The sequence below is a fragment of the Ranitomeya variabilis genome, chromosome 8 (assembly GCF_051348905.1).
Source record: "Ranitomeya variabilis isolate aRanVar5 chromosome 8, aRanVar5.hap1, whole genome shotgun sequence".
In the NCBI taxonomy this organism is placed as follows: domain Eukaryota; kingdom Metazoa; phylum Chordata; class Amphibia; order Anura; family Dendrobatidae; genus Ranitomeya; species Ranitomeya variabilis.
The window spans coordinates 65,028,398-65,085,781 of NC_135239.1; the positions used below are offsets into that span (position 1 = coordinate 65,028,398).

General features: G+C 47.1%; 1 protein-coding gene across 1 annotated transcript; it reads right to left on the reverse strand.

Annotated features, from left to right (window-relative positions):
- Positions 1 to 14,130: 14,130 nt before the first annotated feature.
- On the reverse strand, positions 14,131 to 25,566 carry LOC143788406 (serine/threonine-protein kinase Sgk1-like). The gene is made up of 6 exons (XM_077278077.1): positions 24,066 to 25,566; positions 22,420 to 22,675; positions 20,135 to 20,273; positions 18,338 to 18,481; positions 17,873 to 17,998; positions 14,131 to 15,288 (listed from the first exon to the last, which is right to left on the reverse strand). The coding sequence occupies exons 2-6, from the start codon at positions 22,518 to 22,520 to the stop codon at positions 15,223 to 15,225; spliced, it is 576 nt and encodes a 191-aa protein (XP_077134192.1). The 5' UTR covers positions 22,521 to 22,675; positions 24,066 to 25,566; the 3' UTR covers positions 14,131 to 15,222.
- Between the last annotated feature and the right edge of the window lie 31,818 nt (positions 25,567 to 57,384).

A 57,384-nucleotide genomic window follows, 5' to 3' on the forward strand; every position in this document is an offset into this window, starting at 1 on the left:
TCCCGTCTCCAGCTTTCTGTCGCCCCCAGGTATTTTAGAACAGTCTCACTAACGTCAAGGTTATGGTAGACCCCTTCTTTTGCGTTTTTAGGGTGTTGGCAGAAAGAAGGAAGGATTATCTCCTGATTTATATTGGTAGATGATACTACTTTGGGGAGGAAAGCTGGGTTATGTTTGAAGACTATTCTGTCGTCAAAGATTTGAAGATATGGGTTCTGGATAGAAAGAGCCTGCATCTCCCCTAGCCTTTTAGCCGATGTGATGGCAATTAGGAAGGCGGTTTTAAAGGAGAGACTGGCTATGTCCATATCTTCTGACAGTAAGTAAGGGGTTTTACACAAAGTGTTAAGGACCAGGTTTAGGTCCCAAGGAGGAGTTGATTTCCTCACAAGTGGCCTCATTCTCTGTGTGGCCCTGGAAAATCTCACTATCCAGGGATGAGAGGCTAGTGATGTATCAAAAAATACAATAAGTGCTGCAATCTGTACTTTTAGAGTACTAGGCCGAAGGCCCTTGTCAAATCCGAGTTGCAGGAAATCGAGGATTTTAGGGATATCTGGTTTTGAAGTATCCACATGACCTTTTCCCAGAAAGGAACAATACCGCTTCCAGATCTTGTTGTAAATCGCCGAAGTCACCGGCTTTCTGCTTGCCTGGAGTGTGGTAATGACTTCCTCCGACAGGCCTCTGGATCTTAGGGTTTGCCGTTCAGGATCCAAGCAGATAGGTGCAGAGAGTCTGGATTCTTGTGGAACACCGGACCCTGAAGTAGAAGGTCCTGCCTGTTCGGTAGAAAGACTGGTTCTTCTGTTGACATCCTGGACAGTAGAGAAAACCAGCTTCTTTTTGGCCAAAAAGGAACCACCAGGATTACGGTTGCTCTCTTGTCTCGTATCTTCCTGAGTGTCTTCGGTATCAGAGGAAGAGGTGGAAATGCGTACAGGAGACCTTCTCCCCAATACTGAGACAAGGCGTCTACTCCTGTGGCTCCATCTAGAGGATTCAGAGAAAAAAATGCTCTGATCTTTGCGTTTGACCTGGTGGCAAAGCGGTCCACCTGAGGTCTGCCCCATTTCTGGCATAGACCGCTGAATACTTCCGGGTTCAGTTCCCACTCTCCGGGATGTACCGACTTTCGGCTCAAGAAATCTGCTAGCTGATTCTTGGCACCTTCCAGGTGAACTGCCGAGATGGATTTGACAGATCTTTCTGCCCACCTGAAAATCTGGTCTGCTAAGTGTTGCAGTGGTGGATGTCTCGGACCTCCCTGGTGTCTCAGAAATGCCACTGCTGTGACATTGTCGGACAGTATTCTCACGTGTCTGTCCCGGACCAATGACTGGGCCTGGCCCAACACTTTCCAGATCGCATACAGCTCTCTGAAATTCGATGATCTTGCCGCAATCTGAGGAGTCCATTCTCCCTGGTAGTATGTTCTTCCTATATGACCGCCTCATCCGTATTGACTGGCGTCTGTGGTAACCGTAACACAGGGATCGAGTACCCATGGTACTCCCTCTCTCAGGTTCCTCGGTGTGGTCCACCAGGTTAGGGATCTCTTCACCGATGGAGACACAAGCATCTTCCTGTCTAGGGAACTCTGTTTCCTGTTCCAGGATCCTAGGACTTCTCTTTGCAACTCCCGCGAGTGGAATTGGCTCCATTTCACACAGGGTATGCATGCTGTCATGAAGCCGAGTATCCTCATTGCCTCTCTTATGGAGGGGGTACTTCTTCTGAATTGATGGATGTGCCTGATCAAGGCCTCTTGTCTGTCTTCTGGTAAAAAAGATGTTCTTAGATTGGAATCCAAGATCACCCCCAAAAATTTTATTCTGGAATTTGGGACCAGGCAGGACTTTTTCCAGTTCACAATCCACCCCAGCTCCTGTAGGATGGAAAGGGTGAAAGTGCAGTCTATCTTGAGGAGTTTCTGTGATTTCGCCATTATCAGGAAGTCGTCCAGGTATGGGACTATGGTCACATTCTGATTCCTCAGATAGGCCACCACTTCCGACATCAGCTTGGTAAAGATCCTGGGCGCTGAAGCAAGCCCGAAGGGGAGACATCTGAACTGAAAGTGATGTACAATCCCCCTGCTCCACCCACCAGTTCATTATGGCAAACCTCAGGAATTTTTGGTAGGAGATGTGTATCGGGACATGATAGTATGCGTTGCTTAGGTCTAGGGTACACATTACCATGTCTTTGTCTATTAGAGGCGTCGTGGATTTTATAGATTCCATCCGGAATCTTTTGTACCGGACCCATTTGTTTAATGGTTTTAAATTTATAATTGTCCGGGAGTCCCCGGACGGTTTCTTTATTGAAAATAAATGGGAATAATGGCCTTCGCCTCTTTCTGAGATGGGAACTGGCACAATCGCTTCTAATTCCAACAGCTCCTGGATGTTTGCCCACATGGAGGAGTCGGAGAGCGGGCAAGGTCGGGTTACTACAAATCTTTCTGGGGGACTGCCGGAGAATTCTAATTTGTATCCCTGTGCAATTACTTGTAGAATCCAAGGATTCTGGGACACCTTCTGCCAACCCCCTAGAAATTTCTGTAATCGACCTCCCACCTTTATGTCATTTATTTGACTTTGGTGTACCTGCACTAGGGAAGATGGAGTCTCTACCTTTTCCACCCTTGGGATAAGACCACCTCCCAGTCTTCCCTTTCCCCTTGTAGTCTGTCCTCTGACCAGGTCGGGACCTACGAAAGGGCTGATATTTTTTGGTATTCTCCTCAGGGAAACCCTTCTTTTTATCTGAGGCCTTTTCTAGAATATCGTCTAGAAGTGGTCCAAATACTTTATTTCCTGAGAATGGGATTCCACACAATTTATTTTTCGACTGGAGATCCCCCGACCAGGTCTTTAGCCATATGGCTCTTCTGGCCGCGTTAGACAGGGATTCGCTTCTAGCCGCAAACCGTACAGATTCGGCAGAAGCGTCTGCCATAAAGCCTGTTGCGAGTTTGAGCAATGGCAATGATTTAAGGATAACCTCTCTGGAAGTCTTGGCTTTGAGGTGATCCTCTAAATCGTCAATCCATAAGTGCATTGACCGGGCTACGGAGGTTGCCGCTATATTGGCCCGTATTATTGCCGCGGAGGACTCCCAAGTTCTCCTTAGCAAACCGTCTGCTTTACGATCCATAGGATCTTTTAATGCGGAAGAGTCCTCAAATGGAATTGAGGTCTTCTTCGCCACCTTTGCTAGTGGGACATCAATCTTGGGAACTTCATCCCACACTTTAATGTCCTCAGGGTTGTAGGGCAGACGAAGTCTAAAGTCCCTGGGAATCACTAGCTTCTTCTCCGCTTCCTGCCACTCTTCCAGGATCATGGAACGGATGTGGTTGTTGATGGGGAAGACTTTTGTCACCTGGGCATGTAATCCGCCAAACATTTCGTCCTGGATCGAGGTTTCCTCTGGTGTATCTTGTAGCTGCATGGTGTTACGTACAGCATAAAGAAGTTCATCTGTGTCTGCTGCGGAGAAGAGATATCTCTTCCCCTTGCCCACAGATCCGTCTCTTTCTTCCTGGTCAGAACCCTCCGAAACCTCACCTTCGGAGGAGGGGCTAGACTCCCTTGGCCTTTTCCGTGAAGTCTGCGGTTCTGACTGAGCCTGGGAAAGATTCAAGTTTGAGATAGAAGCCTGAACCTCCTGTCGAATCATGGTCCTCATGTTGGATACTAGTGTCGTCTGCTCATCACCCACAATTTTGGATGTGCACGATCTGCACAATGGTTTCCACCAATTTTCTGGAAACTTAGTGGCACAAATCGGGCATTTATTCTTCCCCGACTTTTTCCTTTCAGTTGTGGGGATGGGAGGCTCAGCCTAGGGTAAATAGACATACGTGGCTGTAAGTAGAGGAGCAGGGGGGAGGGGTGGGCTTTGTGGTATGGCTTTTACATAGCCTACTCACGTGCCCCTGAAGCTGGTCAGTCCCCTCAGGTCTGGTAGTGTCCTCCATGAGGATAATAACACAATATAGCCGTGTACACCCTTGTCAGGATAGCCGGCGGAATAACGACCCCCATAATATGTTTATATAGGTTTTTACCTGGTTGATCCTGCCTCCTTACCGCACCCCGCGCGGTCGACCGTGCTGAAAGGGGCCTTCCTGAAGGCCGGCGCCGCCGCTGGCGTCCCCCGGTCCCATGCTCGCTGCGACCGGAAGTGACGCGGCCGTCGACCGGAAGTGACGCGGACGCGTGTCCTGGAGCCGGCAGCGGCCGCCGCACAGAGAACCCTCGCCGAGAATGGCCGTGGCCGCATGCGGGAACGGCCGCCGCTCCAGCAGACAGCGCCCGGACCGAGAGCCCCAGCCTGGAGAAACGGACCTTAGCCCCAGGAGCAGCGCTACACTGGGGAGGCTGAGGGACCCCCCATCGCAGGTATCAGCCGCAGATATCTTGCGGTGGGGAAGGGAAAGGCTGGGCCCCCCGATCCCCACCATCTGCACCGCACCGTCGGAGGCTACGTCTTGCAGTTCCTATCCGCAGTGGGACAGGAAAAACACTGGTGGGTGGAGTGGGGAGGGTCCTTTTAACTTGTGGTTCCTGTCCCACTGCGAATAAGAAGGACGTCCTCCAATGGTGCTGTCAGGTGGTGGACTGGAAAAGGCACATCTGGAAGATGCCTCTATTCTGGCACTTAGCCTCTCTCTTCCCACTCCCCTGTAGCGGTGGGATATGGGGTAATGAAGGGTTAATGTCACCTTGCTATTGTAAGGTGACATTAAGCCAGGTTAATAATGGAGAGGCGTCAATTATGACACCTATCCATTATTAATCCAATAGTACTAAATGGTTAATAAAACACACACATTATTAAAAACTATTTTAATGAAATAAAGACACATGGTGTTTAAATATTTTATTATACTCTTAATCCACCTGAAGACCCTTGTCACCTGAAATAGACACAGACACTTGGAACATTACTAATGAGGAATATGTAAAAAAAATAAGGGTTATGAGATGGATTACTGTATGTAAACCATGTCTCATATCATGTCGGGTTTGGGAAGGAGATAGCAAAAGCCGGCAATTGAATTACCGGCTTTTAAGCTATCTACCGCTGTATTAAATATAAATATATATATGTGTGTGTGTCTCACTGACATATATATATATATATACCTATACTATGTGTAGACATTTATTCTATCTATTCTATTCTAACCTGTCAGTGTGATTTTACTGTACACCGCGCTGAATTGCCGGCTTTTCTATAGAACACCGCTGCGTATTTCTCGCAAGTCACACGCATGGTCCGTGTGCATTCTGTAATTTTCTCGCCCCCATAGACTTTCATTGGCGTAGTTTTTGCGCAATACGCTGACAAACGCAGCATCCTGCGATTTTTTTACGGCCGTACAAGACCGTATAATACGGATACGTAAAATACGGCAGATAGGCGCTGCCCCATAGAGAATCATTGTACCGTGTGCAATCTGTATTTTCTGCGCCTCTTATACGTCCGTAAAACTCGCTAGTGTGACGCCGGCCTTACAGTCATCGCTTCTCTTGTGCTCTCCACATTAAATATCCTTTCTTAAAGCTACAGTTTTCCAACATGTCACCATCCATGGCCAGACCAATGATGATGGGATCCCACGTAGCTATCATCATGCTATGGTTTTGTCTTGCTCTGATTTCCACCAAAATATCACATTGTGGCTACCGTCTGCCCTTCCTGCCTTCCCCTGAGTTCCACGACTTTCATCATCTCAGGTAAGTTCAAAATCAAAGCAATGAATCGTTTTATGGATTATTTCCTTCCTAAATGCAAAGTTAAGCATTTTTTTAATTAGTCACCCTTAAAATAAATTCCACTATTTTACTACTACAGTGTCTAAGTCATTTATTGTATGTTTTTCAAACCAGAATCAAATCCATCAGTGCTCCAGGTCTTCATGGCTCTCTGCTCACCCTTCTAATTTCTCTCTGTTAGAAATAACAAGAGGGAGTGAAAGGGTGTTTAACACAGACCTTTAGAAAGGGGAGCAAGCATGTATGCAGTCCTGGAGGGCAGAGAAAATTACCTATAGAAAAGGAAGAAAGAGGAAGTGAGTGCAGGATAGAAGCTGTGCTAATATATGAGCAGTGAAAGCAGCAGCACACTGGATATACGCAGTGTAGCGAAATATGTATAGGTATATATGCGTGACTAGCAGTAATTTAACATACCGTATGTCCTGAGACTGCAGGTCTCACAGGGGTCACAGCATATGTTATCCTGATAAAGCAGTTTACTGTCTCCAATCTCGCCAGGGGTTCTTGTTAAGAACCAGGAAGGGGAAGCGTTCCACACCTCCTGTCTCTTTTGAAGAGAGATGTCAATTACAGCCTGACACTATCTATCTGTGAGAAACATACACAGAGAATTTAAGAGGAAATAATATATTCATTGGTGGAGTGTTCACGGTCCAGTCACAAACAAGCAGTTATAAATATTAACATGAGAGGCTGGTCTAGAAATTTGACCTCCAGGGTGACTCTATAAATTAGACCTACACACAAAGGGGAGGTTCACAGATTGAGGGGCAGCCAAGCTGATGTGTTCCAGTCCATATTCGTCCCCCCTCAGGGAGCAGAAAGCAGACTACAAAGTTAGATATTTCTGTAAGTTTTCTCCCGTTTATTTTTATAACTGTTTTGCATATTTGTATGTCTTTTTATTACCATATTTTTATACCCTTTTTATTGTAAGCACTGTACCTTTTTGTATTAAAGCATCAAACTTTAACAAGTTGAACTTTGCGTGTTCTAAAGAATCCATAGCCTTAAACTGTGTGAGCCTTATGATTGGCAGACAGTAGTAGTAATATTTCCGGGACTCATCGCCCGTGTGTTCCGTGACTGGTGGCAGCGTGTATGAGCGAGTGTGTGGCCTGGGTCGGTCTGTGATTTATGCTCCCATTACAGCATAGGATAGAGGTTGAATGCTGGACTGAGAGAGGGGAGATAAATTAACCCTTGCAGGCGCAACCCCAACTCGCGTGCTGAGAAGCGGGTACGTGACAAATTGGTGGCAGAGAGGTGGGATAGAATTATTTTTATTAGAGCATTAGTGCATGGTTTAAGCAATTATTCCCTGTACTAAAGAATTGGTATCCTTGCGAAGAGTGCTCCAGCTACAAGGTTCAACCCAGTGCTTACTTAGACATACTTGCAAACAGTTTCCCTTTCCCGTTTTTCTTTTCTATATTTTATTTGGCAAAGGCTGTTCATCGATATGGCAGCCCAGTACAAGAAACAGAGCAAAGAGGCTCTGACTGGCCTCTGTGAGCAGAGAGGAATAGAGACAGCCAACAAATCCAAGGAACTGCTGATACGCACCTTGGACGAGCAGGACATAGAGTAAAGTACTGGAACGTCTGGACAAGGAGAGAGTCCACCTCGGAGAGATCCAGCAATGCCAGCTCTTGCACCAAAAATATCTGATGGAAATGCCAGTGCTGAGGAGCCTATGGACTTTACTTTACAAATGGCCTTACAAGAGGTGGCAACAAGTGATTCCAATCTGCGCATGCAGCCTATTCTACAGTACCGAGAGGCTGCTGCTGCAGAACGCCAGGAGGAGGGAGCTTTCAAGCTTCAGATGGCTCAAATAGAGAGGGGTATCAGTCCTCAGCTAACCCTTCCCAGGACATAAATCCAAGGAGATCACGTCTGGAAAACTTCCCTGTGATGGAGAAGAATACGGACTTAGATACTTTCCTTCGGGGTTTGACAAATCTGCAGGCAATACCATCTAGGAGGTAGGGAGCTTTCAAGCTTCAGATAGCTCAAATAGAGAGGGGTATCAGTCCTCAGCTAACCCCTCCCAGGACTTAAATCCAAGGAGATCACGTCTGGAAAACTTCCCTGTGATGGAGAAGGATACGGACTTAGATACTTTCCTTCAGGGTTTGACAAATGTGCAGGCAATACCATCTACCCCGTGAGCAGTGGGTGTAGTGTCTAACCCCAGGGTTGAGAAGTAAAGCCCTGGAAGTTTTTGCTGGCCTCCCACCAGACCTAGATGAGAACTATGAGGCCATAAAAGAGGCCCTGATCAGGAAATACAACCTAAGCCCAGAAGTGTATCGGGGAAAGTTCCAGAACCTACAACGTGGATCAACTGACAGCTATGCAGATGTTGTGAGCACCTTGAGGACCACGTTCCACCAATGGATCAGGGGACTTTCTGTTAACAGTTTTGAGGACTTAACGGATCTTATGGTCAAGGATCAATTTCTTCACATGTGCCCCACGGATGTACGACAACAAGGATTGCTGACTGCTATGTGGCTAACAGGATGCCTGAGGTGTGGAAGCCATCGGGATTCAGCTAGAAGGGAGGTAAGCCAAACGGGGACCCTTTTCCCTCTGCTGGCCGATCACCAGTGCTGTCCAAGCCCACCTCCTATGGGATCCCGGGGAATAGATATTCTCTAGGTGATGCATGCTGGTGCTTCTCCTGCAACAAAGTAGGACATGTTAGCGCTGTCTGCCCTGATAGGGAGAAATGCCCAGCCACAACCACAAAGCCATCTGTATCCCCACGGTCTGTCCCCTTTGAGGCCGGCTCTGATGCGAGGGCTAATGAGAACTGTCAACCTGTCACTGTTGGCAATAAAGTCACCATTGGTCTCAGAGACACTGGGGCAGAGGTGACTCTGGTGCGTCCAGCAATGGTAACCCCTGCCAATATCATACCAGCAAAGACTATGTCTATAACCGGGATTGGAGGGGTCAGCCCTACAATGGCCATGGCCCTTGTGTACCTGGACTGGGGAGCAGGGAAAGGACTGAGAGAAGTGGGAGTATCAGAGGCTATTCCCACCAATGTGTTGCTAGACACAGACCTGGAGAGGATGGTGTCCCACTATATTTCTCCCTTGCAAGTAAATGCTACAGAGAAGGTAGAGGCAAATGACCCACCTGAGATCCCGTGCAAGGAGAGAAAATGTACCAATGCACAGGACTGTACGTATGTGGCAGCTGTGACCCGGAGTCAGGCTGCGGCTCAGTCTCAACCCCAGAGATTCGGGGATGAGACTCAGACAGAACTGCCAGAACAGGAGGCCTATACTGTGGCCTCGGAGCCTCCTCACATGGCAGACCCAACAAGGTCCCTGATAACCAACACTGAAGACTTAAGGTACCTTCACATTAAGCGACGCTGCAGCGATAGCGACAACGATGCCGATCGCTGCAGCGTCGCTGTTTGATCGCTGGAGAGCTGTCACACAGACCGCTCTCCAGCGACCAACGATGCTGAGGTCCCCGGGTAACCAGGGTAAACATCGGGTTACTAAGCGCAGGGCCGCACTTAGTAACCCGATGTTTACCCTGGTTACCAGCGTAAAATGTAAAAAAACCAAACAGTACATACTTACATTCGCGTCCCCCGGCGTCCGCTTCCTGCACTGACTGAGCGCCGGCCCTAACAGCAGAGCGGTGACGTCACCGCTGTGCTGTGCTTTCACTTTCACTTGACGGCGCTCAGCCAGTGTGGGAAGCGGACGCCGGAGGACGCGAAGGTGAGTATGTAGTTTGTTTTTTTTACATTTTACACTGGTAACCAGGGTAAACATCGGGTTACTAAGCGCGGCCCTGCGCTTAGTAACCCGATGTTTACTCTGGTTACCAGTGTAAAACATCGCTGGTATCGTTGCTTTTGGTGTCAAACACGACGATACATGCCGGTCTGACGACCAAATAAAGTTCTGGACTTTCAGCAATGACCAGCGATATCACAGCAGGATCCTGATCGCTGCTGCGTGTCAAACTAAACGATATCGCTAGCCAGGACGCTGCAACGTCACGGATCGCTAGCGATATCGTTTAGTGTGAAGGTACCTTTAGCTTCAGACCAGGGCCTGGAAGTCACACTAGGCCAGGGCCTGCAGACTGATAGTCAGAGCTTCCAGGAGGCCCTGGAGACAGATATCAGTCTGGAGAAGCTCGGATGTCTTGCAGACCAACCCCCTGCTACTTCTGACAAAGAAAGAGTATACTGGGACAAGGGCAGACTGTATAAAGAGACTCTAACACCTAAAAGCGTAGTGCCTCACATACCATCACATAGTGATCCCTTCACTACAAACATGAAACCAATGGAGGATTACGAAGGTACAGTATGTAAAAAGACGAAAATGTATTGAAATAACAAACAATTAACATATAAAAAAAATATCAATATATAGAAGCTTATACAAAAATACGGCACCGCTAGTCACAGATGATGCCGCCGGCAGCTTCTCATTCATTCCTCAGTGGTTTACAGCCAGGACAGTCACATTAGCACTGCTCCTGGTTGTAAACTGTATATCCCCTAGATATGGATTACGGCTTGGGACTTAACGCTATACAGGTATGATATATTGTTGCTTTGTTATTTTTTTTTATTACAGGAGATCGAGGGCATTTTATGGATTAGCTGAATAATAAAGATGGCAAACTGTATTTAGTGTTTTATTTCATTAAACGACTTTATTCAAGCTGTGTCTTTATTTAACCCTATCACAACTATAGGATTAGTAATGGATAGGTGTATTATTGACATCTCTCCATTACTAAGCCGGCTTGTTGTCACCTTACAATACAAAGGTGACATCAATACCACACCTGTTACCCCATATGCCACTGCTACAGGACAGTGGGAAGAGACAGGCTAAGTGCCAGAATTGGTGCATCTTAGAGATGCGCCATTTCTGGGGCGGCTGTGAGCTGGTGTTTGTAGCTGAGGGGGAACCAATAACCATGGTCCCTTCCTAGGCTATTAATATCAGCCCGCAGCTGCCTGCATAGCCTTTTCTGGCTATTATAGGGGGACCCACATCATTTTTTTGAGCGGCCCCCCTATTTTAATAGCCAGTAAATGCTAAATGCACAGGTGCGGGCTGAGATTCATAGCCTGGGAAGATCCATGGGTATTAACCCCTTCCTAAGCTATAAACATCGGCCCCCAGTTGCTGGCTTTCCCTCTCTGGCACAGAAAATAGCGCGGGAGCCCATGCCATTTTGTTCCCGAAAACATTCTTGTATTAAATACATACAAGTTCCATAATTTGCACACACACTATACTAATTCTATTGGTCACTGACATCTATATATCAAACTATTCTGCATGTATTTACTGTGTGTAAACCATGTCTCCTACCTGTAGGCTCCTGCAGTGATTTTACAGAAGCCAACAAATGAATTAACGGCTATTCTTCTATGTATCTATGTGTGTCACTGACATATATATTACACCTTTTCTATGTGTTTATGTATTCTATCTATTCTATTCTAACCTGTCACTGTGATTTTACTGTACACCGCACATGCCGGCTTTTCAAAGAACACCGGTGCGTATTTCTTGCAAGCCACACTGATGGTCCGCGTGGTGTGCGATTTTTTTTCTAGTACCCATAGACTTGCATTTCACTCGCACGTACAATATGGCCGAGAAAAAAAAACGGTGATGGGAGCTGCCCCATAGATTAACAGTGGTCCGACTGCTATGCTATTTTTTTTCTCGCATAGCACTCGTCTGTATTCCTCTCTAGTGTGACTCCAGCCTAAGAAAGGCTGTATGACGCTTTATAAAAGTTTCCTGCCTAATTTGAAAATTATTTGTTTATGAGTCTATTTCTAGCTGGACTCATAAAATGATCTTTTAAGTGTGAGAATTAGACAGCCATTTTGACAATGATTTTCATGGTAAGTACACCAGTCTCATCAGATTTGAGAGACCTAATTAATGAGTTTTACAGTGTGTAATGTGATGCTAACAGATCCACTATTAAGGTGTATTCCCATCTCAGACATTTGTGTCCATAGCATAAGCCATAACTGTCTGACGAATGCCGTTCTCACATTTATACTCCACACCTTTCTTCAGAATGGCTGTTCCCTATTCTGCTTTTTCATCTTTTTCCATAACTCCCATGGAAATCAATGAAAAGGACCATGAATATTCACGGCCATCTCTCTATACATTGGAATTGGCGTGCCCCTATCGGACAGTGATTACTTATCCTGTGAATGGGCAATAACTATTTATGGTGGAAATACACTTTTATTAGGCTGTTTAATGAGTAAAGGGGTTTTCTATGAGTCGAAAAATTCTTAACCTGAAAAGCTTTTGTGTTGAATATTATTTCAGTGCATTTTTTCTTGCTTTGATGTTCTTTCTGGCCCCATTATCGGGGACACATGCCACTCCTTGGCTCTCAGGCTTCTGGCCATGTTGCCAGTTCAGCGTACTACTATTATAACTTTACCTTGTGGCGTCCTGTTCCCACCATCTTTATCCTGCCACTGTACCTCCTTGTTCTGTACAGCCAACGACACCTCCTTTTCCATCTCTATCCTCCGGATCCATCTCTTGCTGCACTAATCTATTCTATCCCATTACATCCCCTTGCTCCAGGTCACCTTTCCATATGTGATGGGCTGGAGGCTCCTGAGATGGTGCTCGGTGTGGAGCTCCTGTGGGGTAAGTACAGTGACTATGGAATATGGCGTCCTCTACATGATCTGTGACCTGCAGGGACATTAGTGGAGGAGACTACACTTGGGTTACAGTCGCTGATGGCGTCGGCCCTATCCCATGTACTACATGTGATGGATGATGTGGGGCATGATGGGGCAGTGACATCAGTCTGGGAAAGCCATATGACAGATGCCATAACATCACTGTCATCACGTGACCCAACTCCACACAAAGTATCGGATTAACTCTTAATTCCCCGCCATTTGTCACAATCACTACAGCCGTCCAACATTATAATAAAAGAATATAAAGAAGACGCAGACACAATGAATGGGGTTTATTAATTTTTATTGTTATCTATTATATTATTTAGTTTAATTTAATGTAATCATCCAGCGCCATTTATAGGATTTACTGCATAAAGAGTATGTGACCCAGAGGAAGGCGAAACAACCCCATGTGTGGGGAAAAATTCCTTCCTGACCCCATGTCCTGGCGATCGGCTAATCCCTGGGTCACTGCAGTGTCAGCGCTGGATGGGCCCTGTCACCCCTGTACATGGGGTATTATATACTTATCTAATACTTATATTTCTACCTTATATTTATCTCTAGGCTATATAAAGCTTATGTATAACTAAGGGGGAACTTACACTGGGCGATTATCTATACTTAGCTTTTTTTTTTCCTATTTAAATATACCGTATTTTCCGGCGTATAAGACGACTTTTTAACCCCTCAAAATCTTCTTAAAAGTCGGGGGTCATCTTATACGCCGGGTACAGATAAAATGTGCATATGGTGGGTGGGGGGGAGTGGTCCCGATGACTAAGACAGGGGGCGTCTCACAGTAAAGTGTGAGTGGAGTATATCCCCCTATTACCTCATTGCGGCAGCGTGGGGGTCTCTGTGCTGGGAGCGGTAGCTCCTCTTTGTGCCGTGGGTGCTCTGTGCTGTGGGGCGGCAGCGCATCTTCTTGCAGCGTCGGGGCTCCTCCGGCATCTCCTCCAGGCCCGGAGGCACCGGCAGCCCCATTGCTGTGATGCGGTGGCCTCCGGGAAAATGGCCGCTGCTCAGATTCAGATCTCGTCTCCCGAGATCTCGGGAGACGAGATCTGAATCTGAGCATGCGCCGCCCCCAGCGGCCATTTTCCCGGAGGCCACCGCATCACAGCAATGGGCTGCCGGACTGCCTCCGGGCCTGGAGGAGATGCCGGAGAAGCCCCGACGCTGCAAGAAGATGCGCCGCCGCCGCCCCACAGCACCCACGGCACAGAGCACCCACGGCACGAAGAGGAGCTGCCGCTCCCAGCACAGAGACCCCCACGCTGCCGCAATGAGGTAATAGGGGGATATACTCCACTCACACTTTACTGTGAGACGCCCCCTCTCTTCGTCATCGGGACCACTCCCCACGCCAAAAGGCACATATTCACCGGCCCTATAAGATGACATACGGCGTATAAGAAGACCCCCGACTTTTAAGAAGATTTTATATTTTAACTGGAAAAGTTGGGGGGTCGTCTTATATGCCGGAAAATACGGTACCTATCCTTTCTTACCTATATTTATCTATACTTATCCTTACTTATCTATACTTATCTTTTTTTTATTATTATTTTAAATATTACTTTTACATTCTTTTTTTTTTTTTTAATTTTAAATATATGGTACCTATCCTTTCTTACTTATATTTATCTATACTTTTACATTTTTTATTTTTTTTTTATTTTAAATATATGGTGCCTATCATTTCTTACCTATATTTATCTATACGTATCCTTACTTATCTATCTATACTTATCATTTTTTTCTTTTTTTTTATGGAAGATTAAACATACCTATCCTTTCTTACCTATATTTATCTATACTTACACATTCTTCGAAAAACTTACCTAGAATTATTCTTTTTACCTATACTTATCTATACTTATCTTTTTTTTCTTTTTTTTTATTGAAGATTAAACATACCTATCCTTTCTTAACTACATTTACCTATACTTATACATTCTTAGCAATACTTACCTAGAATTATTCTTTTTGCCTATACTTATTCTTATCTTTTTCTCTTTTTTTTTTTATTAAAGACTAAACATACCTATCATTTCTTAGCTACATTTATCTATACTTATCCTTACTTATCCTAAGTTATCTTTTTTTTTTTTTTTTTTATTTTAAATATACGGGGCCTATCATTTTTTACCTATATTTATCTATACGTATCCTTACTTATCTATACTTTTTTTTTTTTAATTTTAAATATACCTATCCTTTCTTACCTATATTTATCTATACTTATCCTTACTTATCCTTAGTTATCTTTTTTTATTTTTTTTTATTTTAAATATACGGGGCCTATCATTTCTTACCTATATTTATCTATACGTATCCTTATTTATCTATACTTATCTTTTTTTTTATTGAAGATTAAACATACCTATCCTTTCTTACCTACATTTACCTATACTTATACATTCTTAGCAATACTTACCTAGAATTATTCTTTTTACCTATACTTAGCCTTATCTTTTTCTCTTTTTTTTATTAAAGATTAAATATACCTATCCTATCTAACCTATAACTACCTATACCTATCACTTATAGTTAGCTATTTGGAGGTTCCTGATGGTGTTGGACATCCGATGCTCCGGTCTTCTCGGCGTGGTCTTCTGGAAGCTCAGGTACGCAGCTTGCTCTGGTGTTATTGAGCCGGTGTCTTGTTGAGGGTTTTCAGTTGAAAAATGGAAACCCTCTGAACTTCTTAAAAGCACGGAACCTGGGATTAGGCTTAGTTGGCTATAGAAAAAAATACAGAAAAAGTCATGGTGAACTTAGTGACTAATCAAACAGTTTTGACTTTAAGTATTGAAAATAATAGTTCAATATTAAAAGGAACTTGTCACCAGGTTAGTACCATATGAGATAAGGCCAGTACCTTTCAGCCCTGATATACAGCATTCTAATATGCTGTATATATGCCCCCAACCCAACCTGCAAGACAAGCAAGGCCTTTTATAATATTCACCTACGGGAGGTCAGGTCCGATGGGCATCGCTGTCTTGGTCCGATGACTCCCTTCTTCTTGCATTTCCTTCCTCTTTCTTGCTTCGTGTGGATGATGCGTCCTTCGTCATCCACAGTGTCCCCGGTATCACACTCCTGCGCAGGCGCACTTCTCTCAGCCCTGTGAAGGGCCGACCAATGTCCTGCAGTGCGCATGCACCAGGAAAGTTCAAAGAGTTCCGTCGCATGCGCACTGCAGGACTTTACTCTGCCCCCTGGTCATAAGTACGTTTGCTCAGGAGCGCAATTCCGGGGACATTGTGTGGATGATGTAGGACACGTCATCCACATGAAGCAAGAAGGGGAACGGCATCGCTAGAAGAAGGGAGGCACCGGACCTACACCAGCGATGCCCATCGAACCCGAAAGCCCTGTAGGTGAGTATGTAAAAGGTCTTTTTCTTGTCTTGCATGTTGGAATGGGGGCAGATATACAGCACATTAGAATGATGTATATCAGGGCTGAAAGGTCTCATATGGGACAAACCTGGTGACAGGTTCCCTTTAAAGGAACGTTTTCAAATGTGAATATAATATCTTAGAGACAAAACCAGCACCACGAGCATTGCAGCTGACGTCTGGTCACTTCAATGAGCTGCAGCGCCACTAATCATCTCTATGGCCGGTCACATTTCTGTCTCATCATACATAGGATGCAGAATTATGTGCAGGTAACAGGCAATAGCCCAAGTATGGTGAGAACGAGATGTGTTTATATCAGTACAATCTGTACTTATCACTTCAGCTCTGAACACTTTCACCTGTTTACAGACTCTTTCCGAATTGAAAAAAAAACAGCAAGACCAAAAGGAGGAGTCACCGAGCCGCAGGTTACTTATTGCAGGAAAAAAGTGTCAGGACAAAGAGGTTTCTATAAAGTAAAAATACCTTTATTATCTAGTATGGTAAGTGGTGTCACAGAAGGCGCTCACAAACAACATGAAAATATTATATAAAAAGTAATAATCAAACATCATGGAAACACAGCAGCAGTTGGTATATAGGAAAGATACCTCTTTGTCCTGATACTTATTTCCTGCAATAAGTGACCTGCGTCTCGGTGCCTCCTCCTTTTGGTCTTCCTTGTTTTCCGAGTGGTTTTTCCATTCTTTGTCCACACCAGTATACACTGGTATTTTTTTACTCTAATATATTTTGTTCTTCCTGGTGTCTCTCGTTCTCTTGTACCTATAGGTCTTTCTGAATTGGCCTAGCTCCATCAGTTCTGTTTTTTGACAAAAATGTGTCCCTATTTTTTGTTTTATTTTTCATCTGGTCTAAATTAGCAGTGGAGACTTTAAAAAGGAGAAATGTTATTTAAAAATGTAAATTAATCTTCTTTATAATTACTTCCAGGTCTGCAGGAAAAATATAAACATCTTATGAACTGCTCCTTATGGAGGGCTCATGTAAATTTTTTTTTACCAAGGGCGGTCTTCTCTAGCTCCAGCTACAGACGGCTATGCAATGCTTTGTCTGATTAAAGGGAATCTGTCACCCCCAAAAATCGTATCTGAGCTAAGGCCACCAGCATCAGGGGCTTATCTACAGCATTCTGTAATGCTGTAGATAAGCCCCCGATGTAACCTGAAAGGTAAGAAAAACAGGTTATATTATACTCACCCAGGGGCGGTCCCGGTTAATTTCAGGTCTGATGGGTGCGGCGCCTCCTATCTTCATACGATGATGTCCTCCTCTTGTCTTCCTGCCGTGGCTTCGGCGCAGGTGTACTTTGTGTGCCCTGTTGAGGGCAAAGTACTGCAGTGCGCAGGCGCCGGGAAAGGTCAGAGAGGCCCAGCAGTACTTTGCTCTGCCCTCAACAGGAGCCATGGCAGGAAGACAAGAAGAGGACGTCAGCAAATGAAGATAGGAGGCCCTGGACCCGGACAGCGACACCTATCGGACCCAAAACGAAAAGGAACCACCCCTTGGTGAGTATAACATAACCTGTTTTTCTTATCTTTCAGGTAACATTGGGGGCTTATCTGCAGCATTACAGAATGCTCTAGATAAGCCCCTGATGCCGGTGGCCTGAGCTCAGATACGATTTTTGGGGTGACAGATTCCCTTTAAATGGCTTGTACGTAACAGAACTTATAACTAGTTAATTATTTGCATGTAACCCTCAAAAGGGCCTGAAAGAAGAACAATCCTATAGACTAGACATACACTGCTAAGAGATTACATTGTCCAATAACGCGAGCGAAATTATTTTCCAACCCTGACACTAAACATAATGTATCACAGAACCAAAAGCGTAGACGATTGTGGGAGAGAATCTTATTCAGATCCATGGGAGAATTCTGCCCATTACTTACTACAGGGATGTATGGTGGGGCCATCCTAATGGCTTCCACAGAGACCCAATCGATTCGCTGGAAGAAGAGGTGTTCTCGGATCTCACCATGGACTCCTAGTCGCTGGACAGGATCTTGCTGCAGGAGCTGAAAAGGAGAAATGTATTTAGGATTTAGTAAGTGAACCCTGTGATCTGACCAGTAAAGATTATACACAGTGATCACTTCTTTCTGATTGTTGCTCTCCATGACGCGTTGTGTGCTGTGATGGTATATGATAGTGATATTTAGTGATGAGGGGGTGCAAGCAATGGATTTCTACTTCTCTTATCCATAATTGGACATTGTAAATGTTGTTTACGAGGTTGAGGATTGGGAGAAGATGTCTGTGTAAGGCTGTGTTCAGTAAAATTACAGCCTCCGGGTCAGGGACTACTAACATTGTATGACCCCAATACTAGACCCTTATACCGGGAACATGCTGACCTGTTCAATGATGTCGTTGGCGCCGGAGGAGGACTCATCAAAGACTGCGGGATTGTAGATAGTAAAACTGGTCAGCATCTGGTTTATGATGACTCCAAGCGAGAACCAGTCGACTCCGGCGTTATACTCCTGCATGTCCAGGATCTGCCATAGAGCAGCATTATTAGTAGTGCCACCTCCTGTCACCGCACGTATATGTCACTCATATTGTTATGTGATCCTATAGTAATGGCAGTAAGTCTTACTACTCAGTCAGAGGCACAAAGGATCTTCCATAATTAGGCTCCATAAATGAAATTAATAAACTATATTAACAATCAGAGTGAATGTAATATATATGGGTGTGACGGCGCACACAACGCTCGGCTCAGTGTGTTACCGGCTCACACTGTAACCCCTTCATACCAAGAGATTGTCAGCTTTTTTTGTTTTAGCATTTTCCTTCTTTCAAGAGCCATAACTTTTTTATTTTTCCATCCACATAACTATATGAGGGCTTGTTTTTTGAAGGACGAGTTGTACTTGACATCATTCCTTTTATCATGTGATGCACTTACATTTTTTTTATTTACCATGTTCATTATGTGATAAAACTGACAATATGATTATCCAGGTCAGTGAAATTACTCATACTAAAGATGTATATATTTTTTTATTTAAGTGGTGAAAAAGAAAATCTTAGATATGTAAAAAAAAAAACCTTTACTTGTTTTGCCATTTTCGGAGATCATGATCATGTCATGGGCCCATTGATGGGAGTATGGAAAAACGCACACCCCCGCCTGCGCATGTTAAATGCCATTGTCTGAGATTGACAGCAGGATTTAACAGGTTAACGGACATAGACAGAGCAATGTCACACCCGCAGCTGATAAAGGCACATGATGGCTCATTAAATCACCCATCATCTGCCGGAAAAGATGAAGGCTCTGCGGGTGAGCCCGCATGAAAGCAGAGACACAACATATATCCGGCATGTCCGCCATATGCCATGAAGGGGTTAAGGAGCTCTCTGTGGCATTATGGCTGATAGTATGGAGGTGGCGGCTGGCCTTGTCTAATATACACAGATCAGTTAGTCCGATGTACTTGATACATCTGATGCGTGTTATGTAATAAATGTAATAAATGCACATAAAATAACACATTTTCCTGTATCATCATTACACATTTTATTAACCCTTTAGGACATCTATGGTCCGGATAACTCAGCATTACACCTGGTCGGCCATAGTTCACTATCCATGTAGACATGTAGGCTGGGAAGAGTAGGAGGCTCTGGTCCTCCCATTTGGTGATTGTGGGGTACATAGCAGTGAAGCCCCCGGAGGTCACACATTACTCACCTTTTCTGGGGAGGGGTGATATTTATAATGAAAATCATTTATAGGGAGTTTCTAATACTTTATATTGATGAGCAGAACAGATCATCAATATAAGAATGGTGGGAGCCAACACCCGGCAGTCCCACTGATTAGCTGCTATCACCTCCGCCGGTGGTTGGATATAACCAATAAACAGACATCACAGCTCCCCTCACTGGTTAGTGGCGATTGCTGGTACTACAGATTAGTCCCTACTGAAATGAACACGGTCTGATCTGCAGTCCTCAGTACTGACCACTAAACAGTACAGAGGTGCGATGTTCTGCTCTGGTTGCCTCTGTAAGAACAGCTAATCAGAGGGATCGGACCCCCAATGATTTTATATTGATGAACTCGCATAAATAAAGCTAATCAATGTGAAATTACCTGAAAAACCTTTTATATACCAAAAATAAAAACATTCTATTCTCACCTCAGGAGCCATGTAACCTATTGTCCCAGCGAATCCGGTGGCTGTTTGGTCTCCGTGCATGTTCTCTAGTGCTAGACCGTAATCCGTGATCTTAATATGGCCCGTCTCAGCCACCAGGATGTTCTCGGGCTTTAGGTCTCTGTAAGAAAAAGAAAAATAACCTGAGTATAAAGTAAGTGTTCTTCTTCTATCTGTGGTCACATGATGACAGATGGGAATAAACCTCTTTTCTCTTCCTGCTGTACTTTGCTCATCTGAGATGACTCCATTACTATGTACCCTACCTGCGCACTGTAGGGATCACTGTATGACATATGACGGCCGCTCATCTGCAGCTTCCTGTCTGTGACACCAGACAGGACGACTAGACCCCAGGTACAGTGCATCATTCTGTCACTGGGTGACAAAACATCAGATTGCACTCGGACCAATGTTATTCTATGGGGCCGTGTACATGTCTGATTGTTTCCGATCGCAACATGCCTGAGTTGGATCAGATTATCGGATCATGCTTCAATAGGCAAGTCAGTGAGTCCATGGAAAACATCACATTACACTCGGATGACATCTGAGTGCAGTCTGATTGCAGAAGATGGAGACATTTTTTTCCCATCTTCTCCTCGTCCAAAAAAATGAGATCACACTGTGATCACTCTGATCAAATTCTGTTCAGACTTTAAAGGGCCACTGTCAACCCCCCCCCCCCCCCCCAGTCGTTATAAACTAAAAGAGCCACCTTGTGCAGCAGTAATGCTGCAGTCTAACAAGGTGGCTCTTTTAGTTTTTGATTCATTTATTACCTCAATAAAGCGTTTTAAAAATTGGCCACAAATACCAGATATTGTACCGGGAGGTGGTCTGAATCGTCCTCTATCAATCTCCCAACTGCCGTCACTCTTCTCTTCAGGGGCGATGGTCGCCGCCCCCTTCGCGCTGTTGCTTCTTAAATCCGGCGCCTGCGCTGTGCGTGCCTGCCTGGGGCAGGCGCAGTCTTCATTGTCAGTCACAGCTCAGACGCAGGGTGCCTGACTGCGCCTGTGCGGGCAGTGCGGCCACCCTGTTCCTGAATCCCCGCCCCGCACTGTGTTATTCATTATGCACAGTGCGGGGCTGGGGTTCCTGGGCATGCGCACTGCGCTTGTCAGACGCTCCCCCGGTCCCCCGCCTTCCAGCGTTGTTCTTTGTGGCTGTTCAAAACGTCGGCAATGAAACCTGTATATTCCGGCAATGCTGGAAGGCAGGGGACCGGGGGAGCGTCTGACAAGCGCAGTGCGCATGCCCAGGAACCCCAGCCCCGCACTGTGCATAATGAATAACACAGTGCGGGCCCCAGGCAGGCACGCACAGCGCAGGCGCTGGATTTAAGAAGCAACAGCGCGAAGGGGGCGGCGACCATCGCCCCTGAAGAGAAGAGTGACGGCAGTTGGGAGATTGATAGAGGACGATTCCGACCGCCTCCTGGTACAATATCTGGTATTTGTGGCCAATTTTTAAAACGCTTTATTGAGGTAATAAATGAATCAAAAACTAAAAGAGCCACCTTGTTAGACTGCAGCATTACTGCTGCACAAGGTGGCTCTTTTAGTTTATAACGGCTGGGGGGGGGTGACAGTGGCCCTTTAATCAACGTGCGATTAGGATCATCTTCCGGATTCTCTTAGATGAGAGAATGTACGCTGGTGTGACCCGGCCTAACACTGACTAGATTACCTGTGGATGACGCCTCTCGAATGGAGGAACTGGATTCCACACACCAGTTCGGCGGTATAGAATCTGACAAAGAGAAAATGAATAAGTATCAGATCCCATAGAGAGGAAACTTGGGAATCATATCAGTCATTAGAAGCATTATTCTATATTATTCCTCTTAACTTAGAGGGTTTTATAAAGGGGTTGTCCGGTCTCAGAAGAAAAGTCTGGAGTCACTGTATATGACCGCCGAATCGTGACGGTGTAAGAAGTGCACACTATCAGTACTGCAGTCTCGAGAAGGTAGGTATCAATGAATGAATGAATGAATGAATGAAAATTACATATTCGCGATTATGTTCTGACTGTGCCCTGCACCTCTCTCAATTCTTTACTACTGAGAGAAGCCGGGTGAGACTAGTCAGCACGTGACCACAAATGTGCAAATTGTACACAGGATCACTCACCTGATTGGGGAACACAGGGAAGTCGTGACCGTGTGCGCATTGCCCCCTGTCACAATCTGGCAGTCGGCAGTCATGTATAGTGACTGATGACTTTTCTTCTGAGATCGGACAAGTCCTTTAACACATTACCTGGCACTGGCGATGTCTAGTGGCCCATTCCTTTCTAGAAGTTGGTGAAAGTCCCCGCACCTCATGTACTCCATGCCAAAGAAAACCTTCATCTGTAACATCGAACATTTGCATTTATTATACACTAAAGACAAATACAGATTTTACTACTTAAAGGCGTTTTCTATCCAAGAAATTTAAATTAAAGCATATTGCTGCGATATGTAGTCACTCATTGAATGAAAAAGATGTTTTAACTGCTGGGACCCCTAAAATTCTAAACAATTATGTAGAATATCCTCCTTTTCATTTTGGTGCTGGTGCTATGTGGCGGCCATTGTTGCTGTGGCTTTGTGCTGGTGGGGCGGCGCGGTCTGGAGTCTTGGGGGCTCAGTCTCGCAGCATGGGTGCTGTGGGGCAACAGGCCGTCCGCCCTGCTGGTGCATGGCCGCTGCGGCGGTGGTCGCCGCACGGCTCCGCTCCGTTAGGGCGTTAGGACCCACTATGAGGTTTGCCGTGAAGGGGCAGTGGGCTTCATACAGTCTGATCAGAATGTTAAACTGAAAACCTCATGTTCAGTATTTAAATTTTTGCCTAGCGGCTTTAGATCAACGTATGATTTTGGGATGTGCGGTTCATGCTCTTTTTTTTCCTTTTGCACATAGCATGTACTTGTCTCTTTTTTTGGACCAGCACTCCTCCCATTTGGCTCAGGTGATTTTAATTAGCAGGAGACTGCAAAGTAAGGGGTCTAGCCCATTTTGGCTCTCACTGAAGAGCTGGAGGAAGGTGAGTTTAAATACTCCTTTTCATTTTGGTGCTGGTGCTGTGTGGCGGCCATTGTTGCTGTGGCTTTGTGCTGGTGGGGCGACGCGGTCTGGAGTCTTGGGGGCTCAGTCTCGCAGCATGGGTGCTGTGGGGCAACAGGCCGTCCGCCCTGCTGGTGCATGGCCGCTGCGGCGGTGGTCGCCGCACGGCTCCGCTCCGTTAGGGCGTTAGGACCCACTACGAGGTTTGCCGTGAAGGGGCAGTGGGCTTCATACAGTCTGATCAGAATGTTAAACTGAAAACCTCATGTTCAGTATTTAAATTTTTGCCTAGCGGCTTTAGATCAACGTATGATTTTGGGATGTGCGGTTCATGCTCTTTTTTTTCCTTTTGCACATAGCATGTACTTGTCTCTTTTTTTGGACCAGCACTCCTCCCATTTGGCTCAGGTGATTTTAATTAGCAGGAGACTGCAAAGTAAGGGGTCTAGCCCATTTTGGCTCTCACTGAAGAGCTGGAGGAAGGTGAGTTTAAATACTCCTTTTCATTTTGGTGCTGGTGCTGTGTGGCGGCCATTGTTGCTGTGGCTTTGTGCTGGTGGGGCGGCGCGGTCTGGAGTCTTGGGGGCTCAGTCTCACAGCATGGGTGCTGTGGGGCAACAGGCCGTCCGCCCTGCTGGTGCATGGCCGCTGTGGCGGTGGTCGCCGCACGGCTCCGCTCCGTTAGGGCGTTAGGACCCACTACGAGGTTTGCCGTGAAGGGGCAGTGGGCTTCATACAGTCTGATCAGAATGTTAAACTGAAAACCTCATGTTCAGTATTTAAATTTTTGCCTAGCGGCTTTAGATCAACGTATGATTTTGGGATGTGCGGTTCATTCTCTTTTTTTTCCTTTTGCACAAATTATGTAGAATATATTACTAAATTTAGAAATTAATGTTCCAGCCAATGTTTGGTAATCATTATTTTTATTTTAATTGTAGACATAGGCCCGGGTGCATAATTAGCATTTTTTAATCACTTTCGTTTTGGTCTTGTGTATTTGTTGCTCTGGTTTTGGTGCCAGAATCTTCATAATGGGGTGCACAGTTCAAGAATTTGAGGCAAAGTCGAAAAAGGTCTTTTTTTCTGCCTTGAACTGTTTTTGCAACTTTTTGTCCCCCCAAATCACACATTTTGAAAATTGACCCAAAATTTGGCCCAAAAATTTTAATACTTAAAAAATTTACCAAAGGGAATTGGAATGAAGATTGTGTCCTATTTGCGACTTTTTAAAATAATCACAATTGATGAATAGGGTAAAAATATCTGGAATCACTAAACTCTGAGCACAAAGTGGAAAAAACAAAACAAAAAGTTTACAGTATACAGTAATATCACAACAATATCACACAGTATTAACCCTCAATATACTCCCCAAATTACCCAAATCACACATTCAATATCAGCCCTCCCATATATAGCCTACTATCCCTAATGAGTAGTACAGGGCCTCATAAGAAAAGGGGATACAGAGTATACTTAACCACCACATACGTCCATGATCTTCCCAGCAAGCAAGGGAGCCAAAAGAGAGTGAACCACATGCTCTTGTCCCTTTTATGTGACCAGCTAAAAGAGGTGCGTCCAGCCCCAGGTGTGAGGAATGAGATCACAAGTCTATTGTCTACTGGCAAAGGTACATCCCCTCAATATCCTGTCCTACCAGCTCATGAAAGACCTACTTTGCAATACTGCAGGCTGGAGGATGGGTTTCGCTCCTCCATGTGGGGGTGTATATACACAAAACATGCATTAAACACATCACAATATAAAAATATACATTTTGGCGCACTACCCTTCTACATTCCCCCTGTTGTCGAAAACACAACAATGACATTTGAGGGACGTGTTGTGCTGGATTTATTTGCCTACTCAACCCCAATTATAGCTAGCAACAGTTTAGGATGGAATGAAGCATAATTCTGCACTAAGGTACCTACACATCATCCACACGACCATCATCTCTTCCCTGCCGTTCACCATAACCCACATCTCTATCCACAGAGTACACCTTCTTCTTCTTTCTTGGATCTTAATCAAAGTCTTTTTGTTGTCAAATCAAAGTCTTTTGTTATCAAAGTCTCTTTGTTATGGCTTTAATCTGTGGTCATGTCATTACCATCATCAGGTGTTGGCCTATCCCAATGTCATCTTACTGGTCAGACTCTGGAATGGCTTCACCCTTACAGAGCATAGGTCAGACAACATCATCCTGTGTGCACCCGTCACCCTGCCAGACTTCACGTTACTCTCCTATAGCTTAATTCAGCAGGATTTTGAGTATGTCTGAAAGATGAGACTGCTGGATGTCACAGGTTTTTTTTTTTTTGGCTTTGCGGACTCAGGCACTTCAAACGACTTTCAGCTGACATGCACCAGACACGACTTCCATCAGGCAGCTTTCCTGTAATCTTGATTGAAGATCGTTGATGAGGTTCCTCCATAGATAGATACGCAGATGTTTACTAGGTAGGTCAGAATTTCTGGAGTAGGGAGTGATGTCACAGTACCTAAGTTGACTGTGGGAAAAACACCGTCTAATTCTAACAGACATTCAATCCATCCCTTACAAACTTCACCACTGCTAGGGTTAAAGTGGCAAATACCTAGTTGAGGGGACCTGTCCCTAGAGAACCTTACTCTTTTTCCTCATTCACACAAAACACATATTACAATTCCATAATGCATATAGAGACTTAAGCTAAAATAGCATGGCAGCTAATGATCCATAATGCACATGCAGATCATTGATCCACGTACAGTTGGAGTTATCTACTGGCTGTAAATGCATGAACACCTTCACATGAACACACTTACTGAGTATGTCCATGTACAGGTAGTCCTGCACCTACACCTAAAGTGTATATATGCACACATATGGAATTACTACACAGTAACACGATAATGAATATAACATCATTATTTATATACAATATATATTGGATTCAGGGTAAAGGACTGGACTTTTCTTATGTCCTTAACCCCCTTCTCCGGCTGAGTAAATGGTGCTCAGCCTGTCTTCCGTGCAGTTGGGTGTCCAGTCTTTTGGTTCTCCTGCAGATAATACCAGTCCAATATATATAAAATAATGACCAGGAGGAAAATGACAGGAAGAAGTGGCGTTGGGTTTTATTACAGTCTCCTCCTCATGGCTGAAATCTGAGAGGAGATGTTTCAGCTCGGCACCAAACATAAGAGGGGTGTCCTGGGGTCTCTCAAGGGCATCTGGGCAAAGGTCAAGACTAGGGTTGAGCGACTTTTGCTTTTTTAGGATCGAGTCGGGTTTCGTGAAACCCGACTGTCTCGAAAGTCAGATCGCGTGAAATCGGCCGATTATTGTGAAAAGTCGGGGGCCAACCGAAACACGAAACCCAATGCAGGTCGGTCGGTCTCTCTCTCTCTCTCTCCCCTCCGTCCCTGCAAAGTTTGTGTTTCACTGTGCAAATCGCTATGTCCCAAACGTTAAGATGGCGGTTTTACCCCCTGTGACGCCGCACAAAGCAAGCCGGAACCTATGTCATCACGCTGCCCACACTCCTTCATTGGATGAAAAAATGGCGGGGAAAGCGTCATATGAAACGCGACTTTGGCGCAAAGATCACCGACCGCATGGCCGATCCCACAGTGGGATCGGGTCGGGTTTCATGAAACCCGACTTTGCTGAAAGTCGGCGACTTTTGAAAATGTCCGATCCGTTTCGCTCAACCCTAGTCAAGACTTCTTCTCTGGAATGATAGGTGCTCTTCTACATAGATACCTAAAATGGGACAAAAGGAACAATACCCTCTGGGAGATCTCCCAGTGCAGTTAATAAACACCCTTATTTGATGCTTCCCTGTCCCACCAAACCCACTTATTCTTTATACTTTTACTTCTTTATACTGTCAACCTTACTTGAGCTGCCCAGTAATTAGCTAATGCCTCAACTCTCCTGAACCCCACAAAATGAATGCAATTTTCTTATAGTACGATCCTAGTCAATTGCCTCTGTTTCCTATACAGACACCCCTACCAGTTTTCCACAATTCAAAAGAGTAACATACAACCCTCGCAGCTGCTTAACACCCTAGGAAAACTAAACTAAGGTACACTGACATTAGTTGTATCCTGCATCATGTATTAAACAAAACCATGTTATCCGTCCAAACTTCAAGGTCTAAGCACAGTATAACACGACACTCCATCGTGTACGTCCATTATCTGTCCATACTTCTTCGCCTGTCTTAGTTCACGTAACAACAACCTTTATCCAAAACAAACTTCCTTCTACAGAGGGCAAACAAAAATGGGCGCAAAACAGACAGAAAGGTAATGATGAATCAAGAACATAATCTTTCTGTTTTGTATAGGGCTGCTATTCTGTAGAAATTTTCTGTACATCCCAGTTTCCAAAAAGTGGAATAAAACTAGCAAAACCTAAAAATCCTGTAAATCTGGTTTTACCATAATCATAAAGACCCCAAGAATAAAGGTAACATATTAAGTAAGAGCCATAAAACCTCAAAAACACTAGCAAGCTGGCTATTGTTTTCAATCCAACCTCAAAAAAATAGATAACTGTTACAGAGCCATTTTGTTCTGCACATTAATACCTCCTACAGGTCCTTCTCAAAAAATTAGCATATAGTGTTAAATTTCATTATTTACCATAATGTAATGATTACAATTAAACTTTCATATATTATAGATTCATTATCCACCAACTGAAATTTGTCAGGTCTTTTATTGTTTTAATACTGATGATTTTGGCATACAACTCCTGATAACCCAAAAAACCTGTCTCAATAAATTAGCATATTTCACCCGTCCAATCAAATAAAAGTGTTTTTTAATAACAAACAAAAAAAACCATCAAATAATAATGTTCAGTTATGCACTCAATACTTGGTCGGGAATCCTTTGGCAGAAATGACTGCTTCAATGCGGCGTGGCATGGAGGCAATCAGCCTGTGACACTGCTGAGATGTTATGGAGGCCCAGGATGCTTCAATAGCGGCCTTAAGCTCATCCAGAGTGTTGGGTCTTGCGTCTCTCAACTTTCTCTTCACAATATCCCACAGATTCTCTATGGGGTTCAGGTCAGGAGAGTTGGCAGGCCAATTGAGCACAGTAATACCATGGTCAGTAAACCATTTACCAGTGGTTTTGGCACTGTGAGCAGGTGCCAGGTCGTGCTGGAAAATGAAATCTTCATCTCCATAAAGCATTTCAGCTGCATTGACCCTGCCCTTGATGAAACACAGTGGACCAACACCAGCAGCTGACATGGCACCCCACACCATCACTGACTGTGGGTACTTGACACTGGACTTCAGGCATTTTGGCATTTCCTTCTCCCCAGTCTTCCTCCAGACTCTGGCACCTTGATTTCCGAATGACATGCAAAATTTGCTTTCATCAGAAAAAAGTACTTGGGACCACTTAGCAACAGTCCAGTGCTGCTTCTCTGTAGCCCAGGTCAGGCGCTTCTGCCGCTGTTTATGGTTCAAAAGTGGCTTTACCTGGGGAATGCGGCACCTGTAGCCCATTTCCTGCACACGCCTGTGCACGGTGGCTCTGGATGTTTCCACACCAGACTCAGTCCACTGCTTCCTCAGGTTCCCCAAGGTCTGGAATCGGTCCTTCTCCACAATCTTCCTCAGGGTCCGGTCACCTCTTCTCGTTGTACAGCGTTTTCTGCCACATTGTTTCCTTCCAACAGACTTACCATTGAGGTGCCTTGATACAGCACTCTGGGAACAGCCTATTTGTTGAGAAATTTCTTTCTGGGTCTTACCCTCTTGCTTGAGGGTGTCAATGATGGCCTTCTTGACATCTGTCAGGTCGCTAGTCTTACCCATGATGGGGGTTTTGAGTAATGAACCAGGCAGGGAGTTTTTAAAAGCCTCAGGTATCTTTTGCATGTGTTTAGAGTTAATTATTTGAATCAGAAGATTTGGGTAATAGGTCGTTTAGAGAACCTTTTCTTGATATGCTAATTTATTGAGACAGGTTTTTTGGGTTTTCAGGAGTTGTATGCCAAAATCATCAGTATTAAAACAATAAAAGACCTGACAAATTTCAGTTGGTGGATAATGAATCTATAATATATGAAAGTTTAATTGTAATCATTACATTATGGTAAATAATGAAATTTAACACTATATGCTAATTTTTTGAGAAGGACCTGTATATCACACCTGTAAAGTTTGTCCCTGGCAGAGGTATTGCCCATTGAGCAGTGAGGCTTGTAGTGCAGGGACAATTCATAAAGAGGTTTTTCACTCTTATAATGTGCCCATCCTTAGAATAGGTCAGTAAAGGGAACCTGTCACCTCCCCCCCCCCCCCCAGGGCCTATTAAGGTAAAAGAGCCACCTTCAGCAGCACTAAGGCTGCATTCTGTGAAGGTGGCTCTAATGCCAGTCTCACACGTCCACGTGAGACTCAAGCGCCTCGCAGCCATCCATCATCTCTGTCTTGTGCCGTCACCCGCGCTCTGCAATTATTTCTCGGGCATGCGCCGTGCGCGCTGCCCCGGAACTTACATCAAGTGATGTAAGTAGATGGCTCCTGCGCACAGCGCCAGATTCCCAGCCCCGCAGTGTGAATGCATCATAACACACTGCGGGGCAGGATCTGGGGCCTCCGCTGTGCGCAGGCGCGATCTACTTACCTCACTTGATGTAAGTTCCAGGGCAGCGTGCATGGCACATGCCTGAGAAATAATTGCAGAACTTAGGCGCGGGTGATGGCACAAGACAGAGAGGAGGCGGCGCCCGGTGGGATGATGGACGGCTGCGAGGCGCTTGAGTCAGGGAGAAATCATACCTCCCTGACTCAATAGAGGTATGGCTCGAAATTTATAAAAGTGATTATTTCAGCATTCTTAGGGATACTAAACATAAGAGCCACCTTCACAGAATGCAGCCTTAGTGCTGCTGAAGGTGGCTATTTTACCTTAATAGGCTCTGGGGGGCTGACAGGTTCCTTTTAATATCAGATTTGTGGGGTCCGATCAGCTGTTACCGTCTCCTTTAAAAGCCGGATGTGAGCAGTGTACGGAGCACACAAGGTTTAGTGGTCACTCCTGGGTCCTGCAGGACAGCACCCATTCAGATGAACAGGTCACCAACATTAGAGAAGTGGCCAAATCTTATAGCGCTAAGTAGTCACAATGATACCTTGGTCTGAAATGCGAAGGATGAGTGGACGAGGAAGGGGCTTCCAGATGCCAGCTGCAGAACTCGCCTCTCCACCATCACATCCAGCCTATCCCCTCCGGCCAGCAGGGCTGTTTTGCCGATGATCTTCACTGCAAATTCTTTGCGGGTTAAAGTATCTTCCACCATCAGGACCTTTCCAAAGCTTCCAACTCCGATCACATGGTGGAATAATAATCTATCCTTGATGGAATGAGAGATTATGATGGAGCTGGATGGCCAAACACCGCTGCCTCCTATCAGGGGGGATGAATGGGAAATCTCAGAATAAATCTAACATTTACAGGACATTATTCACACTGAGGAAATCTTCTGTTCTAAGTAAAGCTTATTCTTCATTTCATAAATTGTGTTAAAGCGAAGCTGTCACCAGGTTTGGCCAATATGAGATACGACACCACCATTCAGGGCTGATATACAGCATTCTATAATGCGATATATCTGCCTCAACCTGACCTGTGAGACAAGAAAAAGACCTTTCATTAGTCCCACCTTTGGGGCGGTCCGGTCCGAGGGGCATCGATGTTCTTGGTCCGGCACCTCCCATCTTCCTACGATCCTTGTCCTCCTTCTTGCTTCGCGTGGATGACGTGTCCCTGCGTCATCCACACAGTCTCCTCGGCATTGCGCTCCTGTGCAGTCATACTTCTCTGCCATATTGAGCGCAGAGTAAAGTATTTCAGTGCGCAGGTGCCGGGAAAAGACAAAGAGCCTTGACGTATGCGCACTGCAGTACTTCGCTCTCCACTCAAAATGGCTGAGAAGTATGACTGCACAGGAGCGTGATGCCGAGGCAACTGTGCGGATGATGCACGGACGTGTCATCCACACAAAGCAAGGAGGACGGCGATCATAAGAAGATGGGAGGCGTCGAATTAAGAACATTGTCACCCTCTGGACCGGACCGCCCTACAAATGAGTATAATAAAAGGTCTTTTTTTTCTCTTACAGGTCGGGTTGAGGGCAGATATACCGCACTATAGAACACTGTATATCATCCCTAAAAGGTGGTTGCCGTATCTCACACAGGCCAAACTTGGTGACAGGTTCCCTTTAATGGATTTTATTAATAAGCAACTTAGTATTCATGTAATTAATCTTCTATGGCTCTGTCTGTTAAAGGGAACTTGTCACCACCAAAATCGAAGATGAGCTAAGCCCACCGGCATCAGGGGCTTATCTACAGCATTCTGGATTTTACCTGGACATTCGATTTACAGTGAATTTATTCTCAGCTAATTCGATTTCCTTTACTAACCTCTCAGGTTCTGGGGTATGGAAAGACTCCCCAAGCATAATATGCAGGAAAAAATACCCAGAAAATTAATACTCCCCTCACATCTCCACTTTTCTGCTCTTTGTCATCCACAAGGTCCTTGGCGCTGCTCCTTACCGCCAGCATGCGTTGATGGAACCCGGTCATCTTCATACTAGGCCGGGACTTCTGTCCGTGACTAGGCCTGTGAATTCCCTGCTCATCCAAAGAAATGTCCTGGGGCCTACTTGCAGCTGGAAGTCCATTGCTAGAGTCATGAAGCAAGTCATGATGTTACGACATGCGCCACAGCCTTACAACGAGTACTGTAGACCAGGACTTCCGGACTCAGGGACACCCAGGGTCTACTCCCAGCCTAGTGTGAAGATGCCTGAGGTTTCAGGGCACAGTGATGGTAAGTAGAGGTGTGGAGGACCGTAAGGGGGACAACGAGCAACAGAGACATTAGTTTTTTAACCTTCGGCCGCCTCTGTACAGTTCAACAAAAATTGTGGAAACTATTTTACTGAATTCCTTAGGAGCAAACTACAAAAAATATGGAAAAGAATAGTGATGTTTGTAAAATTGAACTTCACTTGAATACATTTTCCCGACTCTACTTATCACCTATCTTACTCTGGGACTCTCATGATCACTAGAAAAGGACCCCTGCAGTCGTCCATTGAGGAGGGTTTTTGTATATGATAGTGGTAAAACATGCATATTGCTATTTTCAACTCAAAATTTATGGGACTGATGGAAACAGCAAAGTGCTACAGTATTGTGCTGGCAGCTCTAGATGGGAGATCTGAAAAGGTGTTTAAAGGGATCCTGTCAGCAGGATTGTGCACAGTAACCTACACACAGTGTCAGGTCGGCGCCGTTATACTGATTAGGCCGAGGTCACTCTTGTGAGTGCAATGTGAGAAACTTGCGCGAGTTTCTCGCCTCAATACCCAGCCCTGCCTCCGGCACTTGGGATTGGAGTGTGCGGCTGCATGGATTTCTATACAGCTGAACACTCCGGTCCCAAGTGCCGGCAGCAGTGCCAGGAATTGAGGTGAGGTTCTCGCATTGCACTCGCAAGTGTGACCCCGGCCTTACAATGATACCTTGGGTGATGTGGTTGTTCTTTAATCTGTATTTTCAGTTTTGTGTTAATGAGATTCTCATGCCCTAAGGCGGGTTTGGTGTATATGGTGTCTGATAATATATTCATAATGCAGACTGCTGACAGGTCCCTGATCCCTCACTGACCTGCCCACTAGTTTGCATATTGAATATCTGTATATACAGTCATATGAAAAAGTTTGGGCACCCCTATTAATCTTAAGCTTAATGTTTTATAAAAATTGTTTTTTTTGCAACAGCTATTTCAGTTTCATATATCTAATAACTGTTGGACACAGTAATGTTTCTGCCTTGAAATGAGGTTTATTGTACTAACAGAAAATGTGCAATCTGCATTCAAACTAAATTTGACAGGTGCATAAGTATGGGCACCCTTATCATTTTCTTGTTTTAAATACTCCTACCTACTTTTTACTGACTTACTAAAGCACTTTTTTTTTGGTTTTGTAACCTCATTGAGCTTTGAACTTCATAGCTAGGTGTATGCAATCATGAGAAAAGCTACTTAAAGTGGCCACTTGCAAGTTGTTCTCCTGTTTGAATCTCCTCTGAAGAGTGGCATCATGGGCTCCTCAAAACAACTGTCAAATGATCTGAAAACAACGATTATTCAACATAGTTGTTCAGGGGAAGGATACAAAAAGCTGTCTCAGAGATTTAACCTGTCAATTTCCACTGTGAGGAACATAGTAAGGAAATGGAAGAACACAGGTACAGTTCTTGTTAAGGCCAGAAGTGGCAGGCCAAGAAAAACATCAGAAAGGCAGAGAAGAAGAATGGTGAGATCAGTCAAGGACAATCCTCAGACCATCTCCAGAGAGCTGCAGCATCAACTTGCTGCAGATGGTGTCACTGTGCATCGGTCAACTATACAACGCACTGTGTTTTTTGCCGCCATGCATAACGCCTTTTTGTATTACCAAACAACTCAATATTGGTTTCATAAATCCACAGGACCTTCTTCCAAAAAGAAATTGGCTTCTCCAAATGTGCTTTTGCATACCTCAGCCAACTGTTTGTGGCGTGCTTGCAGAAACGGCTTCTTTCGCATCACTCTCCCATACAGCTTCTCCTTGTGCAAAGTGCGTTGTATAGTTGACCGATGCACAGTGACACCATCTGCAGCAAGTTGATGCTGCAGATCTCTGGAGGTGGTCTGAGGATTGTCCTTGACTGATCTCACCATTCTTCTTCTCTGCCTTTCTGATGTTTTTCTTGGCCTGCCACTTCTGACCTTAACAAGAACTGTACCTGTGTTCTTCCATTTCCTTACTATGTTCCTCACAGTGGAAATTGACAGGTTAAATCTCTGAGATAGCTTTTTGTATCCTTCCCCTGAACAACTATGTTGAATAATCTTTGTTTTCAGATCATTTGACAGTTGTTTTGAGGAGCCCATGATGCCACTCTTCAGAGGAGATTCAAACAGGAGAACAACTTGCAAGTGGCCACTTTAAGTAGCTTTTCTCATGATTGCATACACCTAGCTATGAAGTTCAAAGCTCAATGAGGTTACAAAACCAAAAAAAGTGCTTTAGTAAGTCAGTAAAAAGTAGGTAGGAGTATTTAAAACAAGAAAATGATAAGGGTTCCCATACTTATGCACCTGTCAAATTTTGTTTGAATGCAGATTGCACATTTTCTGTTAGTACAATAAACCTCATTTCAAGGCAGAAACATCACTGTGTCCAACAGTTATTAGATATATGAAACTGAAATAGCTGTTGCAAAAAAAACAATTTTTATAAAACATTAAGCTTAAGATTAATAGGGGTGCCCAAACTTTTTCATATGACTGTACATAAAAAAGTGCTTCTGCAGGAAGGTGCCGGCCGTGCCACCTGCACTGCAGCATAATCGCATGTTTACTGTGACACAAATACAATTTATTCATGTTATTCAGCTTGGAGAAAAAAAAAATCAATTTGAAAATGGCGCTCGCCGCACCTGCGCAGTAGCAGCTACCGGTGTATATAGAGGTCCGATAGCTGCTATTGTGCAGGCCCCAGCGGCGCCATCTAGCTGGAGAAGAAAGAAAAGATTTCCTCCTCCAAGATAGCGACGCCAGCCACTGCGCAATAGCAGCTATGGAATCCATACATACTGATAGCTGCTACTGCGCAGACATGGCGGGCGCCATTTTCAAATTGACTTGCATCTGGAGGGGCATCTAAACGGGCATCTGGACGAATGCTACAACTGTCACTCCAGAGCAGAGGTGCGGTAAAGCACTTACTGCAGAATGCCAAGGGCATGTCATAGTCACAGAATTCCCAAAACGTAAATCAGATTAAAACTACATTTTGTAATAAGCACAACGCACCAGCCCATTTCCTCTATCTCACGGATGGGCAACACTTCAAATTTAATGAAAACATACTGACCATGGAGTTCTTAAACTCCTCTTAGTCAAGAAGCGTTATTGAATTTTGATAACCAAATTTCTTTATTAACATATAAAACACACACATTTAAAATAATGCCTCACAATCAAGAATAATATCAAAACAGAGATCAGCGAAAAAATAATAAATAAATAGAGTGTGCCCAGGTAAACCTCAATCCTATTACATTGTATACAATTTAGTATTTTATAAAAATCAGTGCGGTGGAGAAGGAATCAATTTTAATATAGATATACACCATACAGCCCTATTATCCTAAAAAGAACGTTGAGAAGAGTAAATTACTCCACCAATCAATAGGGCAAATGCCCAAATCAAGTTGGAGTGAAAGATATTTTTTAGACACTAATAGTCCCCCAAATGGGCAGACCACCAGCCTGACAGGCAAAAGCAACCCGGTCAAATGAAATGAAATGAATGGCTTCCCAGCTAATCCACACCTGCACTTCCCATGCTGCAAAATAAATGTTACTGCGAAGAGTGGAAATCATAAATATGACGCCAGTTCCAATACATATTACCTGAGCACAATCACTGAAATAACAAGATCACAGCCTCGTGGCACGCTGAAGCTCCGTCACCCCGACGCGCGTTTCGCATCTGCTTCCTCCTGGGGGCGTGTCACAGGTAAGGCGTCACTAACTTTTAAAAACCGAGGCGACCAATCAAATGGCCTTGGCGGGGCATTCCCCAGATGAGTCATACTTCCCAGAAAACCTAAAGGTGATGACGTATTAAAAACCCGGTGTTTCCCAAAATCAACCTCACCACACTATATCCACTGCCAAAACTTGAATGAGCCGCAATCACACGCACTCGAGCGCATACAGCACATAACACCTCCCAGGTAAATATCGGCACAAAACGGCCTGGGACATCCGGACAAAACATTATCTAACTTATCAGCGCTAACACCGACGTAGGCACCAAGGTGTTAATACAAGACCAATATTTGCACCAGAGAGTGGGGCCATGCAAAAGGACAGTGAGGCACGATCGGAGCTACCCCTGCAGGATGGAGCGCCGATCAATGCCATCACCCCCTGCATGATACCACATATTCTAAAAGACACAATACCCACTGCGGAGGGAAATATCCTGATAGCGCCCATACGGATTCACAACACAGGAGCCCAAAAACATAGACCTTATTTATCCAACCACCAGCCTACATGATACTCTCGTTGATAAGACATGCTCCTGCTACCATTAATGTTATATTGCATCTTGTCCCTACAGCATCAGCGCCCAAAGTACGTAGTGCACCTATTGGAAAATATACTAATTCTGGCTTTGTTGAACTTGGCAATTTCTCCCTATGCCACAGGTATGTATAAATACAGTTACACCTTCATCTATACGCACGAATCATAAATACAAATAAGTCCATATCAGTTAATGAGTGCGGGTGCACATGGGTCCATAGGTCAGGTGCAGATCAATTAGATAGTATCCGGCAAAAATTTACAATTTCATTCATGCCCAGAAGGAACTTGGGCCATTCCGCGTTACATCACTGCCCCCTAGTTGGAATCCTGATGGATTGGTCATATGCCTCTTCTTGCAGACAACATCCTTGGCAGGTATAAAATCCTTAAAGGCCGGATAATTCAAATCATAAATAAAATGCAAAGCAGTAGGATGGATCATATGCTGCTTCGTGCGAACAGCGGCCTTGGCAGATGTAAAATCCCTGAAAAACAGGGTAGTTCCAACCAAACGTCTTCAAGGTCACATCGATATCCATGGTCATATGATCAGAATATTGACCACGAGTCAATACAACCCCACCGTGTAGATTCTAGAAAGAATAAACTCAATTAAAAACAGTTCAAAACCAAACCAAAGACAAAAAGATTAAAAACATTAAAAAAGACCGACTACTATTCAAATGTACACAAAAAGACCAAACCTTTGATGGCTTACAAAAAGGAACCAAAACCCACATTTTCGTTTAGCCCCTGTGGAGCCAGCGTACCCAAGCGGTAGATCCACCGGCTTTCAACCTGCGCTAGGGCTTTACCCAGATCTCCACCTCTAGGGCCGACCGTCTCGAGATCTATGCCCTTAACTACCATAGAGCGGGGATTGCAGTTATGGAACTTCTTATAGTGCCTCGGGAGTGTCTTTAAACTAGCACAATCATCTATTGTTTTGGCTTTCTCTATGTCAAGCACATGTTCCCGGATACGCACCTTCAGTTCCCTAGTGGTCAGTCCAATATATACTTTTCCACAGGGACACGTGGAGTGATAAATCACCCCTTTTGTTGAACATGATATAAAATTCCTAATCTGAAATGTCTTAGACCCGTCAAAATTGGTAAATTTTTTCGTTTTAACACAATTCGCACAGGCCTTACACCGGCCACACGGGAAAAAACCCACCAAATTGTTGGCCACACCTTTTTTCTTTTCAGGCTCATAATGACTATGCACTAGGATATCCCGGATATTCCTTGATCTTTTAGCCACAATACCCGGTTTTAGAGGTATAATTGATTTCAATATCGGATCTGTATGAAGAACCGCCCAGTGCTTTTCAATAATTTGCCTGAATTCATGCCATTTATTGTGGTATCCCGTGATGAATCGTATTTGGTCTTTACCATCCTTTACTGTACTGCTATTGTTGCCATATAACAAAACATCCCTGGGAGTGTTTTTAGCTTCTTGACTAAGAGGAGTTTAAGAACTCCATGGTCAGTAAAGCTACATTTTCTCAGTTATGATGCAGCTAAAAATATAAATTTGCGAAAATCGCTCCAGTATTTTTTTCCATATATAAAGATTACTCGCAGGGTTTGTGATGCGCTTCCGGAACGATCATGTTACATTCCGCTGTCAGAGATTGACAGCGGCATTAAACATGTTAACAGCCGCGAGTGGATATGGATTCCAACCGCAGCTGTTAGGGTCACATGTCAGCTGATAAAATCAGGGGGAGGCGACCTTGGACATACCAACATGTCCACGGTCATAAAGGGGTTAACATTCGTATTATTGCTAATTTACCCTGTAACTTAGGCTGGTATATTCTCCCCAGTTACAGGAGAATTTCAGCCTCCTGCCTGCATGGCAGAGCTGACCTGACCTCCTACAGCCAAGCAGCTCCTGGTCCCTCCCTACATCTAGCGTCACATGTTCTCTGGATCTGGAGAAGGAAGCACAGTCCATGTTTCCTAATCTCTTCTTACTCTGTATACAGAAGCGCTGGTTTAGCACAGTGTATTCAACCATGGAGATGGTGAGCATGGTAATAAGCCAGGTTTTACCTCCTGTCTGGGAAGTCTGGCTGACAGTCTGCTCGCCCCCCACAGCTTCACCATCTTGTGCAAGCTGCTTACACTCCATTGATGTTTTAGAACGTCAGTGCAGAGTAATGAGTGGACTGCCCAGAAATGTATAATGTAAGGGTTGTCCAGAAGTGCTTTATTTCATCCCACATCAGTTAGGGTACGTTCACACAGGACTTTTTTGCTGCTTTTTTTTTGCTGCTTTTTTTTATGCTAATTTTCAGCTGTTTATAGGTGCGTTTTTGGTGCGTTTTTTTGGGTGCGTTTTTTGTGCGTTTTTGGTGCGGTTTTTTTCATGCTTTTTTTGTGGTATATGGTGAATCAAACATGTTTGATGACTACACCAAAGACACTCAGTTAGTACTCAAGCACGCAGGTATTTACCTACTACCTGGTCATTTAATTTGTTAGAAAAGGACACCTCACAATGGCTCTTCACACCTGACAATGGCTCACAATGGCTCTTCACACCTCACTACCAGGAACTCCCTCACAATAGATCACAATCAGGACACCTCACAATGGCTCTCCACACCTGACAATGGCTCACAATGGCTCTTCACACCTCACTACCAGGAACTCCCTCACAATAGATCACAATCAGGACACCTCACAATGGCTCTTCACACCTCACAATGGCTCACAATGGCTCTTCACACCTCACTAACCACACCCCTAAGCTCTTGGCTGTGAGATCCCTTCCTGCTGGCCATGATTTTCTGCACAAAAAAAGCAGCAAATAATGCTACATGCGTTTTTTCAGCGTTTTTGCAGCGTTTTTTTCATCACCCATTCAAGTCAATGGGTGAAAAAACGCTGCAAAAACGCAGCAAAAACGCTGAAAGAAGTGACATGCCCTATGTCCAAAAAAAGCAGCAAAGCAGAAAAAACTGATCAAACAAAAAACCAACGTGTGTGCATGAGATTTCTGAAATCTCATAGGCTTTACTGGTACTGTAAAAAGCAGCTGAAAATTAGCATAAAAAAAAGCAGCAAAAAAAAGCAGCAAAAAAGTCCTGTGTGAACGTACCCTTACACTGACACATCCCCCCTTCATTATAGGGAGTTGGGTCATGTGATCTCCGATCTGACAACTATTCCAGTACATGCACTAATGTGTTGACAGGAAGTCAGTCTCGGACGTCATGTGACCTGTAAGATGACGTCATGTGACCTGTAAGATGACCTCTCCAGCTATGAATCCCTCCTGACAGCGCAGACTCTTCCCCGGACCCCCAGCTTCACCCTCCTTGTCACTCTGTATGTCTCCCATGCAGCTATAGAGATGGTTGAAGACTTGTCTAAAAGAAGTGATGTCAGGTAAAACACTGTGGCAAAACGCGCATTTTTGCTGCATTGTTTAATTGTGAGTTTGGGGCAGATTTTTCCTCACTCAGAATGAGTGAAATCTGCAGGAAAAATGCTGTAAGAATTGACATGCTACGGATTTATATCTGCACCAAATCTGCAAGTCACAGATAAGCAAGGTGAGCATGGGACTTCAGGATTCTCATTCACTTTTCTGGCATCAAGAAACACTTTACGTTTTATGACAAATCTGCACTGAATAAACGCAGCAAAAACACAACGTGTGCACACAGCCGTACAGCAGGACTATCTACTGTGCTCATAACAACCAATCAGTGATCAGCGGTCATTTTACCTAAGCATTTTGAGAAATGAAAGCTGAACTCTGGTTGGTTGCTATGGGCAACAAAGACAATTTAATGAACAGTTTTGATAAATGAGGATGAGACCCTGAATTATACATTAGGGGACAGCAGCTCCATGTCACTGGTCTACTACTGCTGTCAGGAGATGGAGCAAGGACAACGGAGGAGAACCCAGCAATATGGGGAATATACTCTGCATTACAGGAGCCATATAAGCAGGGGCGTACATAGAAATCATGGGGCACTGGAGCAGAAGTTCCAATAGTTCCCCCTCAAAAAAAATAAAAAAAAAACTGCTGGGGTCACAGAAAAGCGTATCTCCCAACTTTCCAGCCATTACAAAGTAATTTTCCGCCTGCTGAAGTCTTAGACCCACACAGCCTCCCCATGTCCAGCAAAGAGCCCCACACAGCCTCCCTATATACTGCATGAGCCCCACACAGCCTCCGTATATACTGCATGAGCCTCACACAGCCTCCGTATATACTGCATGAGCCTCACACAGCCTCCCCATATACTGCATGAGCCTCACACAGCCTCACTATATACTGCATGAGCCCCACACAGCCTCCCTATATACAGCATGAGCCTCACACAGCCTCACTATATACAGCATGAGCCTCACACAGCCTCCCTATATACTGCATGAGCCCCACACAGCCTCCCTATATACTGCATGAGCCTCACACAGCCTCCCCATATACTGCATGAGCCTCACACAGCCTCACTATATACTGCATGAGCCCCACACAGCCTCCCTATATACTGCATGAGCCCCACACAGCCTCCCTATATACTGCATGAGCCTCACACAGCCTCCCTATATACTGCATGAGCCCCACACAGCCTCCCTATATACTGCATGAGCCTCACACAGCCTCCCCATATACTGCATGAGCCTCACACAGCCTCACTATATACTGCATGAGCCCCACACAGCCTCCCTATATACAGCATGAGCCTCACACAGCCTCACTATATACTGCATGAGCCCCACACAGCCTCCCTATATACAGCATGAGCCCCACACAGCCTCCCTATATACAGCATGAACCCCACACAGCCTCCCTATATACAGCATGAGCCCCACACAGCCTCCCTATATACTACATGAGCCCCACACAGCCTCCCTATATACTGCAAGAGCCCCACACAGCCTCCCTATATACAGCATGAGCCCCGCACAGCCTCCCTATATACAGCATGAGCCCCACACAGCCTCCCTATATACAGCATGAGCCCCACACAGCCTCCCCATATACTGCATGAGCCCCACACAGCCTCCCTATATATTGCATGAGCCCCACATAGCCTCCCTATATACAGCATGAGCCCCAAACAGCCTCCCTATATACTGCATGAGCCCCACACAGCCTCCCTATATACTGCATGAGCCCCACACAGCATCCCTATATACAGCATGAGCCCCACACAGCCTCCCTATATACAGCATGAGCCCCACACAGCCTCCCTATATACTGCATGAGCCCCACACAGCCTCCCCATATACTGCATGAGCCCCACACAGCCTCCCTATATACAGCATGAGCCCCACACAGCCTCCCTATATACTGCATGAGCCCCACACAGCATCCCTATATACAGCATGAGCCCCACACAGCCTCCCTATATACAGCATGAGCCCCACACAGCCTCCCTATATACTGCATGAGCCCCACACAGCATCCCTATATACAGCATGAGCCCCACACAGCCTCCCTATATACTGCATGAGCCCCACACAGCCTCCCCATATACTGCATGAGCCCCCCACAGCCTCCCTATATACAGCATGAGCCCCACACAGCCTCCCTATATACTGCATGAGCCCCACACAGCATCCCTATATACAGCATGAGCCCCACACAGCCTCCCTATATACAGCATGAGCCCCACACAGCCTCCCTATATACTGCATGAGCCCCACACAGCATCCCTATATACAGCAGGAGCCCCACACAGCCTCCCTATATACTGCATGAGCCCCACAGAGCCTCCCTATATACTGCATGAGCCCCACACAGCCTCCCTATATACTGCATGAGCCCCACACAGCCTCCCTATATACTGCATGAGCCCCACACAGACTCACCATATACTGCATGAGCCCCACACAGAATCCCCATATACTGCATGAGCCCCACAGAGACTCCCCATATACAGTATGAGCCCCACACAGCATCCCTATATACAGCATGAGCCCCACACAGCCTACCTATATACTGCAAGAGCCCCACACAGCCTCCCTATATACTGCATGAGCCCCACACAGCCTCCCCATATACTGCATGAGCCCCACACAGCCTCCCCATATACTGCATGAGCCCCACACAGCCTCCCCATATACTGCATGAGCCCCACACAGCCTCCCCATATACTGCATGAGCCCTACACAGCCTCCCTATATACAGCATGATCCCCACACAGCCTCCCTATATACTGCATGAGCCCCACATAGCCTCACTATATACTGCATCAGCCCCACACAGCCTCCCTATATACTGCATGAGCCCCACACAGCCTCCCCATATACTGCATGAGCCCCATACAGCCTCCCTATATACTGCATGAACCCCACATTGCCTCCCTATATACAGCATGAGCACCACACAGCCTCCCCATATACTGCATGAGCCCCACACAGCACACAGCCTCCCCATATACTGCATGAGCCCCACACAGCCTCCCTACATACAGCATGAGCCCCACACAGCCTCCCTATATACTGCAGGAGCCACACACAGCCTCCCTATATACTGCATAAGCACCACACAGCCTCCCTATATACTGCATGAGCCCCACACAGCATCCCTATATACAGCAGGAGCCCCACACAGCCTCCCTATATACTGCATGAGCCCCACAGAGCCTCCCTATATACTGCATGAGCCCCACACAGCCTCCCTATATACTGCATGAGCCCCACACAGCCTCCCTATATACTGCATGAGCCCCACACAGACTCCCCATATACTGCATGAGCCCCACACAGAATCCCCATATACTGCATGAGCCCCACAGAGACTCCCCATATACAGTATGAGCCCCACACAGCATCCCTATATACTGCATGAGCACCACACAGCCTCCCTATATACTGCAGGAGCCACACACAGCCTCCCTATATACTGCATGAGCCCCACACAGCCTCCCTATATACTGCATGAGCCCCACACAGCCTCCCCATATACTGCATGAGCCCCACACAGCCTCCCCATATACTGCTTGAGCCCCACACAGCCTCCCTATATACAGCTTGAGCCCCACACAGCCTCCCTATATACTGCATCAGCCCCACACAGCCTCCTTATATACTGCATGAGCCCCACACAGCCTCACTATGTACAGCATGAGCCGCACACAGCCTCCCCATACACTGCATGAGCCCCACACAGCCTCCCTATATACAGCATGAGCCACACACAGCTTCCTTATATACTGCATGAGCCCCACACAGCCTCCCCATATACTGCATGAGCCCCACACAGCCTCCCTATATACTGCATGAGCCCCACACAGCCTCCCTATATACTGCATGAGCCCCACATAGCCTCCCTATATACAGCATGAGCCCCATACAGCCTCCCTATATACTGCATGAGCCCCACATAGCCTCCCTATATACAGCATGAGCCCCACACAGCCTTCCTATATACTGCATGAGCCCCACAGAGCCTCCCCATGTCCAACAAGAGCCCCAAACAGCCTCCGTATATACTGCATGAGCCCCACACAGCCTCCCCATATACTGCATGAGCCCCACACAGCCTCCCTATATACAGGATGAGCCCCACGCAGCCTCCCTATATACTGCATGAGCCACACATGGCCTCACTATATACAGCATGAGCCGCACACAGCCTCCCCATACACTGCATGAGCCCCACACAGCCTCACTATATACTGCATGAGCCCCACACAGCTTCCCTATATACAGCATGAGCCCCACACAGCCTCCCAATATACTGCATGAGCCCCACAGAGCCTCCCCATGTCCAGCAAGAGCCCCAAACAGCCTCCCTATATACAGCATGAGCCCCACACAGCCTCCCTATATACAGCATGAGCCACACACAGCCTCCCTATATACTGCATGAGCCCCACACAACCTCCCCATATACTGCATGAGCCCCACACAGCCTCCCTATATACTGCATGAGCCCCACACAGCCTCACTATGCACAGTATGAGCCGCACACAGCCTCCCCATACACTGCATGAGCCCCACACAGCCTCCCTATATACTGCATGAGCACCACACAGCCTCCCCATATACTGCATGAGCCCCACACAGCCTCCCCATATACTGCATGAGCCCCACACAGCCTCCCTATATACAGCATGAGCCCCACACAGTCTCCCTATATACTGCAGGAGCCACACACAGCCTCCCCATATACTGCATGAGCCCCACACAGCCTCCCTACATACAGCATGAGCCCCACACAGCCTCCCTATATACTGCAGGAGCCACACACAGCCTCCCTATATACTGCATGAGCACCACACAGCCTCCCCATATACTGCATGAGCCCCACACAGCCTCCCCATATACTGCATGAGCCCCACACAGCCTCCCTATATACTGCAGGAGCCACACACAGCCTCCCTATATACTGCATGAGCCCCACACAGCCTCCCTATATACTGCATGAGCCCCACACAGCCTCCCCATATACTGCATGAGCCCCACACAGCCTCCCCATATACTGCTTGAGCCCCACACAGCCTCCCTATATACAGCTTGAGCCCCACACAGCCTCCCTATATAATGCATCAGCCCCACACAGCCTCCTTATATACTGCATGAGCCCCACACAGCCTCACTATGTACAGCATGAGCCGCACACAGCCTCCCCATACACTGCATGAGCCCCACACAGCCTCCCTATATACAGCATGAGCCACACACAGCTTCCTTATATACTGCATGAGCCCGACACAGCCTCCCCATATACTGCATGAGCCCCACACAGCCTCCCTATATACTGCATGAGCCCCACACAGCCTCCCTATATACTGCATGAGCCCCACATAGCCTCCCTATATACAGCATGAGCCCCATACAGCCTCCCTATATACTGCATGAGCCCCACATAGCCTCCCTATATACAGCATGAGCCCCACACAGCCTTCCTATATACTGCATGAGCCCCACAGAGCCTCCCCATGTCCAACAAGAGCCCCAAACAGCCTCCCTATATACTGCATGAGCCCCACACAGCCTCCCCATATACTGCATGAGCCCCACACAGCCTCCCTATATACAGGATGAGCCCCACGCAGCCTCCCTATATACTGCATGAGCCACACATGGCCTCACTATATACAGCATGAGCCGCACACAGCCTCCCCATACACTGCATGAGCCCCACACAGCCTCACTATATACTGCATGAGCCCCACACAGCTTCCCTATATACAGCATGAGCCCCACACAGCCTCCCAATATACTGCATGAGCCCCACAGAGCCTCCCTATATACTGCATGAGCCCCACACAGCCTCCCCATATACTGCATGAGCCCCACACAGCCTCCCCATATACTGCATGAGCCCCACACAGCCTCCCTATATACAGCATGAGCCGCACACAGCCTCCCCATACACTGCATGAGCCCCACACAGCCTCACTATATACTGCATGAGCCCCACACAGCTTCCCTATATACAGCATGAGCCCCACACAGCCTCCCAATATACTGCATGAGCCCCACAGAGCCTCCCCATGTCCAGCAAGAGCCCCAAACAGCCTCCCTATATACTGCATGAGCCCCACACAGCCTCCCTATATACAGCATGAGCCCCACACAGCCTCCCTATATACTGCATCAGCCTCACACAGCCTCCCTATATACTGCATCAGCCCCACACAGCCTTCCCATATACTGCATGAGCCCCACACACAGCCTCCCTATATACTGCATGAGCCCCACACAGCCTCACTATGTTCAGTATGAGCCGCACACAGCCTCCCTATATACAGCATGAGCCACACACAGCCTCCCTATATACAGCATGAGCCACACACAGCCTCCCTATATACTGCATGAGCCCCACACAACCTCCCCATATACTGCATGAGCCCCACACAGCCTCCCTATATACTGCATGAGCCCCACACAGCCTCACTATGCACAGTATGAGCCGCACACAGCCTCCCCATACACTGCATGAGCCCCACACAGCCTCCCTATATACTGCATGAGCACCACACAGCCTCCCCATATACTGCATGAGCCCCACACAGCCTCCCCATATACTGCATGAGCCCCACACAGCCTCCCTATATACTGCATGAGCCCCACACAGTCTCCCTATATACTGCAGGAGCCACACACAGCCTCCCTATATACTGCATGAGCACCACACAGCCTCCCTATATACTGCATGAGCCCCACACAGCCTCCCCATATACTGCATGAGCCCCACACAGCCTCCCCATATACTGCTTGAGCCCCACACAGCCTCCCTATATACAGCATGAGCCCCACACAGCCTCCCTATATACTGCATCAGCCCCACACAGCCTCCCTATATACTGCATCAGCCCCACACAGCCTCCCCATATAATGCATGAGCCCCACACAGTCTCCCTATATACTGCATGAGCCCCACACAGCCTCACTATGTACAGCACGAGCCGCACACAGCCTCCCCATACACTGCATGAGCCCCACACAGCTTCCCTATATACAGCATGAGCCACACACAGCTTCCTTATATACTGCAAGAGCCCCACACAGCCTCCCCGTATACTGCATGAGCCCCACACAGCCTCCCTATATACAGAATGAGCCCCACACAGCCTCCCTATATACTGCATGAGCCCCACACAGCCTCCCTATATACTGCATGAGCCCCACATAGCCTCCCTATATACAGCATGAGCCCCACACAGCCTCCCCATATACTGCATGAGCCCCACAGAGCCTCCCCATGTCCAGCAAGAGCCCCAAACAGCCTCCCTATATACTGCATGAGCCCCACGCAGCCTCCCCATATACTGCATGAGCCCCACATAGCCTCACTATATACAGCATGAGCCGCACACAGCCTCCCCATATACTGCATGAGCCCCACACAGCCTCCCTATATACTGCATGAGCCCCACACAGCCTTCCTATATACTGCATGAGCCCCACACAGCCTCCCTATATACTGCATGAGCCCCACACAGCCTCCCCATATACTGCATGAGCCCCACACAGCCTCCCCATACACTGCATGAGCCCCACAGAGCCTCCCTATATACAGCATGAGCCCCACACAGCCTCCCTATATACTGCATCAGCCCCACACAGCCTCCCTATATACTGCATCAGCCCCACACAGCCTCCCCATTTACTGCATGAGCCCCACACAGCCTCCCTATATACTGCATGAGCCCCACACAGCCTCACTATGTACAACATGAGCCGCACACAGCCTCACCATACACTGCATGAGCCCCACACAGCTTCCCTATATACAGCATGAGCCACACACAGCTTTCTTATATACTGCATGAGCCCCACACAGCCTCCCCGTATACTGCATGAGCCCCACACAGCCTCCCTATATACAGAATGAGCCCCACACAGCCTCCCTATATACTGCATGAGCCCCACACAGCCTCCCTATATACTGCATGAGCCCCACATAGCCTCCCTATATACTGCATGAGCCCCACACAGCCTCCCTATATACTGCATGAGCCACACAGAGCCTCCCCATGTCCAGCAAGAGCCCCAAACAGCCTCCCTATATACTGCATGAGCCCCACACAGCCTCCCTATATACAGGATGAGCCCCACGCAGCCTCCCTATATACAGCATGAGCCACACATAGCCTCACTATATACAGCATGAGCCGCACACAGCCTCCCCATACACTGCTTGAGCCCCACACAGCTTCCCTATATACAGCATGAGCCTCACACAGCCTCACTATATACTGCATGAGCCCCACACAGCATCCCTATATACTGCATGAGCCCCACAGAGCCTCCCCATGTCCAGCAAGAGCCCCAAACAGCCTCCCTATATACAGCATGAGCCCCACACAGCCTCCCTATATACTGCATGAGACCCACACAGCCTCTCCATATACTGCATGAGCCCCACACAGCCTCCCTATATACAGCATGAGCCCCACACAGCCTCCCTATATACTGCATGAGCCCCACACAGCCTCCCTATATACTGTATGAGCCCCACAGAGCCTCCCCATGTCCAGCAAGAGCCCCAAACTGCCTCCCTATATAGTGCATGAGCCTCACACAGCCTCCCCATATACTGCATGAGCCCCACACAGCCTCCCTATATACAGGATGAGCCCCACACAGCCTCCCTATATACTGCATGAGCCACACAGAGCCTCACTATATACAGCATGAGCCGCACACAGCCTCCCCATATACTGCATGAGCCCCACACAGCCTCCCTATATACAGCATGAGCCCCACACAGCCTTCCTATATACTGCATGAGCCCCACACAGCCTCCCTATATACTGCATGAGCCCCACACAGCCTCCCTATATACTGCATGAGCCCCACACAGCCTCCCCATATACTGCATGAGCCCCACACAGCCTCCCCATATACTGCATGAGCCTCACACAGCCTCCCTATATACTGCATGAGCCCCACATAGCCTCCCTATATACAGCATGAGCCCCACACAGCCTCCCTATATACTGCATGAGCCCCACACAGCCTCCCTATATACTGCATGAGCCCCACACAGCCTCCCTATATACAGCATGAGCCCCCCACAGCCTCCCCATATACTGCATGAGCCCCACACAGCCTCCCTATATACAGCATGAGCCCCACACAGCCTCCCTATATACTGCATGAGCCCCACACAGCATCCCTATATACAGCATGAGCCCCACACAGCCTCCCTATATACAGCATGAGCCCCACACAGCCTCCCTATATACTGCATGAGCCCCACACAGCATCCCTATATACAGCATGAGCCCCACACAGCCTCCCTATATACTGCATGAGCCCCACACAGCCTACCCATATACTGCATGAGCCCCCCACAGCCTCCCTATATACAGCATGAGCCCCACACAGCCTCCCTATATACTGCATGAGCCCCACACAGCATCCCTATATACAGCATGAGCCCCACACAGCCTCCCTATATACAGCATGAGCCCCACACAGCCTCCCTATATACTGCATGAGCCCCACACAGCATCCCTATATACAGCAGGAGCCCCACACAGCCTCCCTATATACTGCATGAGCCCCACAGAGCCTCCCCATGTCCAGCAAGAGCCCCAAACAGCCTCCCTATATACTGCATGAGCCCCACACAGCCTCCCTATATACTGCATGAGCCCCACACAGACTCCCCATATACTGCATGAGCCCCACACAGAATCCCCATATACTGCATGAGCCCCACAGAGACTCCCCATATACAGTATGAGCCCCACACAGCCTCCCTATATACAGCATGAGCCCCACACAGCCTACCTATATACTGCATGAGCCCCACACAGCCTCCCTATATACTGCATGAGCCCCACATAGCCTCCCTATATACAGCATGAGCCCCACACAGCCTCCCTATAAACTGCATGAGCCCCACAGAGCCTCCCCATGTCCAGCAAGAGCCCCAAACAGCCTCCCTATATACTGCATGAGACCCACACAGCCTCCCCATATACTGCATGAGCCCCACACAGCCTCCCCATATACTGCATGAGCCCCACACAGCCTCCCCATATACTGCATGAGCCCTACACAGCCTCCCTATATACAGCATGATCCCCACACAGCCTCCCTATATACTGCATGAGCCCCACATAGCCTCACTATATACTGCATCAGCCCCACACAGCCTCCCTATATACTGCATGAGCCCCACACAGCCTCCCCCTATACTGCATGAGCCCCATACAGCCTCCCCATATACTGCATGAGCCTCACACAGCTTCCCTATATACAGCATGAGACCCACACAGCTTCACTATATACTGTATGAGCCCCACACAGCCTCCCTATATACTGCATGAGCCCCACACAGCCTCCCTATATACAGCATGAGCACCACACAGCCTCTCCATATACTGCATGAGCCCCACACAGCACACAGCCTCCCCATATACTGCATGAGCCCCACACAGCCTCCCTACATACAGCATGAGCCCCACACAGCCTCCCTATATACTGCAGGAGCCACACACAGCCTCCCTATATACTGCATGAGCACCACACAGCCTCCCCATATACTGCATGAGCCCCACACAGCCTCCCCATATACTGCATGAGCCCCACACAGCCTCCCTATATACTGCAGGAGCCACACACAGCCTCCCTATATACTGCATGAGCCCCACACAGCCTCCCTATATACTGCATGAGCCCCACACAGCCTCCCCATATACTGCATGAGCCCCACACAGCCTCCCCATATACTGCTTGAGCCCCACACAGCCTCCCTATATACAGCTTGAGCCCCACACAGCCTCCCTATATACTGCATCAGCCCCACACAGCCTCCTTATATACTGCATGAGCCCCACACAGCCTCACTATGTACAGCATGAGCCGCACACAGCCTCCCCATACACTGCATGAGCCCCACACAGCCTCCCTATATACAGCATGAGCCACACACAGCTTCCTTATATACTGCATGAGCCCCACACAGCCTCCCCATATACTGCATGAGCCCCACACAGCCTCCCTATATACTGCATGAGCCCCACACAGCCTCCCTATATACTGCATGAGCCCCACACAGCCTCCCTATATACAGCATGAGCCCCATACAGCCTCCCTATATACTGCATGAGCCCCACATAGCCTCCCTATATACAGCATGAGCCCCACACAGCCTTCCTATATACTGCATGAGCCCCACATAGCCTCCCTATATACAGCATGAGCCCCACACAGCCTTCCTATATACTGCATGAGCCCCACAGAGCCTCCCCATGTCCAACAAGAGCCCCAAACAGCCTCCCTATATACTGCATGAGCCCCACACAGCCTCCCCATTTACTGCATGAGCCCCACACAGCCTCCCTATATACAGGATGAGCCCCACGCAGCCTCCCTATATACTGCATGAGCCACACATGGCCTCACTATATACAGCATGAGCCGCACACAGCCTCCCCATACACTGCATGAGCCCCACACAGCCTCACTATATACTGCATGAGCCCCACACAGCCTCCCTATATACAGCATGAGCCCCACACAGCCTCACTATATACTGCATGAGCCCCACACAGCCTCCCAATATACTGCATGAGCCCCACAGAGCCTCCCCATGTCCAGCAAGAGCCCCAAACAGCCTCCCTATATACAGCATGAGCCCCACACAGCCTCCCTATATACTGCATGAGCCCCACACAGCCTCCCCATATACTGCATGAGCCCCACACAGCCTCCCTATATACAGCATGAGCCCCAAACAGCCTCCCTATATACAGCATGAGCCCCACACAGCCTCCCTATATACAGCATGAGCCCCACACAGCCTCACTATATACTGCATGAGCCCCACACAGCCTCCCAATATACTGCATGAGCCCCACAGAGCCTCCCCATGTCCAGCAAGAGCCCCAAACAGCCTCCCTATATACAGCATGAGCCCCACACAGCCTCCCTATATACTGCATGAGCCCCACACAGCCTCCCCATATACTGCATGAGCCCCACACAGCCTCCCTATATACAGCAAGAGCCCCAAACAGCCTCCCTATATACAGCATGAGCCCCACACAGCCTCCCTATATACTGCATGAGCCCCACACAGCCTCCCCATATACTGCATGAGCCCCACACAGCCTCCCTATATACAGCATGAGCCCCACACAGCCTCCCTATATACTGCATCAGCCCCACACAGCCTCCCTATATACTGCATCAGCCCCACACAGCCTCCCTATATAATGCATGAGCCCCACACAGTCTCCCTATATACTGCATGAGCCCCACACACAGCCTCCCTATATACTGCATGAGCCCCACACAGCCTCACTATGTTCAGTATGAGCCGCACACAGCCTCCCTATATACAGCATGAGCCACACACAGCCTCCCTATATACAGCATGAGCCACACACAGCCTCCCTATATACTGCATGAGCCCCACACAACCTCCCCATATACTGCATGAGCCCCACACAGCCTCCCTATATACTGCATGAGCCCCACACAGCCTCACTATGCACAGTATGAGCCGCACACAGCCTCCCCATACACTGCATGAGCCCCACACAGCCTCCCTATATACTGCATGAGCACCACACAGCCTCCCCATATACTGCATGAGCCCCACACAGCCTCCCCATATACTGCATGAGCCCCACACAGCCTCCCTATATACAGCATGAGCCCCACACAGTCTCCCTATATACTGCAGGAGCCACACACAGCCTCCCTATATACTGCATGAGCACCACACAGCCTCCCTATATACTGCATGAGCCCCACACAGCCTCCCCATATACTGCATGAGCCCCACACAGCCTCCCCATATACTGCTTGAGCCCCACACAGCCTCCCTATATACAGCATGAGCCCCACACAGCCTCCCTATATACTGCATCAGCCCCACACAGCCTCCCTATATACTGCATCAGCCCCACACAGCCTCCCCATATAATGCATGAGCCCCACACAGTCTCCCTATATACTGCATGAGCCCCACACAGCCTCACTATGTACAGCACGAGCCGCACACAGCCTCCCCATACACTGCATGAGCCCCACACAGCTTCCCTATATACAGCATGAGCCACACACAGCTTCCTTATATACTGCAAGAGCCCCACACAGCCTCCCCGTATACTGCATGAGCCCCACACAGCCTCCCTATATACAGAATGAGCCCCACACAGCCTCCCTATATACTGCATGAGCCCCACACAGCCTCTCCATATACTGCATGAGCCCGACACAGCCTCCCTATATACTGCATGAGCCCCACATAGCCTCCCTATATACAGCATGAGCCCCACACAGCCTCCCCATATACTGCATGAGCCCCACAGAGCCTCCCCATGTCCAGCAAGAGCCCCAAACAGCCTCCCTATATACTGCATGAGCCCCACGCAGCCTCCCCATATACTGCATGAGCCCCACATAGCCTCACTATATACAGCATGAGCCGCACACAGCCTCCCCATATACTGCATGAGCCCCACACAGCCTCCCTATATACTGCATGAGCCCCACACAGCCTTCCTATATACTGCATGAGCCCCACACAGCCTCCCTATATACTGCATGAGCCCCACAGAGCCTCCCTATATACAGCATGAGCCCCACACAGCCTCCCTATATACTGCATCAGCCCCACACAGCCTCCCTATATACTGCATCAGCCCCACACAGCCTCCCCATTTACTGCATGAGCCCCACACAGCCTCCCTATATACTGCATGAGCCCCACACAGCCTCACTATGTACAACATGAGCCGCACACAGCCTCACCATACACTGCATGAGCCCCACACAGCTTCCCTATATACAGCATGAGCCACACACAGCTTTCTTATATACTGCATGAGCCCCACACAGCCTCCCCGTATACTGCATGAGCCCCACACAGCCTCCCTATATACAGAATGAGCCCCACACAGCCTCCCTATATACTGCATGAGCCCCACACAGCCTCCCTATATACTGCATGAGCCCCACATAGCCTCCCTATATACTGCATGAGCCCCACACAGCCTCCCTATATACTGCATGAGCCACACAGAGCCTCCCCATGTCCAGCAAGAGCCCCAAACAGCCTCCCTATATACTGCATGAGCCCCACACAGCCTCCCTATATACAGGATGAGCCCCACGCAGCCTCCCTATATACAGCATGAGCCACACATAGCCTCACTATATACAGCATGAGCCGCACACAGCCTCCCCATACACTGCTTGAGCCCCACACAGCTTCCCTATATACAGCATGAGCCTCACACAGCCTCACTATATACTGCATGAGCCCCACACAGCCTCCCTATATACTGCATGAGCCCCACAGAGCCTCCCCATGTCCAGCAAGAGCCCCAAACAGCCTCCCTATATACAGCATGAGCCCCACACAGCCTCCCTATATACTGCATGAGACCCACACAGCCTCTCCATATACTGCATGAGCCCCACACAGCCTCCCTATATACTGCATGAGCCCCACACAGCCTCCCTATATACTGTATGAGCCCCACAGAGCCTCCCCATGTCCAGCAAGAGCCCCAAACTGCCTCCCTATATACTGCATGAGCCCCACACAGCCTCCCTATATACAGGATGAGCCCCACACAGCCTCCCTATATACTGCATGAGCCACACAGAGCCTCACTATATACAGCATGAGCCCCACACAGCCTCCCCATATACTGCATGAGCCCCACACAGCCTCCCTATATACAGCATGAGCCCCACACAGCCTTCCTATATACTGCATGAGCCCCACACAGCCTCCCTGTATACTGCATGAGCCCCACACAGCCTCCCTATATACTGCATGAGCCCCACACAGCCTCCCCATATACTGCATGAGCCCCACACAGCCTCCCTATATATAGCATCAGCCCCACACAGCCTCCCTATATACTGCATGAGCCCCACACAGCCTCCCTATATACTGCATGAGCCCCACATAGCCTCCCTATATACAGCATGAGCCCCACATAGCCTCCCTATATACAGCATGAGCCCCACACAGCTTCCCTATATACTGCATGAGCCCCACAGAGCCTCCCCATGTCCAGCAAGAGCCCCAAACAGCCTCCCTATATACAGCATGAGCCTCACACAGCCTCCCTATATACTGCATGAGCCCCACACAGCCTCCCCATATACTGCATGAGCCCTACACAGCCTCCCTATATACAGCATGATCCCCACACTGCCTCCCTATATACTGCATGAGCCCCACATAGCCTCACTATGTACAGCATGAGCCGCACACAGCCTCCCCATACACTGCATGAGCCCCACACAGCTTCCCTATATACAGCATGAGCCCCACACAGCCTCACTATATACTGCATGAGCCCCACACAGCCTCCCTATATACTGCATCAGCCCCACACAGCCTCCCTATATACAGCATGAGCCACACACAGCCTCCCATATACTGTATGAGCCCCACACAGTCTCTCTCTCTATATATAGCATGAGCCCCACACAGCCTCCCATATACTGTATGAGAACCACACAGCCTCCCTATATATAGAATGAGCCCCACACAGCCTCCCATATACTGTATGAGCCCCACACAGCCTCCCTATATATAGCATGAGCCCCACACAGCCTCCCATATACTGCATGAGCCCATCACAGCCTCCCCATATACTGCATGAGCCCCACACAGCCTCCCTGTATACTGTATGAGCCCCACACAGCCTCTTTATATACAGCATGAGCCCTACACAGTCTTCCTATGTCCAGCATGAGCCCCACACAGCCTCCCTATATACTGCATGAGCCCCCCACAGCCTCCCTATATATACTGCATGAGCCTCCATAGCCTCACCATATACAGCATGAGCCCCACACAGAATCCCCATATACACCATGAACCCCACACAGCCTCCTTTTACTGCATGAGCCCCACATAGGCTCCCCATATACTCCATGAGAGTCCCATAGCCTTCTCATGTCCAGCATGGGTATACAATACAATATATTGCTCTCCCCATGGTCCTCCATAGAATATAATGCACCGCCTATGCTCCTCCTTACAATAGAATGTAGCCCCTCTTGTCCTCCATACAATATAATGCAGACCTCATGGTCCTCCATACAATATAATGCACTCCCCATAGTACTCCATACAGTATAATGTATTCGCCTTGGTCCTCCATATGATAAATAACGTACCCCCCCATTGTCCTCCATAAGATAGAATGCACCCCCATACTCTTCCATGTAAGATAATGCACTCCTCATGGCCTCTATACAGTATAATTCACCGCCCATAGTTCTCCATACAGTATATTGCAATCCCTGTTATCCTTCATAGAATATAATGCACAGCCCATAGTCCTCCACACAATATAATGCAGCCCTCATGGTCCTCCATACAATATAATAAGCCACAATGGTACTCCATAGAATATAATGCCCCCAAATGGTCTTCCATACATTATAATTTACTCCCCATGGTACGCCATACAATATAATGAACCCCTATGGTCCTCCATACAAAATTAAGCAACTCCATTGTCCTCTATACAGTACAATGCACCACCTTTGTTCTTCATATAGTATAATCTACGCCCCGTGGTCAGCTATACAATATAATGAATCTCCAGTTGTCCGCCATACAATACAATGTACTATCCATGGTCCCCCATACAATATAATCCACCCCCCTTGGTCCTCTATATAGTTTAATGCACTCTGCATGGTTCTTCCTACAATAACATGCACCTCCCATTGTTCTATATGCAACAAAATGCATTCCCATGGTCCTCTATTCAATATATTACACAAACGAAGGTCTTCTATAAAATATAATGCACCCACCATGGTTATCCGTACAATATGATGAACCATTTGCTATTGTCCTCTATACAATATAATGACCTTCCCATGGTCCTACATACAATATAATTCACCCACCAAGGTCATCTATACAATATAATGCACTCCCTATGGTCGTCCATACAATATAAAGCACTCAACACGGTCCTCCATATAATGCAATGCACTTGCCATGATCCTCTATACAATATAATTCAATCCCCCTTGGTCCTCCATACAATATAATGCACTTCCCATAGTGCTCCATAGAATATAATGCACTCCAAACGGTCCTACAGAGAATATAATGTACTCTCCATGGTCCTCCATAGAATGTAATGAGCTCCCCATGGTCCTCCATACAATATATTGCTCTCACATCAAGGAAAATAGAAAAAATTGGAATCCGGCTCAACAGGACTGGATTTTCCTTTTCTTTTTATTTTTCAAAAGAAATATGGTGCATACATAAGAAAAATTTACATGGTCGACATGACCCAGTGTCTGAGCCCCAGGTGGATGAGCATAGAGCAACTGGGTGAGCTGGAATTAAGTTTCTATAAATATAATGCACTCCCCATGGTCCATTATACAATATAGTGCATTCCCCATGGTCCTCTATAGAATATAATGCACCTTCCATGGTCCTCCATACAATGTAATGCACTCGCCATGGTTCTCCATAGAATATTAATCACCCTCCCCATAGTCCTCCGTACAAT

Excerpts from the sequence above, each read along its gene's own strand:
- LOC143788406 (XM_077278077.1), bottom strand. The coding sequence starts at position 22,520 with ATGTTACAGATGAAGGTTTTCTTTGGCATGGAGTACATGAGGTGCGGG. Across the intron at positions 20,274-22,419 it reads CTAGACATCGCCAGTGCCAG|AGACCTAAAGCCCGAGAACA; the intron begins GTAATGTGTTAA and ends TTTTTCTTACAG. Across the intron at positions 18,482-20,134 it reads TAGGTTACATGGCTCCTGAG|ATCCTGGACATGCAGGAGTA; the intron begins GTGAGAATAGAA and ends GCTCTATGGCAG.